The 72,089-nt window shown below is 37.5% G+C and overlaps 3 protein-coding genes and 1 long non-coding RNA gene across 4 annotated transcripts; 2 read left to right on the plus strand and 2 right to left on the minus strand.

Annotated features, from left to right (window-relative positions):
* Positions 1-6,011: 6,011 nt before the first annotated feature.
* Positions 6,012-27,501, minus strand: LOC149960255 (uncharacterized). Its single transcript, XM_090167426.1, has 12 exons — positions 27,188-27,501; positions 25,563-25,632; positions 25,230-25,363; positions 24,483-24,577; positions 24,259-24,419; positions 13,244-13,336; positions 12,562-12,676; positions 12,425-12,491; positions 10,783-10,819; positions 10,688-10,710; positions 9,725-9,794; positions 6,012-6,300 (listed from the first exon to the last, which is right to left on the minus strand). The coding sequence occupies exons 1-12, from the start codon at positions 27,499-27,501 to the stop codon at positions 6,076-6,078; spliced, it is 1,404 nt and encodes a 467-aa protein (XP_090023552.1). The 3' UTR covers positions 6,012-6,075.
* Positions 27,502-41,291: 13,790 nt separating this feature from the next.
* LOC149960256 (uncharacterized) lies at positions 41,292-43,096 on the minus strand. Its single transcript, XR_016478412.1, has 3 exons — positions 42,817-43,096; positions 42,274-42,429; positions 41,292-42,205 (listed from the first exon to the last, which is right to left on the minus strand). It is a non-coding gene; the product is annotated as an uncharacterized LOC149960256 (long non-coding RNA).
* A 23,964-nt stretch (positions 43,097-67,060) lies between these two features.
* Positions 67,061-69,085, plus strand: LOC149960257 (uncharacterized). Its single transcript, XM_090165210.1, has 4 exons — positions 67,061-67,185; positions 67,243-67,429; positions 68,425-68,768; positions 68,835-69,085. Exons 1-4 carry the CDS (start codon positions 67,141-67,143, stop codon positions 68,997-68,999), a joined length of 741 nt encoding a protein of 246 aa, XP_090021336.1. The 5' UTR covers positions 67,061-67,140; the 3' UTR covers positions 69,000-69,085.
* Positions 69,086-69,923: 838 nt separating this feature from the next.
* On the plus strand, positions 69,924-71,268 carry LOC149960258 (uncharacterized). Its single transcript, XM_090167427.1, has 5 exons — positions 69,924-70,040; positions 70,092-70,214; positions 70,282-70,666; positions 70,728-70,796; positions 70,841-71,268. The coding sequence occupies exons 1-5, from the start codon at positions 69,924-69,926 to the stop codon at positions 71,266-71,268; spliced, it is 1,122 nt and encodes a 373-aa protein (XP_090023553.1).
* The last annotated feature ends 821 nt before the right edge of the window (positions 71,269-72,089 follow it).

Consider the following 72,089-nt stretch of genomic DNA (forward strand, 5'->3'; position numbering starts at 1 on the left):
CCAACCCCATTAAAGGGAGAGTGACCGAAAAAAACAGTTGGTCTCATTCGATAGAACTCTTTTTTCTGCCCCCTCACGCGTGCCGTTAATTTTCGCCTCCTCCAACCAACCTCTTTAAAGGGAGAGTGACCGAATAAAACAAGTTGGTCTCATTCGATAGAACTCTTTGACGCGCACAAAGTGCCGTTTATTTCCGCCCCCTCCGACCAACCCCCTTAAAGGGAGAGTGACCGAAAAAAACAAGTTGGTCTTATTCGATAGAACTCTTTGACGCGCAGAAAGTGCCGTTTATTTCCGCCCCCTCCAACCAACCCCATTAAAGGGAGAGTGACCGAAAAAAACAGTTGGTCTCATTCGATAGAACTCTTTTTTCTGCCCCCTCACGCGTGCCGTTAATTTTCGCCTCCTCCAACCAACCTCTTTAAAGGGAGAGTGACCGAAAAAAACAGTTGGTCTCATTTGATAGAACTCTTTTTTCCGCCCCCTCACGCGTGCCGTTAATTTCCGCCCCTTCCGACCAACCCCCTTAAAGGGAGAGTTACCGAAAAAAAAACAAGTTTGTCTCATTCGATAGAACTCTTTGACGGGCACGCAGTGCCGTTAATTTCCTCCCCATTCACACAGCCCCCTTAAAGGGAGAGTGACCGAAAAAAAACAGTTGGTCTCATTCAATAGAACTCTTTTTTCTGCCCCCTCACGCGTGCCGTCATTTTCCGCCTCCTCCGACCAACCTCCTTAAAGGGAGAGTGACCGAAAAAACAAAATTGTCTCATTCGATAGAACTCTTTTATCCGCCCCCTCACGCGTGCCGTTAATTTTCGCCTCCTCCGACCAACCTCCTTAAAGGGAGAGTGACCGAAAAAACAAAATTGTCTCATTCGATAGAACTCTTTTATCCGCCCCCTCACGCAGTGCCGTTAATTTCCTCCCCATTCACACAGCCCCCTTAAAGGGAGAGTGACCGAAAAAAAACAGTTGGTCTCATTCAATAGAACTCTTTTTTCTGCCCCCTCACGCGTGCCGTCATTTTCCGCCTCCTCGGACCAACCTCCTTAAAGGGAGAGTGACCGAAAAAACAAGTTGGTCTCATTCGATAGAACTCTTTGACGCGCACAAAGTGCCGTTTATTTCCGCCCCTTCCGACCAACCCCCTTAAAGGGAGAGTTACCGAAAAAAAACAAGTTTGTCTCATTCGATAGAACTCTTTGACGCGCACGCAGTTCCGTTAATTTCCGCCCCATCCAACCAGCCCCCTTAAAGGGAGAGTGACCGAAAAAAACAAGTTGGTCTTATTCGATAGAACTCTTTGACGCGCAGAAAGTGCCGTTTATTTCCGCCCCCTCCAACCAACCCCATTAAAGGGAGAGTGACCGAAAAAAACAGTTGGTCTCATTCGATAGAACTCTTTTTTCTGCCCCCTCACGCGTGCCGTTAATTTTCGCCTCCTCCAACCAACCTCTTTAAAGGGAGAGTGACCGAATAAAACAAGTTGGTCTCATTCGATAGAACTCTTTGACGCGCACAAAGTGCCGTTTATTTCCGCCCCCTCCGACCAACCCCCTTAAAGGGAGAGTGACCGAAAAAAAACAGTTGGTCTCATTCGATAGAACTCTTTTTTTCTGCCCCCTCACGCGTGCCGTTAATTTCCACCCCTTCCGACCAGCCCCATTAAAGGGAGAGTGACCGAAAAAAACAAGTTGGTCTCATTCGATAGAACTCTTTTTTCTGCCCCCTAACGCGTGCCGTTAATTTCCGCCCCTTCCGACCAACCCCCTTAAAGGGAGAGTTACCGAAAAAAACAGTTGGTCTCATTCGATAGAACTCTTTTTTCTGCCCCCTCACGCGTGCCGTTAATTTCCGCCCCTTCCGACCAACCCCCTTAAAAGGAGAGTTACCGGAAAAAAAAACAAGTTTGTCTCATTCGATAGAACTCTTTGACGGGCACGCAGTGCCGTTAATTTCCTCCCCATTCACACAGCCCCCTTAAAGGGAGAGTGACCGAAAAAAAACAGTTGGTCTCATTCAATAGAACTCTTTTTTCTGCCCCCTCACGCGTGCCGTCATTTTCCGCCTCCTCCGACCAACCTCCTTAAAGGGAGAGTGACCGAAAAAACAAAATTGTCTCATTCGATAGAACTCTTTTATCCGCCCCCTCACGCGTGCCGTTAATTTTCGCCTCCTCCAACCAACCTCTTTAAAGGGAGAGTGACCGAAAAAAACAGTTGGTCTCATTTGATAGAACTCTTTTTTCCGCCCCCTCACGCGTGCCGTTAATTTCCGCCCCTTCCGACCAACCCCCTTAAAGGGAGAGTTACCGAAAAAAAAACAAGTTTGTCTCATTCGATAGAACTCTTTGACGGGCACGCAGTGCCGTTAATTTCCTCCCCATTCACACAGCCCCCTTAAAGGGAGAGTGACCGAAAAAAAACAGTTGGTCTCATTCAATAGAACTCTTTTTTCTGCCCCCTCACGCGTGCCGTCATTTTCCGCCTCCTCGGACCAACCTCCTTAAAGGGAGAGTGACCGAAAAAACAAGTTGGTCTCATTCGATAGAACTCTTTGACGCGCACAGAGTTCCGTTTATTTCCGCCCCTTCCGACCAACCCCCTTAAAGGGAGAGTTACCGAAAAAAAACAAGTTTGTCTCATTCGATAGAACTCTTTTTTCTGCCCCCTCACGCGTGCCGTTAATTTTCGCCTCCTCCAACCAACCTCTTTAAAGGGAGAGTGACCGAATAAAACAAGTTGGTCTCATTCGATAGAACTCTTTTTTTCTGCCCCCTCACGCGTGCCGTTAATTTCCACCCCTTCCGACCAGCCCCATTAAAGGGAGAGTTACCGAAAAAAACAGTTGGTCTCATTCGATAGAACTCTTTTTTCTGCCCCCTCACGCGTGCCGTTAATTTCCGCCGCTTCCGACCAACCCCCTTAAAAGGAGAGTTACCGGAAAAAAAAACAAGTTTGTCTCATTCGATAGAACTCTTTGACGGGCACGCAGTGCCGTTAATTTCCTCCCCATTCACACAGCCCCCTTAAAGGGAGAGTGACCGAAAAAAAACAGTTGGTCTCATTCAATAGAACTCTTTTTTCTGCCCCCTCACGCGTGCCGTCATTTTCCGCCTCCTCCGACCAACCTCCTTAAAGGGAGAGTGACCGAAAAAACAAGTTTGTCTCATTCGATAGAACTCTTTGACGCGCACAAAGTGCCGTTTATTTCCGCCCCCTCCGAACAACCCCCTTAAAGGAGGAGTTACCGAAAAAAAACAGTAGTCTCATTCGATAGAACTCTTTTATCCGCCCCCTCACGCGTGCCGTTATTTTCCGCCTCCTCCGACCAACCTCCTTAAAGGGAGAGTGACCGAAAAAACAAGTTGGTCTCATTCGATAGAACTCTTTGACGCGCACGCAGTGCCATTAATTCCGCCCCCTCCGACCAACCCCCTTAAAGGGAGAGTCACCGAATGATACGATATCGTACGGCACGAAAATTGTAATTCGCCCTAAAAATTGCGATAAAATCATCGCACTGACGCGTTTTTAAATGATTTCCTATTTCCTATAAAACAAATCCGTCGCCAATATGGTGCTAATTAAAGTGTTTCCTCTTTGTGACCCAGTCCAAAGCACATTTGCCCCCGCTTATAGCCAATGTCAAGGGCAGAGTTAAATCCCCGGATGTTTCCTCCAAAACGAAACTAAAAGTGGACAAAAACCTCTGACCCCCCGCAAACACGTGGATCCAACGAAAGGCGACCTTTCTGACGCGTCAATCTCGTCATCATAGCTTCCACAGGTTGGACCCCTTCTTTCCTCCAAGGGTCAAGTTTATTTTTCGCGTAGAACGATACCCTTCAAAAATTACTACACCTCCATTACTTCTATACCTCTTAACTGTGTGCAAGTTTCAGCTCTGTCCGGTAAACATGGCTTGGGCTTTTGCGACAGGCCCTTAAGCTGCAAAGTATGCGACCATGGGGACAGAATATCCGTCTTGCCATATTCTTAGTACATAAATACATTCTTGCAATAATATGATTTATGCAATTGTTAAGAATCCATATTAAATATCTGCTCTAAGAAAATACCAATTAAATCACCGAGATAATATAAAATTCGAGAATAACATATTCTATTAATTTCTGTTCTGCAAAATTACATTAATGGGTATTTTTTTTATGAATTTCCGCATTTACATGACTTTTGGTGTCTAAACTTCCCAAATGTTTGATATAAATTCCCTAAAATAAACACATTTGAATCCCAGTTTAAGAATTTCTTTAAATCATATTTCCACTAATTTCAATAATTTAAAAGAATTATGTTCGTCGTGTTTTGCTTACCTATTTCACCTTTGATACTTTCCGTCTATCAAACGATAGGAAATCACATGGCCTCAACAGCTTTTGTATTGCTTTGCCCACCCGGGTCTCCTGAGAGTGGGTGGCGCCCAAGTTTGAATCCTTCAACTTAGGATGGCAATTTATATATCAAACGATAAGAATTCAAGTAGCCTCAACAGCTTTTGTATTAGTGTGCCTACCTGTGTCTACTAAGGGTGTATGGGTTTGCCCACCCGAATACACCGGTGTGGAACTAATATTACGGCCTGGGCCGACTTGTTCCCTATAATTTCGGAGTTAAATCATGGGGCTTAACTACTCAAAGCTACGCGAGATGGTAAAGTTTGCGTGATTACAGGGGATGGCTTTTGAAAGGCAGGAGTCGAGGGTAAGAATTAACAGTAAACCTATCAGTTTACTTTAATTAGTTAACTATTTCAATTTAATTGTTATAATAAAAAAATATAGCCTAAGCCCCCCTATCCACGGGGGCGGCTGCCCTTCCTGCCCCCTCGCTACGCCACTGTACAAAGATTTTACGAGTGACTACCCCTACTATTGTTGTTCTCAAAAGCAAATCAAATATAAATTCCTTACTTTGGAAAAACCACATATTCTAATTTCCACTGCAGTTGACATATTTATAAATGAGCTCGAATACATTTTAAAGTCAGTGGCTCTTTTTTCAATGCATGTCGCTAGCGTCAAAATCAAATAGGCGGTACTTATAGGTACCCCTCGCGTTGATTGGATCGTTTGTAAATTGGTCAATAACATAAATTACAGCAATTATAAACAATATTTTTAAACGGGATATCTAATTTAGGTTAAAATTCACTAAATAGAGTATAAGTTGTCTAACTATAATACTCTATAATGCAATGGCTCCCTGAAGACGTTATCATTTGGCTATTTCTAATTTTAGCTTCTTTTGACATAAATAGATGGCACCACGCTCTCTAGTAAAGTGGTGTTTTTTGACGAATCGGGGAGATTCATGGCCATCACAAATAACAGGGGCCTTTCATAATTCAGGTGGCAATGATAGAGCCGCCAATTGCTTTAAAAAATATATTTTTTGCTTAAGTCCCTTTAAACAAGGAGGGAAGCAAATGGGTAAATTCCAGTTACAGACTATCTCTTCTTATTTACTTTCGTTATTATGTAACTTATGGTATAAGTGGTTAGCGCTTTCGTCTCGCAGCATGAGGAGCCGGGTTCGATCCCAACTTGTGGCACTGGGTGAAAACTCGGAACTACTCCTTCTGCGTTGAGTTTGCAAGTTCTCTCCCCACTGGTTAAAGGGGTTTTCCCCGAGCTCTTCGGTTTCCCCTTCCCATAAAAACTTGTCTAGGTTAACGGAAATAGTTAGTGTAGGGAGCTGTTGGCTCGCGTGGCATGAAGGGCTTTCCACCACCCTCCTACGCATTGTAACCCGGCCACCAGTTTAAGGGCATTATAAGTCGCTAGATGACTTAGGCCTAAGGTGGTGCCTTGGGTATTAGCCTAGCTGATTATATTTATAATATAATTACGAAGTTGTCAAATTGATTTATGTTACTTAACCTTTCCTGCAAGTGTAGGTACATCGCCTTTATCTGCTTTGTGAACCAAATGCTCAAATTAAATTCCATGGATATTTTATTGAAATCCTTGTTAGACGTATTTTGAATTATTTCGAAATTAAAAACATTTAAAAAAACAGTTCTTAAGAAATAGTGATTTGCTGTGGGTGATCATATGTCTTCTGTCGAAGCTTCGGTGGATTTTGTTGGTAATGTCTCATCTTCATCTTCGTCTTCGTCTTCCTCGTGTTCGTCGATGTTCCAAAATTCCACCCAACGAGGGTTGTCGTTTAGTTTTTCGGTGACGTACGACTGAACTTTGTCCACCAAACCTGGGAAGGCTAGTCCCATGAACATACCCACGGCGGCGATCACGTAACCGAATACATCCAGAGTCTAACGAAAATAACATTTACATTATTACGATCAAGAAAGTTTTCTATAGTCGATAATCCAAAATTGCACACATCCCCCTTTCTTTAGGGGAAAAACAGCTCTGCCAGACAAAACAATAACCCTTTCCATAAAATGTTCGTAACGGTAAGAGGGAGAAAGAAAACTGTTTTTAGGATGATTTAGATCAACGTTATATATATATTACCATATGTAACATAATTACTCATAAGTATGCCACTGTACCTTTATTCCATTCAAAAATCTTCACTAACGGTTTGTTTCACCACAAACCAGTAAAAAGGAGGATTACGTTAGATTTTAAACTTTTTATTCATCCTAGTAATTTTGCCAGTCACACTATTGGCTAGTAACATATTTATTTAAGCCAATGGAAAACCTCGAAATTGATATGCAATTTTTTTGCGTCGGAATTTTAGTCCGCCCAATGTAGCTTTATTGAAATTTATAAACTCGCTGGGTTTGTGCGGATGAAGTTAAAATATGAGTAATTTAGAAAAATAAAAGGTTGGGGAAAATGACCAATATGTGATCGCTTTCCGAAAATGGAACAAGTCGTCGAAGTGGAATATTCCACCAGCCTTATTAAAACCCATATCAAGCCTAGAAGAGTTAGGCCTAGGCTCATAAGAATCTTCCAAGATTCCAAACTTGTAGATGCGCCAGAAAAGCTCAACCTGAATTTCACCTATTTTTTCCAATAAACCCTTACGAAAATGAAGGATCATAATTTGATCCAAATTTGATTTAATTTATTGGATCCAAATGTGATCAAAAATTGGCCAGATCAAACGGGGATCCTATTACAGTTGGATCCAATTTTGTTTTTACTTTAAGACCTCTCGATAAAATTTACGATCAAATTTATATCAAATTGGGATCCAAATTGGATCAAGTAAGGATAGATATTATGAAATTTGAATGCCAATTGGATCCAATTTCGTAAATTGGGATCCAATATATATCACAATTTTATACATATTGAAATCCAATGAGATTGGATCAAAGTGGGATCCCATGAGATTGGATCAAATTGGGATCCCATGAGATTGGATCAAATTGGGATCCCATGAGATTGGATCAAATTGGGATCCCATGAGATTGGATCAAATTGGGATCCCATGAGATTGGATCAAATTGGGATCCCATGAGATTGGATCAAATTGGGATCCCATGAGATTGGATCAAATTGGGATCCCATGAGATTGGATCAAATTGGGATCCCATGAGATTGGATCAAATTGGGATCCCATGAGATTGGATCAAATTGGGATCCCATGAGATTGGATCAATTTGGGATCCCATGAGATTTGGAACCCGATTGGATCTAATGATATTTGGATCCGGTCTTGATCCAATTAGATTTGGATCAGCTCTTAATTCAGTGATAACTAGATCCAGTTGGGATCCAATGAGATTTGGATCCAGTTGGCATTCAAAGAGATACTTGGACAAAAATGCATTTTTGGTGGCATGAATTATAATTAAATAACCTTAACAGCAGATACTACACTTTTCACTTAGCCGTGAGAGTCCCTCACAGTGTCGCACATGTGACAATTAACTATAGCCGAAAGGACGAGAACTGTCAAACTTTGAGGAAAAATTTCTTACATACATAACAAAACATGCCAAGAAACGATAAGAAACTATAAAGAAAAGCTAATCTTTAGGCCAAAAAGCTAGGAAACCTACAAAACCTGCCAATAGACGTCTACTTTGGCCTAAAATGAAGAAACTGACCAAAAATGGCACGTGCATCACGTGCTCTAAACGATCAAAACGCGGTAAACGAAAATAATTGAGGTAAATATAACAATAATTAACAAAATCAATGAATTATATCCCCACCCAAATCCCTTGTTTTTACACCTGCTTGCGCTTAGATGGTAGATTAAATAAAACAAACAAATGTAATTGGCCAGAACCGAGTGACGTCACTGTAACTTTGGGAAGGCTAACTATTAGAGAACCGACTAGAGTGTAGAAGGCAGGGAACAGACTTAAAATAAGACGACGCGTAAACCAAAACCACCCAAAATTTTATCAAGTCATTTTCGTAAGGGAACTTACTTCTTTTATTTGACAATGCAAATTTATTTTAGAACGTGAGTCTCCGAGAATTTAATTAATTTGCAAATTTATTACATTAACAGAACTTGACACTATATTGTATTTCATTTTAGCTCCTAAGCCTTGGTTGTTCAAACCGGTTTTTTACTAAAATAATGGCCGTCGGTTTATCAGACATAGAGCTAGTTATACAACGGCATTATCGGCATTTGAGATTCGATGACGTCAAATATGACGTTAAATATTACGTAGGGTACGTATGACGCAATATCTGTGAAACAAACCGTTAGTGAAGAAATAGAGCTAGTGGCATACTTATGAGTAAATATGTTACATATGATATTACTCCTTGTTTTCATAAAATACTAGCTAATAAATATTTAAGAATTAACAATACTTTCACAGAGTTGATATGAGTATTGCAATAATAATTCATTTAATTAGTATCGAAAATAAATTAAAATCAGTTTGAACTCCAAAGTCACCAAGCCTATTTTTGGGGAAATTTTACCGGAAAATGCAAAAAGTGCAGCCAGCTTTTGGTTTCATTTTATCGAAATAGATGGTAGATGACGTAGAAAAACAGTGAAAGCACGTAGAAATATTTTATGGAAAGGCCTATTCTCAGCCCCGTCCCGCCAAAAAAATGAGAGAGCAGTGTTGTCAGATTATATTATTAGAAAATGTCCAAATTTCGTTTTCCCGAAAAATGTGTAAAACTAATATTTTGCGGTGTAGTATCGACTAGTCCTATTGCATCTAAACTGTCACAGGGTCCCGGGGAAAATTATGTCATCAAGGGCCATTGGTGCTGGCGTATAAACCTTCTGACATAAATTTTCGCACAACTCTGGAGCAGCCCTGGAACTATTCTATAAAGAAAGGGTGCAATCTCAACTAATTTTTGGGTGCGCCACTGATAAAAGGGAAGATTTCGACCTCTAAAATGCGTATTTTAAAAATTGGAAATTTATGCACCATTGCTATAAAGTTTATTTTCTGAGATCGTTATTCTAGTGAATCAGAGGTTTTTTTAATCCTTTGAGTAATCCAGCATCAGATTCGGCACTTTTTAAAAAACATTTCTAATCCATAGATAATTTTTAATTTATATCTCATTTTTTCGATTTTATTGAATTTATTGATTTAAAAACAATTATAAAGGACATTTTTGAATAATTTTGTACCGGATCCCAGGACAATTTACAATACCATAATAACTCATGTTAATCCAAATAAAATGCTTAATTACTTCGAATGTTAAAAAATGGCGCTAGGTTTTGTCATTGGAGAGCCGAATATCCGGTTGCATTTTCTTGCCAAATAGACTTACCGTGGTTTTGGGCCTGTGCGTGTAATACGTGATATTATTTGGAGTTAACTGTATTGTAACATTCACTTCACTGGAAAGAAAACGAACGTATATCTTAAGTCAATTCAAAGTTTGTTGTAAAGGGTACCCGCGTGTGTTTCACAACAATTTCTTCAAATAATAAATTTCTGCTCTGGAAGTTATCTTTGATCTTTTAGCCGTAATTAATAGTTATCGTTTTACAAGAATTGAAACACACGAGGGTTCCGTTTTTGTACCCCCCTCACGTGACGAGGCTAGACCATGCACAGTGTTCTAGAAATCCCAAATTTTGAAATAAATTCCACGAAATATGATGTGGAAATATTTTGACATATTATGGCTCAGTTTATCAGATAAAGCGTCCATGATCATACGGTCTATTATAATATAAGAATGGAATCACTGTGACGCCTGGCGGCGGAACTAGTTTCCGTAAAGGAATATCGAAAATCTATCGACGGATATGGATAGTATACCATCAGATTAGTCATTATGGAAAATTTCAGCTTCTTGGGTATATTACACTCTCTGCACAGGCGAAATAACTTAAAATAAGAGTATTCAGAAGGCTATTTCCCAAAACCGCGCCAGTGCCATCTATAACTTTTATCAACAATTTCAAGAAGTTTAATTTCATTTACTAAAATTTGTAATCTTGACATTACTAAAAAATATAATTATTTTTGTTATTCTTTATAAGGTGCGACTATAATGGCGTCCATGTCTGAAAACCCTTACATGTATCAAGGAGTCTTTACAGTAGGATGAATAACAGATGTACGCTACTTTCCCTCTATACATAATCCATACCCTTATTGTATTCAATTATAATTTCTTCTTTTGGGTCCTAATATCAACCCAAAAGTGAGATTGGAATTGCTTCCGTAACCAAATTTCCCAGTTGGACTATTGTGGTTTTACGATTACAGTGTCATAACTTACTAATTTCTCCAGCTTAACATGCTCTGAAAATATAATAAAAGTAATTTAACAAATATAATTCACTTCCTATTTAAATGAAAAATTTGCAGCATTACCTTTTCCATTTCCTTCTTCAATTCGTATTTGTAGCGGCTAGAAGTAAAAAGAACAAGCGCTTTAAATATTGCGCAGGTTGTCCTAAATGTCTGTTTCTCATTTTAAACAAACGTAGAATTTTTAGGAACTAAAACAATGTTAATTCATATTCCTAAGGTCAAAGCGATCGAATTCCCAGTTAAATTAATTTCAAGAAACGGTTGAGAAAGAAAAGTATTAAGGCCAGTTCTACAATGACCAAGGGCATTTTTCTTGGAAATACCGATAGTGCCCGATCTCAGTTTCCAATAAGTCTTAGGGATAACAATTGGAAAAACCCCTCACCCCTAAGATACACAGCAAATTCTCAGACCCCCTCAATTATTAGACCACATTAAAAATATTAAATCTTTTTTAGATTTAAGCCTATTTATTTATGGTTTTACATTTTGAATACTAACCATACTAAAGGCGAAAAATAAGTACAAAAAAATAATTTTTAATTTTCGTATAAAACAATGACGATAAGTAACATAATTAAATAAGCTTGACACTTCATAATGTTTTATGGCTAATTTTCTGGTCAAACCTTTTTCGACACTGTCATTCTCTACAACGGAACGGTGTAGAATATTATCGTCCTTGGTAATAGTATATTTCAAATTGGGCATATTTGTGCTGAACAAAACCTTGATTATGGAACAGCTTTGAAAATCAGTGATACTTTTTGCAGAATGTTGTGATTGAAGAAACATTATAACGCAACCCAACTACCATCCTACTGGCATGGTGGTGCCTTGGGTATTAACCTAGCTGATTATTATTGTTATACTTATTGATATTATGCTACTTAATTATACCATGGCAAATAACCCCCAGAAGGACTAGTAAGGCAAGCAAAAGTTCGTATAGAGAATTTTCCCTAGAACTGTCACGCGCAACTAACGTAGCGCTACCTTCCGATATTTAGCGGAAATGAAAATTTAGGACAATATGGCTGCCTACCGACGTCGGGTTAATTTGACATTACTATATTCAGCAAAAATCCTGTAGATGTTTTTAAACTTATAACTTCGTATGTTTTAGTATCTGAAGGTCTGCTTAAAATGTAATTTATCTTCTCAAAAGATTTAATAATTATTCTTTGAAATTGGGTTTCAAAAATAATAATAATATAATAATATCTGCAAATTATAAATAACTTCAGCAAAGGCTTAAAAGTTAAAAACTATTTATTTAACTTAAACTTTAAAAAACTTATCAATGAAGTTACATTTAATTTTTAACCATCTTACTTAATAAATAAGTATGTATGCTCACATTGTTTTATAATAGTTCTAGCTGAAAAATCATTAAAATGTATTTACCATTTATCAATGAAACCTCGCTTACTCTTTTGGACGCGGCCATATTTATGTGGTGAATTTACAACTCAAGAGAAGAGCGCTAGATGGCGCGTTGTTCGATTAGCTAGACGAAAACGGGCCAACATTTGTACGCTTGCCTTACAACTCCTTCTGAGGGTTATTTCTCGATGATTATACTATGGTATGTGACGTAACATTTGCGCGACCTAATTTCGACCTGTAGTATTAATCACGTTTCTGCAACGCCATCCACCATACTGCGTGTGGTATTGACATCCAGTTTAAATCTACTCACTCGCAGTCTTCTTTGCACTTTTTCCAGCACTTGTTGATGGCTTTAGACGGAATGTCGAAGTATTCCTCTGAAATGATAATAAACGATTAGTATTTGACGTTCGTTAGAGATAATAGTGGTTGTTTAATTGTACTCACTGGAACTGGGTGTTTTCTTTTGACAACGGCTCATTCCTTCGAAAATGGTGATCGAGGGTGCGATACAGCCGTGTTTAGCCCTCGATTGCTTCCACATGCATCGAACGTAACAGGTCTAAACGGGAAATTTGAAATGTACACACTTGGAATGTCTAGGGAAGACTAGAGCTCGGCGTTTGGATAAGAATTAATCACTTTATTTATTTTTATCCAAAACACACATTTATCCACAAATTACCGGAAAAAATCTATTATTTTTACATGTTAAATTGCTTTTTAGTCTGGATAATACCCACGAATAAACAGTTAATCGTAATTTCTATGGTTAATCGAAATTTTAGCGATTATTGTATCTGTTTCGCCGAGCTCTAGGGAAGACTATGGTGACCCTGATGATTTTCAGCTACCCTAATACCGCATGCCACGCGGGCTAACAGTTCCTTACTCTCATAATTAATATTAAACTCGAGAAGTTTTAATGGAAAGGGAAGAAAAACCCTTTAACCAGAGGGGAGATAACTTGTAAACTCAGAAAGAGTTGTTCCGAGTGTTCACCCAGTGGCACAAGCTGATATTGTGCCCAACTCCTCGTACTGCGAGACAAAAGTACTAACCACTCCGCCACCCTACCTTGAAACCCCCGCTTCGACATATTGTTCCGATGATTTCTCAAACGACTTACGTTTTTGTTCCTGATCCTGGGAAAGCGAACATCTGGCATGAGGTTGTCTTCGTAATGAGTGCAATCTCCGATTTGATTCACGATGTCCGAAGCCTGTAGATTTTAAGGTTAAAGTTAATGCTAAAGTTAAAGTTAGAGTTAAAGTTGTAGTTATTAAAACATGCTAATTATCCATTACATTTACTAAATTCCACTTTTTATTGGATATCAAATAAAAACGGTTACTCTTTTCGGCAAATACATGTATTTTAGATATATTTGTTACCTTCGCTAATTGCCTACTACAAGACCACAATTTATCTTAAAAACTACAAGCCCATAATTTATCTTAAAAACTACAAGCCCATAATTTATCTTAAAAACTACAAGACCATAATTTATCTTAAAAACTACAAGACCATAATTTATCTTAAAAACTACAAATGTGTTGATAATGGTGACTAAGTTTCCAGTCCTAAGGATCGCCATTTTGATGGTATATCAATATTTTCAAGGCCGGGAATTCTATGTTTCGAACAGCTGTTTAGGTATTAGCAAAAGTAGTATAAGACCCAAACGTGGGTCAGTTGTACCTTCGCACCTATCAAAATTGCTAGTGAGACCTAGTCACACTATAGACTACATAACCTACTAGTTGGAATAGTACTAGCAACACTATATTTAGTCTATAGTTTGGCGCAATTTTCTCTTTTCGATTTACTCGCCCGTTGTTACGTCTTTTCCCTGTAAGAAAAGTTTCGAGCCGTAGGAGAATAAATCAAGTACTGGTTAAAATAAAAACATTATATTTTATTTACTTTAACTCGATAAGTAGCGTTAACACGCATTGATGAAGGTTTAAAAGACAACTGAGATAATTTACATTTTTGATGTTTTTATATACAAAATTAATTAACCTTTAAACTGATTAATATTTCCTTTTTATGTTCGTTCTTTTAGGTTGATAAAACATTTTCTTTTTTATTGGTGAAACAACCTTTTCTTTTAGTTTCTTTATTTTGTTTACTTAAGTCACAACATTCTCCGCCCGATGAAAAGGTGAAATTTTCATCCATCGTTGATTTCCAGGTTATAGAGATTCTGCACGGTTCTCTTTATTACCGCTCCACTAGGCAGACGCACAAAGTAGCCTCGTATCTTTCCGTCTCGACCAAGAAGCACCCGAGTGATCCGACCAATTCGCCACACTTGCCGTGGTAGTTTAATAGAGTCATCTATGAGGACAACATCGTTGACCTTGAATGAAACCGGATCGGAAACTGGTCTGCTACTATGTGCTGAACGAAGCTCTAATAGATAATGATGTCGCCAGCGATTCCAGAACTGATTGATAATGACTTGTCGATGACGGAGCCTTTTAGACAGTTGATTTTTGTTGGCATCTGGCTTGGTACTCCTGAATTCTTGATCTGGAATTGCCGTAGCTCGTTGACCAATAAGGAAATGAGAAGGCGTCAATGGTTGTAGCTCGTTTGGATCAGTCTCGTTACACGTCAATGGTCTGGAGTTGACTACAGCTTCGACTTCGGTTAAACTCGTCATAAGTTCTTCATAAGAAAGTGAATTTTTTCCAAGCGTCCTCTTTAAGCAGGTCTTTACAGAACGGACAAGTCGTTCCCAAAAACCCCCCACCAAGGGGATCGCTCCACAATGAATTTCCAATGAATACCTTGGTGACCCAAATATTCTTGAAACGGCTTGCCTTCAATGTTCTTATACAGCTTCTTCAAATCTTGGTCGGCTCTTTTGAAGGACTTGGCGTTATCTGAATATATCGTCGAGCAGATCCCTCTTCGAGCTACGAATCTTCGGAAGGCCATCATGAACTTGTCAGCGCTCAGATCGGTTACCAGCTCTAAATGGACGCCTCTCGTAACTCCACAGGTAAATAGTGCTATGTAGACCTTTGTATGACTCCCAGCTTCTCGAGTGTAAAGGGGGCCGGCAAAGTCTATTCCAGTGACGGTGAATGGAGGCGACTCTTTAACTCTATCCAATGGCAAGGGTGCAGCAACTTGATTTCCAGCTTTGACCTTGAATCGGCGACAGACCATGCATTGTGCGATCGTTTTCTTCACCATTTGTCGGGCTTTCATAATCCAAACGCTTTCTCGTAATTGGGTCAAGGTACTATTCAAACCCCCGTGCATAACAATGCAGTGACTTTCTCGTACTAACAACTCGGACCACTTGTGTTTCGAAGGTAAAAGAAATGGGTATTTAACGTGGTATTCGAAATTCGAGTTATGAAGTCGTCCACCAACTCGCATTACGCCACCTTGTAGAAACGGGCCAAATTGACTGATCTTCGAATTCTTAGGAAGTGGCTGGTTATCTTTTAGTCTCTGCATTTCTTCCGGGAATGACTGCTCTTGTACTTGACGTATCCACAGTTTTCGTGCGTTGTCGACTTCGGAGGCGTTTAATGGGCCATTGGTTTTGGTTGATCTTGTTTTTCCATTATTGGCAAAGCGCAGTATCCAGGCGGTCACTCTAAGTACTCGTGTCGCAGAACTGTAATTCTCCAGGTCAATGCTTGGGTGTATCTCTTCCATGCAACTGGACATCTGGATAGTACGTCTCTCTTCGTCTACTTCTTTAGAATTGTGTTGCGATTTTTCCACAGGACATGGCCAGGACGATTTATCTTGTCGCAACCATGGTGGCCCTTTCCACCAAATCTCATTGGATATCAGTTCCTTGATGGTACACCCTCTGGACGGCAGATCAGCAGGATTCGTCTTTCCGGCACAATGACTCCATGACAATGGCTCTGTTAAGGTGTGAACTTCGGCAACACGGTTAGCTACAAAGGGCTTCCATTCTCTTGACAAACGTTGAATCCATTGAATGACGATAGTTGAATCGGACCAACAATGATATTTGGTGATATCGCCTTCAAATACGTCCAATGAGTACTTCAACAATCGGGAACCGATCAAGGCTGCCATCAATTCGAGACGAGGTATCTTTAACTCTTTAATTGGGGCGACTCTGGTCTTAGACGAAAGAAAACTGACTCCAATTTTTCCAGTTGTCGTCTCGTATCTCAAGTACGTGACAGCTCCATAGGCCTGCTTGCTAGCGTCGCAAAATAGATGGATTTCTTGAGAACGAATCTCTTCATCTGCACCTTCGTAGTACCATCGAGGAATCGAAACGTGCTGTAAATCTGGGAGTTCAAGACACCATTGATTCCATTCCCTTTCAAGCTCTGGTGTCAGCTCACTGTCCCAATCAATTCCTTGAATCCATAACCTTTGAAAGAGAATTTTCACTCGTATCAGGAACGGTGATAAAAATCCGATAGGATCGAAGACTCGTGATGCTGCTTGTAAAACACTTCTTTTTGTGTTTCGTCTTGTTGTCAGAAATTCTAGTAAAGATGACACATTGAAAGTTAGAACATCTGGTTTTGATCTCCACAAAATTCCGAGGACCTTTAGAGGTAGTAGAGAATTTTCTGATGACAAGGCTAGTGATTTTTCTTCATGCGTGCCATGACCTTGCCAACATCGAGAAAGTTCTTCGGAATTTGAGACCCATTTTCGAAGATTCATTCCGGCTCCGGCGAGAATGCTCTTTGATTGATGGTACAACATCTTAGCTTCTTTGACGTTCGACCTTCCTGTTACCAAATCGTCCACGTAAATACTTTTCATGAGCTCTTGGCATGTTTCGGGATACTGATCTTTAAATTTTTCGAAATGAAATTTCAAAGTCGCGGCCAACAGGAACGGACTTGAGCTCACACCAAACAGGACTCTTGTCATACGAAAGTGAATGAACTCCACTGGCTTGTCTTTTTTCGGCAATGACTTTATCCAAAGGAACCTTGTAAATTCTCGATCTTGAGGCGCTAGTGAAATCATCAAGAAAGCTTTCTCGATATCAGCCATCATAGCTATCTGGCTTCTTCGGAAACGTATCAATATGGCCAGTAGGTCTGGATTTAAGTTCGGTCCCGGGCTGAGTAGATAATTTAGTGACGGAAAACCCCTCTCGTGAGCCGCTGCATCGTAGACAATACGAAGCTTTGTGGTCTCTTTGTCTTCTCGAATAACTGGAAAGTGAGGTATATAGTATCCTGAGTCTAACGAATTTACCATTTTTTGTGGAATCTCTTCTATGATTCCTTGCTCCAAGTACTCTCCAAAGGTATCGTGGTATCTGAAGTATAGTTGAGGATCACGTTGGAATTTCTTTAATAGAACTTGCATGCGTCTATGAGCCAATCCGAAGTTGCTTCCCAGTTGCTCGTTTTTATCTTGTCTCCATGGTAATTGAACTTCGTACCGATTGTTTCGAAACTGGATATTAGAATTATGTCTGGTGATTATTTCTTCGTCAGTTCTAGAGATAGATGTTTCTTCTTTGATCCCCAAGGATTCAAGCTCCCAAAAGGCCTTAAGTTCTTTAGTTGTTTCTTCTTCAACTTCAGTGGTAGCACCCATGACAACCACGGCTTGGGCGAAGACATTTGACGTCATAGGAGCCGGTCCTTGGACTGCCCATCCAAGTCTGCTCTCCAATGCGACGAAGAAGTCATTCAGTCTGCAAATTTCTCCAGTGACTATGGACCAATAATAGTCTGCGGTTATTAGCATTGACAGCTCCCTTTGTACTGGTTGGCCTTAATTTCTGCTCTGTCTGCTAATTGGATTCCTCTGTTCACCATTATTTCTCGGATACTTTCGTCGGGCATACTGATGACGGTTCCCAGTATCTTTGGACTCTCAAAGACCGTCATCTCGCAGTAACTACTCGGATCACTCAAGTTTCGTAAGGTGACCTTGACCTTTCTTCGAATTGACGTAGTTGACTTTTCATTTTCAAAGCCTCCAACGGTGATAGCTCTTTGACCTACTACCGGCAGGTTAAGACGATCTACGACCTCTTTTGTTATGAAAGATCTTTGGGCTCCATTATCGAGAAGACATCGAATAGGTTGCTTCCCATTGAGTCCTTCAGCATATACGACAATCGTTTGAAGAAGAACTTGCTGATCATAGGATTCTCTTGCGGGACCAACTGCTGCCATAGTGATCAAGGTTGTATCTTCTTTATCCAATTTTTGGTTCCTTACGTCATGAATATCTCGACATATCGAAATATGATGTCTTCTTTGGCATTTCTTACATTTTTCTTTTGATTTGCATCTTCGAGCGGTATGTCTTTGTTTGAGGCACAGGAAGCATCGGTCTTGTTGGGACAATAGCTCCATCTTCTTTTCTAAAGTTGTGGTTTTACAGTCTTCGGGTTTATGAGTGGTGTCGCTGCAATAGTAGCATGACTCTGTGCTGGTTACTGCTATGTTCAAGACGGACGTGGTAGGAACTCTGGCTCTCGATGGAAATCTATTTGTCCTTGAACTACTGGCATCTTCTCTCGGAAATGTGCCTCCTCTCCTGGCCAGACTGATGGACTGATCCTCTTTGCTGTCTCTTATTGGACGATTCAGGATTGACGCGCGCTCTCGGCATTCGACTTCCTTCCTCAGATAGTCCATCAGGATACTGGCATCGTATTCATCTAGATCTTCGAGCTGTCGTGAATACTCCAAAGCAATATCATGTGGTAGTAGCTGTGTGACCATGTGACAGAACAAATATCCATAGTTTGCTCGTGGAATTCCCAACGCTTCTAGACACTTTACTTGTACATCACAAGTGTCATACAGAAACCTTAAACCTGCAATGTCGGATGACCTTCTGATTGGATCCAGCCTTGTTATTTTTTCGAGATGGCTGCTGATAGCCGCTCCTTTTCGACCATATCTCTTCTCTAGTAGATTCACGGCGACTTCGTAGTTTTCTTCCGTGAGAGGCAAACCTGCTAACGTATTTTGGGCTTTACCATCCATGTACGACTTTAGATATACAAACTTCGTAACGTTGCCGATGTTAGCTTTGGAATGAATAGCGGCATTGAACTGGTCCCAGAAACTTCGCCATTGCGTAGGGTCTCCTTGGAATTGTGGTATTGTGACTCGAGGAAGATTGACTATGGCTTGATATCCGTTATCTTCGTTCGGATTGAATTTACTACTTGAATATCGTAACTCTTCTTCGTTGTCTTGAATGAACCTCTCCACTTTTGTCAGTCTCTCGATAATGTCCTCTCTGTAGCTTTCCACTTCATCGACTTCTTTCTCAATGAGGTCCTCGGGAATGAGGCTTTCTAATTCGGCGTCTTTGGTAGACAGTTTCTTTTCTTTTTCTTGGAGTTGCTTAAATAATGTATTTAGTCGCTCTTTACTTCTCTGGTTACCTTTGTCCCATTCTGCATCGATATCATGCATAAGCGCGGTAGTCCTGGTTCTCAAAGCTTTTCTCTGCTTTAACATTCGCTCCATGATTCAATTCGCTGTGGCCTTCTCGATCTGCAGATGTTAAGCGTCTTTCCTTGTAAACTCGACTAAGACAGGATACAATTCTTGTGACGTAGACCTTCTTACTGAACTGAAACTTGGTTACGTTCCCTCCCGGGTTTCGGCACCATTATGTTACGTCTTTTCCCTGTAAGAAAAGTCTCGAGCCGTAGGAGAATAAATCAAGTACTGGTTAAAATAAAAACATTATATTTTATTTACTTTAACTCGATAAGTAGCGTTAACACGCATTGATGAAGGTTTAAAAGACAACTGAGATAATTTACATTTTTGATGTTTTTATATACAAAATTAATTAACCTTTAAACTGATTAATATTTCCTTTTTATGTTCGTTCTTTTAGGTTGATAAAACATTATTTTCTTTTTTATTGGTGAAACAACCTTTTCTTTTAGTTTCTTTATTTTGTTTACTTAAGTCACAACACCCGTTGACATACGTTCTAAAACGCTTCACTCGGTGGCGCTGGAGTACCTCGATTTTGATGACGTATTTTCCGACCCGGGTCGTTTCCCTTTTTAGTTCCACATCTATATGTATATATAGAGTGGGACTATTGTTTTCGTTAGAATGTTGTGAAGTGTCGTCGTCGTCCAACTTTTAAACACCTTCCATATCTTTTGAACGGGTTGACATAACCCCACCGTTTTTTCTAAGAATGCTTAATATGGTTGCCACTATCTGCACAACCAAGTTTCACGGGTTAAATTTAGTTAGCGGCGCTTTGCCAGCCCCTTCTATCCGACCCCCCTTAGGCACTTTTAAAAAAAATACGCAGTCTTATTTTAAAAATACGCAGTCTTGTAATTTTGGATACGATTGACTTTTAAATTCCGTTTAAGTTTTAATCTATATAACCGCTGTACCTCTACAATGTGCGCACGTTTCAGCTCTGTCGTGGAAACAGGGGGCGCAAAAGCCCCCCTTTTCCGATTGTGGCCGTTGATTTACGCACGCTGATTATTACCCAACTGAGTGACTTAAAAATTTAATTTCTTTTTTAAATTACGTATTTACTTTAGCTCTAATGGTTTACCAGGTTTCGGTGCCCTAGAAAAATTAGGGGCCCTTGGGCGCCGCATAAACCACATTCCCGCTGACGTTCGTTTTTGCCTTACGCAGAGTGCGTGATTTACGTATCGAAGCCGCGTATGGCCAGAAGTAACAAATAAGTGTCACACTTGCTTATCGAAGCCGCGTATGGGCAGAAGTAACAAATAAGTGTGACACTTGCTTATCGAAGCCGCGTATGGACAGAAGTAACAAATAAGTGTGACACTTGCTTATCGAAGCCGCGTATGGGCAGAAGTAACAAATAAGTGTGACACTTACTTATCGAAGCCGCGTATGGCCTCAAGTAACAAATAAGTGTGACACTTACTTATCGAAGCCGCGTATGGCCTCAAATAACAAATAAGTTTGGCACTTACTTAACGGAGCCGTGTATGGCCAACGCTATTCGGGTGCGATTTGAGATATAACTTTGAAACTGGATGTAGTTATTAGGATGGTCATTGCGGATATTTTAATAGACTTAATTTTAATTTAACCAAGGCTTAGCTTGTTTTGGCCTAATTTTAACGCTATTCGAGTGCGATTTGAGATATAACTTTGAAACTGGATGTAGTTATTAGGATGGTCATTGCGGATATTTTAATAGAGTTAATTTTAATTTAACCAAGGCTTAGCTTGTTTTGGCCTAATTTTAACGCTATTCGAGTGCGATTTGAGATATAACTTTGAAACTGGATGTAGTTATTAGGATGGTCATTGCGGATATTTTAATAGACTTAATTTTAATTTAACCAAGGCTTAGCTTGTTTTGGCCTAATTTTAACGCTATTCGAGTGCGATTTGAGATATCACTTTGAAACTGGATGTAGTTATTAGGATGGTCATTGCGGATATTTTAATAGACTTAATTTTAATTTAACCAAGGCTTAGCTTGTTTTGGCCTAATTTTAACGCTATTCGAGTGCGATTTGAGATATAACTTTGAAACTGGATGTAGTTATTAGGATGGTCATTGCGGATATTTTAATAGACTTAATTTTAATTTAACCAAGGCTTAGCTTGTTTTGGCCTAATTTTAACGCTATTCGAGTGCGATTTGAGATATCACTTTGAAACTGGATGTAGTTATTAGGATGGTCATTGCGGATATTTTAATAGACTTAATTTTAATTTAACCAAGGCTTAGCTTGTTTTGGCCTAATTTTAACGCTATTCGGGTGCGATTTGAGATATAACTTTGAAACTGGATGTAGTTATTAGGATGGTCATTGCGGATATTTTAATAGACTTAATTTTAATTTAACCAAGGCTTAGCTTGTTTTGGCCTAATTTTAACGCTATTCGAGTGCGATTTGAGATATAACTTTGAAACTGGATGTAGTTATTAGGATGGTCATTGCGGATATTTTAATAGACTTAATTTTAATTTAACCAAGGCTTAGCTTGTTTTGGCCTAATTTTAACGCTATTCGAGTGCGATTTGAGATATCACTTTGAAACTGGATGTAGTTATTAGGATGGTCGTTGCGGATATTTTAATAGACTTAATTTTAATTTAACCAAGGCTTAGCTTGTTTTGGCCTAATTTTAACGCTATTCGAGTGCGATTTGAGATATCACTTTGAAACTGGATGTAGTTATTAGGATGGTCATTGCGGATATTTTAATAGACTTAATTTTAATTTAACCAAGGCTTAGCTTGTTTTGGCCTAATTTTAACGCTATTCGGGTGCGATTTGAGATATCACTTTGAAACTGGATGTAGTTATTAGGATGGTCATTGCGGATATTTTACTAGACTTAATTTTAATTTAACCAAGGCTTAGCTTGTTTTGGCCTAATTTTAACGCTATTCGCGTGCGATTTGAAACTTGATGTAGGTATTAGGATAGGTATTGCGGATATTTTACCAGAGTTAATTTTAAATTAACGAAGGCTTAGCATTTTTACGCAGTCTTGACTGGATTTGAGATACGGGGCTCAAACTTTTTATACATTTAAGAAGCTGAAGTCTGACCCTATGTTTAACTCTTTTAACGCGCGCCAAGGGTTAGTGAGCGTATGCGAATTTTCTTCGTAGTTCCTAGTGGATTTGAGATACGGAGCTCAAACTTACAATGCAGATAAAGAAGCTTACGTCTGACGTAATGCTTAACCTTTTGACACGCGCCAAGGCTTAGAGAATAATTAATTAATTCATCCATGTGGAACTAATATTACGGCCTTGGCCGACTTGTTTACTTTGCGACAAACTCTTATTAGCTACTATACCGTTCTAACACACTTTTGGGTCTAATGCTACTTTTGGTATTAGTGCTCGGTATTAGTATATTTTCGAGATATACATTTTACGATCACCGCTTTGGACACCAGTGTATTCTTGTATGAGATTTGTTAATTTTCACCAAGATTTTTACAAAATAATGCTAATTACGCATCTGTTATGCAACATCGCTAACTTACGCAAATAAATCGAAAACCTTTCTTCGAAAAATAATAATAACTTATATTAAGTTAGAACAATGAGTAAAAACAACGATATTTAAAAGTGCACAAGAATTTTTGTTTATTGGAAGAATAAATTTAAAACCCGATGACGGAGCGATAATGCAGCCGAAACTAGTCGGGTTTTAAATTTATTCTTCCAATAAACAAAAATTCTTCTGCACTTTTAAATATCGTTGTTTTTACTCATTGTTCTAACTTATAAATAATATTAAATAACTTATATTTTGTTAGACGTTTTACGATAAAATTATCTACATCCATATCTCGTTAACATTATTTGTTTCAGTCAACTTTTTAAAACTATTACATTTGAAAAATATTCTATATTTTGATCCTCCATTTGAAAGGAAATTAGTTCGCATTTGAAGTACTTTGACTCTGCGAAGGTCCATGTTTCATTTTAAGGCCCTTTTGGATAGGTCTTTCGTGAAAGATATATTTTCTAAAATTCCCACTTAACTATATGTGTAAAGTTTTGAATGATTCTCAACAGAGGTTAACAATAGACGCTTCAATAAAACCCATGTATTAATACATACAGTCTGGACGTGTAAACTAACTGCAATGTGAAAATGTGAATAAATGACGCCTATTAAGTAAATGATGAACCAAATATAATATAGACCTAGTATCCTTCATTCTAATTCAGAGAGCTTTCCTATGGACGGTTTTGTTACGAAGCCATTACACTTCCGGCACGTGACCTCCGAAAAATGGGCCTCCGTCATGAATTAGTTGCTGTGGGGCGCTATCTATTGATTGTTACTGTGCTAACTATGAGCAAGATTATCCGGCAGGAGGTGGGGAAACGCGATTGATTTCGAATCTAGGGAATGAGGTCTTGATTATCTTTAGCCTAACGGAGAGTTTTGGTGTGGACGCGAAAAAATCGTGTTAGGCCTAACCGAGCTTTTTGCGTCTTCACTCATTGAGCCGTTTTTGCATTTTATAAAATGAAAACCAACTAGAAGAATAAAGTTAATGTTAAACCTAGTTATCTTGCTAAGGATTGTAGTTGGCTTCTTTGGATAGCCACGTAGGAGAGAGGGTCTTTAATTGAAGCACCTATTATCACTGAACCGTCGATAACGAAATGGCGTACCTTGGTGTACGTGATCGAATATTTCGCACCTCTGAAGGCGGTGAAGTGGGCGTCTCTCTCTTCAGGAATATCTTCAGGCGCGTGAATGTAAATGTCCAGACCAGCAGCAATTTTCGGTTTCAAATATTGTCGATTGTCCGCACCCAGAACCATTAAGAGCTCTGTAACATATCGAGATAAAGATATATAAAATGTGTCACCAGAATTCAAGTTCGAAAGCGCACTTGGATTGTCCAATCCTGAAAGGTCTTCTTTTTCGTCCTTTTGGAAATTGATCATGAAACATAAGTTGCCCTTGTGAAGGGTCCAAATGGCTTGTCTAGAATTAGATTAGAGCGAAATCTAACGATTATAATCTGGTCTGTCCTAATAACATATAAAGACAATGGGCCAGTTGATATAATTATTATTTTTGGGGGGGGGTCTTTCTGAGTTTAATAATAATAATAATAATAATAATCAGCTAGGCTAATACTCAGGTGGCCGGGTTACAATGCGTAGGAGGGTGATAGCATGCCCTTCGTGCCACGTGAACCAACAGCTCCGTACACTCATCGGTATAGCGGCCATTTCCCAAATTGCCGGAATCATCTGTCCAAATTTTTGATCCAACAGGAATTAATATTGTAATTGAACTAAATACAACACATTTTAAATTTCAATTTTTGATCGAAGTGAAAATTGAATCGTCCAATTTTCGATATATTTTTAAATAAAATTTGTTTTACCATTCCCGTAAGGTTTACGAAGGATTCAGTATAGACGGATGAACAACGACAAGCGAGGGATAACAAATGGCGGTCGATAAATTGGGAAATAAGTATATACACATATATAAATGACTATCGTTACGTGAGTGTGATTCGTGTAAGCCTTTTAGTGGTAGCTACCCACGACGCAGATATATAGCCGGATTCGGCCGAACTAAAGATGGCCTTGAGTGTAAGTAGAAATATAAAATTATTCGATACCTGCAAAGTGTCGTTCGAATCAGTTTCTTCTTGCTCCTAATATAACAGGCCTTGAGAACTTCCCCTTTGTGGTAGCTCAGGTCCTTCAGCAACTTCAGATCCATTTCATCGGCCAGTTCTCGGACAATTCCGTCCTAATAACGAGATATTACTAAGTGACTCTCTTGATCGTGTATATACTGCTTTCCAAGTAACATCGCCAGCGTTAGGAGGCAAAGGCTTGTGGAAGGAAAGTATAGACAAGCTAGGCTCTCGTTAGCGACAAGCCAAGACGAAAATAAGCTTAGCTTATTTTCGTCTTGGTCGGTCAATAAATGAACAAAAAGCACTTACTGGGTGCTTTGATTCCTGTAGTTTGCTGCATAGTTCACCAGAATAATGACACAATGAAGATTTCTTTAGTCTAAAACAAAATAAAAATTTCAAGTGTTTTAGCATAATTTCAATAATTGCGTCCTAGGACCATTAAACAGACGCTTCAATAAAATAAATTCTCTTTTTACATCCCTCTACATAGAGTAAAGCCGATGAATGAATATAATATTTCCGGTTGGTCGGTTACCAGATTCCACTGGCTAGCCAAAGAGGCTAACCACAATCCATACTCGAGTCAAACCAAGTTAGCTAGGTTCGGTATTCACTTTATAAACAAAGATTTTAATCATTTATTATTTTCATTTTTCATAAGAGCAAAGACCTTTGACGAACGTTGAAGCAAGAAATCTCGGTTAGTCCTAACACACATTAAAAATTCCCCAGGACAGCTATCCTCTCCAAATATCGTTTTCACAATTTAACCTTCCACTATTAGCGTCACCTTGTGAAACAATGTAGCAAATTTTGGGTAAAAAATACTTAACATAAAAGATTTTTCAGATCGCTTAATACCAAAAGTAAATAGGGGGAGAAAGTCTGGCATTTGGGTCCAACCGCACGACGTCTTATTTCAGGGGTAAAATTTTTGGGCTTCGGAAATGACTTCCCCCTCGCCTGTTTACAGGGACACAAAGGTATCGGTTGTACTCCGTCACGATGAAAAATAGTTATCTATAAAATACGTGGATATTAAACTTTTGCTTTCGATTATTTGGTTAATTTAGTTCCTAAATAAAGTAGATATATGATAGAAACTAAAACACGACCTTTTAAAAATAATAACATGACTTTTGAAAAGAAATAAACCGTAACTAGAATAACGCTCACTTAAATCATGGAGAGCGTGGCGCCATCTAAGAGCAGAGATCGGGACTAATTGGTAAATCTACGATGTTAAGGCCTAACAATTTGCAAGTTTAACGAGCTTTTTTTAGTTTATTTTACAATTGATATAGTAATTATTAATTAAAATCAACCGTTATCGAAGGAAATAATGGTCAGCATTTGAAAGAGAGACTATTTGAAACCGCGAGGCGGTGACATGGTTGCCAGGGAATAAAATTAAAAAAATTCATCCTGAGCGCGAACCGGAATACCACAAATGCACAACTTCGCGCGTAATGTGCTATCCTTATCACGTGATCACTAGCTCTTTAAAAAGGGTGTCAAGCATGGTGGAAGGTAAAGTCTGAGGGCAGTGATAGACTTTATCCCCCAATTTACTTTTGTTAATACCGACCGTAAAAACGAGGTGGATATTGAACTCAATTCTGGTTTATTCCATTCCACGGCCCAAGTGGATTGTTACGTTGAGGATATGTCAATTTTAGTACGGAGAAAGGTACAGGATAGCTGTCCAAGAAAATCATTTATTTGTCTATGGTGGGGCCTAACAGACTTTTTTGCTTCGACGCTCTCAACTCATTGTGGTTTTTGGGCCCCTTTCAAAAACTAACCCTTACAAGGACCATTTAAAGAGTAGCTTGCAAGTCCAGACTCTATAATATATTGATACTTCCGAGCGGATCACTGAATGGGTTTTATTGAAGCGTCTATTGAAAATTTTTCTACGGTACTCTTACAAGTTTTTGGCATTGCAGACAGTGATACCGGGTACTTCGGGCTCGGGTGTGGGGTACTGTACATCCAGGACCCTCTTATTCGACCCGTATTCTCGGTAATATTCCTCGACCACGTAGGCGCACGGGACGGTGAAGACGCAGAAGAGAAAGAAGCGACAGAAATTCCAGGTGAGGGTCGTAACCTTCGATCGTTTCGATTTAGAAGGTTTCTTTTCGTCTTCGGGTGCCTCTTCGAAAGTGGAGTCGGTTCGAAGCCCGAAATCGCGAGCGTGCTCGGCGCTGTAGATCGAGGTGAAACTGGATTTTCGGTGCATTGCCCACCGCTGATTATAACGGTACCATTAAAGGACAGTATCTAAAACAAATAAAAAAAATTATACGTATAACCATAAGTAACATAGTAATCGTAAGCTGATTCGATGACCTTAAATGCTAGTATTTGAAATTGTTTTAATTTTTTTATTTAGTATAGCCATAAGTAAAATAATAACCTAAGTATGACACTGAATAATTTCGGATTATGATAGTCCATCGCGGAGGGATTTAGCAATCGGAAGGTTTGAAAGAGGAAACTGGTTACACCCTGGGGCGAAGTGGTGAGCATGTGGGCACAGTGGGCACAGTACCCCGCCCTCCCCATAGAAGAGTGACAGGCCCACAGATAAAAATTATTTCGTTGTTCTATTATACGTTGCCCACCTGCCCACGTGGTCAGTCCGTTTCCCTCACAACCTACTTTCTTTGTTGGGCTAGTTAGCCGTAAAGGGACAGGAATACTTCTCGGCAAATTTTATACTTTTGGTAATATTCACTACATTTATCGCATCAAGTCAAGAGAGGTATTCCAACTCAAATGATTAACCAAACCAAACCAAACCATTAAAATGTTAATTTGGTATTTAGAAAGCAGTAACCCAGTAAGACTTCTGAATAATGATAAATAAAATTATTACATGAATAGTTTTTACTAGAAACATCAACAAGTTGAACCATTATTACTGCATGTGAGTTTGATGGCGATAAATACGAACGAAAACGCATTGGAGTCTCAACTTCGAAGATATAACTACCTTTGGCAACGAAGGGAAAATTTATGGTGGTCAATTTCATGGTAAATGTATGATTCGATAATGTACCATTATTTTGCTAATGTAAACGTTATTTTCATTATTGTAAGGGTTTCATTTCATAAGCTTTCGCTATCGGCGACGATTTTTCGACCACCATTACCTGACACTTCCAAAGACTAGTAACAGCTCACGGAGAGTTCCCAGTCCTTAGCCACGAAAAGAATTAAATAATAATAATCTTAATAATCAGCTAGGGTTTGCTTTGGGTTTAAAAAGGTTTAGAAAAAAATTATAAACCCTTAAGGTTTGTTTTAGCAACTTGCATGGTTTGAAAAGGGTTTAAATGTTTAAAGGAAACCCCTATAGGTCAATGGAAAACCCTAAGGATTCCAATTTAAGAACCTATAGATAAAAAAATATCACTTTTTAAAACCCTTTTCAAACCCTGCACGTTTTAGACTATCTCACGCCATCTACGCCAAAATTTGATATCAAGCCGTAAAATAATTTCATAAAACGTAAAGGAAGGCGGACTTTCCCCAAAATGGTTTCTCTAAACATCGTTGCAATCATACATCTTTCGGTGGTTCTGTGGTAAAACGCCCGCCTGTCGTGCTAGAGGGCTTGGGTTCGAAACGCACCCGTTGCAATCGCCAAAATTTGTTATAAAGTCGTAAATTAAATTAATTATTTTTAATTTAATCTATAAATACAGAAAGTGCTCATTTTTAAGCCTTGTGGGTTTGAAAATTTCCGTTAAAGGGTTTTGGAGGGTTTGAATTTGTGGAATTTTTTTTAAGAACCTTGGGGGTTTATAATCAAACTATTTTTTCTAACTGTGAAGGAGAATAGTAAGTAATTGTCATTCTTAAAGTTATTTATATTAATGTTACTTATGGTTACACCAGAAATATATATATTTAAGGATAAATATCCATCTAGACCTGGGGTGCAATAACGGACGATCCTAAGTTAATTCCAATATGGATCTATCTGGATCTTGAAATCAGTGATCTCGGCCTTCAAATGGTTTATCTCGATAATATAGAAAAATTGTATAAATTATTTTTGACCAAAATAAAATACTTACGTACTGGAATTTGTCGTGTCGGAATGGGTGTAAGTTAAAATGCAGGAGTCCTACTTCACATAATATGACCCATTACGTTTCGAAGAAGAACATTTTAAATCCAATAACCGATTCGAAGTCCTTCGGTTCGATATTCGTTATCCGCATATTTGCACATTTTGCAACCTTGCACAGCTGGCGAAGCAACACGTTTCTTAGCGCCGTCCCCCTTCCGTTTCTATAGCAACACTCTTGTTATGGTCCGTTTTCTCGTTCTATTGTGAAATACACAATGCGCGTGCCAATAATGTTTTACCGCCTTAATGGACATTTTCGATCTCCGGCACATTCTGGCTGAAAGAGAGATTTAGTTCCTACGATAAAACGCGAGTTGAGAACGCGTTGAGAGAGTGAATTTCACTGCACGATTGATTTTATTCTGTATGTTTCGCGGTCCAACACTCACCGTGACCCAATTTCGGATACTTGAATGAAATTTCGCCTTCAAAGCCAAATGTACAGAATTAACGGACAGTCTAGGCGTTTTCCAGATTTTGAACTTCTTAATATCTCTGTTTATCGTAACTGTATTAGCTGGATGTATTTACTTATACTTATGGAGAACAACTATGTTGAGACATTTAGCGGACATCATGGTAAAATTTTCCGCATGGAATTCATCGTTTAAAGAAGAGAACACAAATTGTTACTTTTGTATGTGTGTTTTTATTCGGTTGATTATAGTTCTTGTCTTGGAAACAGTTTTAATAAAGTTTTCTTAAGCTTTGCATGTGACTTGATGATTTGTTATTACACCATAGGCTTAGCTCAAGATGTCTTTTAGCGCCCCCCCCCCCCCTTGATTTTTTTCTGTATCCGCCACTGTATTATTGCCACCCCAAAAAGTTGCCAAAACCCCTCTTTGAACTTACAAGTGTTAGAGCAGCTTATTTGAGTAATTGGGTACCCGACTACGCAATTTTTTTGGTACTCGATAAGCGACGAGTATTGTCCAATTAATTATTCGAGGTCAAAAAAATTCCGAGTAATCGATGATGTTTGAATCCAATGGGCAGGGACGTCATTTTGTTGGGGCATTGACCCACTCCTGAAATTTTATGAGCGAATAAATTTGCATTTAACTAAATTAGAAACGTCCTGTTTTGTTCTGCCTATTATCCTGAAAATAACTAGCAACTATACACTCTTTTATATCCATATTTGTGAGAGCTGCCATTTTATTACAGGTCTGATTTCAAATAGTGCATGCAAGGCCGCTTCACGCGGTCAAGTGCACGTGACGTCTCGAGCTGATGAGCACGTGCAGGGGCCCTTGCCTGTGCTATTTTAAATTAGGCCTGTAATGAAATGGCCGACTTCGTAAAAGAGTGTATACAATAACTATAAAACGTTAAAAGGAACCAACTGTGGACTGCATTACAAATTTGTTTAGGGTTTAGCTTTTTTATCCCTTTTCATAATGTCCTATACAATAACTATATTATATATATTATATTTGACGCGTTTATTGCCCTTTAAAAATCGGTTTTACCACACCCCCGAACGCCCAAGTTCGACCCCCTCCTGAAAAATTCTGAAATGACGTCCCTGACAATGGGCACTGTGCCCAGGGTCTACGAAGGTTTGAAGGGGCATACGGGAATTTATGAGTTTTGAACAAATTCAGTTTATTTAATTTTTTCTTCGAAATAGAGCCCGCGAAAGTCTAAAAACATCGCTGATGACGTGGATTGGGAGCGAGGCCCAAAATCGTCGGAAGATAGTCATTCTCCCGATTTTAGATTTTACATCGATAGACGAAGTAATACACGAGCGCTTTGGATTTTTGGGGCGTTACGCGGTGTGAAAAGTGCCTCAAGTCTAGTAAGATGCTTGTTTCTTTTAATGGACTAGATGGATACGAATCTCGTAAGAGATATAAACTACTGGTTTCATGAACTTACAAAAAATATATTAAGTTTCAATTAAAAGTGTATTTGGTTTGTATAAAAAGTAATTCAAGGACTTTATGAATATTCTTTGGAAAACTAAAAAACCCAACTAATATCATGATTTATGAAACAATAAATAATTAATAAAACGTGGTTATGGGTCTTTCTTTGGGTTAAAATTACTCTTTGGTTGTTAATGCTTAATTAGTGGGTCAGTTATGTTCAAAGACAGGATTGTGCCCCCTCAATAAAATCTAAGTTCCCCATGGTGGCCCCTTAAAAGGTCTCTGTACCTCCTTAAAAATTTCATTGTACCCCTCGAAAACAAAAATCAATAAAAAATATCAAATTCACATAATTATATTTAGTTAAGTCCAACTGTCCAAACGATATTATTTACTTTCGTGTACCTTGCTTTATTATATTAGTATCACTTCCAACATTTTAGCAGTAGCAGAAACAATAATATAGCACCAGAAGAAAATAGGGGAAGTACGTATCTGTAGCTTTGAGCCGTAGAAGTCGTCGTGTGACCCACGAAAACGCCTTTTTACGCATAATAAACCAAACTGAAAAAGTAGTTCTACTTTTGTTTTGATTCAACACGGCTATAATCGACGAAAGCAAATACGCCTTAGCTCAAATAGCAGAGAATGAGAAGGGCAATATGTTACAATTGTTCAATTTCAGAAAAATGACTTTTTAAACGATGTATTCATCCGCGATTTCCCGCCAAACCGTTTTGGCGCGAAAATTCGTGAAAAGTGACGCCTTTCCAAAGCTGACTAGAAGCGTACTTCCCCCTATTTTCTTCTGATAGCACGTAATCAAGTACAAATATTTCCCTGAAGCGGCAGTTTTCGGAAGCTTTCATGTTGAACATGGTGAAGCAGGCGCTATTTAAACAAGGTTGCCATGCATTTTTCGTTCTAAATTATTTATTTAACACCGAAAATTTATTGCAACCCAAGGTTGCTAAAATTTAGACTAGAAAAGGTTGCCTCGAAAAGGGGGTATTGGTTTATGCGTCGTCTTATTCTAGGTCTGCTACTCAGCCTTCTACTGTAGTCCATGACGTCACTGGGTTTGGAAATTGCTAGTCTTCTGAAAGTTACAGGTGGCGTCACCTGGTTCGGCCAATAGCATTTTTATTCGTACATCAGACCAAAGATAATATAACTACGTACCTAGATTCGAAATCAAGCTCCTTCCACTTAACGCAGGCTCTTACAGAGTTCCCAGCGGAAGTCGGGAAAAACTGCCTCCATGGAGCTGGCAGGGCTACCGACATCTAGTTAAAACGTAAAGTTTTAGTGAAAATTGCGCAGTGGTTTTTGACTTGTGGTTTTCAAGATACCAGATATTTTTGCATTATATTGTTTTAAAACAATAATGGATCATGCCTGTAGCTCTAAAAATGTTTCTAAACGAAAGAAAACTAAAGGTGAGTAATATAATCTTGGGTTATCTATTGAAATTCCTTATTTATCACCCTGCTATGGAGCCCGATTTTTCCGACTTCTGGCGCGAACTCAGTAAAAGCCTCACGAGAAAAAACGCCGTGATTTCGAATCTAGGGTACGTAGTTATATCATCTTTAATTAGACCCCATTGATCGCAACCCTGTTAATAAGTCGCTGGAAAACAGGGCTGCCATACATTTTCGATGCTAAAAAAATAATTTAGAACAAAAAATGCATGGCAACCCTGTTATAATAGCGTCTGCTTCACCATGTTCAAAAGAAAGCTTCCGAAAACCGCCGCTTGAGGGAAATAGGAATAACGCCCAACAGACTTGGAAATGGCTCTTAAAATAAATCAGGGGGCCCTTAAAATGAATCATTCGAAAGGGGGTTGCGGGCCACCGGGGCCCCCAAAATTATTAAAAAATAGTTAGAAAAAGCTTCACGGACACTCTGGAAAATATTTATTTACGCTCTCTCAGAAAAAGTTAACGTTTTAAAGTCAATTAATGTTTGGGTAAGTAACGTAACCAATTTTTAGTCTCGTATTTTCCCTGCCTATTTTTAAAATGTTTCCCCCATGTCACCCCCCCCCTAGTGGCCAGTGGCCCTCAATTAAAATAAACTTAAGGGGGGCTGGGAGCCCCCGTTAAAAATATCACTATTTCCAAGTCTGACGCCCAATACACCATTTTAGTTTTGCCATCGACTTGCATAATATTAATTAAAGGGGTCCATCACAGGAATTTGGCGCCGGTAGTCTTAAGTGCTTGGGCATAGCGGCCGCTTAACAAACTTATTTTTAGCTACGTTCACCAAAGAAAGTAGTGAAAATTAACTTCCCTCATTTCCACCCATCATCCCTGTGATGGAACCCTTTAATCTGTTGTAAGCCCAGGTATGGATTGTGGTAAAAACACAAAGAAATAAACTCCAAACTAAGGTTATTGGAAATTCAACTTCATTTTACGTTTTATATTAATTTAATTTATATTTATTTAAATTCACTTGTTCCAATGACAAACGCAAGTGTGACCTGTGAGGTAGAATAAATAGAGATCCAAATCCGCCTTCTAGGACCTACCGTTTCGCGGGACAGTATTTGCTTAGTTGGAGAGCTAGGCCCATAGATATAAGAAATGTATATAAAGGTCTAGATAAATTTCGGGGCGTCTAAGCCTAACATAAAATACGGAATTGACACCTAGCAGACGCCGAGGAAGGCACGTGACCAAGAGCGCGAGCTCTCTTTGCATTTTAGTACTATGTGCTTGACCTTTCCGCAGGCCGTAGTCTTTAGACACCATCTGTTGGTGACTTTTAGTATAATTTTAAAGCAGGAGACAATGGCTCTCGCGACGATAGCACGAGCTTTCTTACCGATAGATAGCGCCTTATAAGGATAGCCTGCAGAAATTACGCGTTTCTGCTAGCTGTCACCTTCGTATTGACTCCCTTTGAAATATTTTATGAATGAACTTAATCAAATCGTGTTGGCGCCATCGATCGTGTTATTGGAAAACTAAACCTTAATATATTTTGCAAAAGTATCTGCTTATAGAAACAGATGGCGCCAGCACGATTGGATAAAGTTTAAACTTAAGCCTAATTCTCCTTCTCAAATACAACGTGTCCCGGGAATCCCAGATTTGTTTGGATCTCTATTTATTCTACCTCATTGGTGGACCATGGATTAAATAACCTTACAGGGATTCTTATCTCCCCTACCTATTAGCGTACTAAGAATTGAACACGTTTGTTACAAACGAGGCTGCCAGTTATTTTTGCCGTCCCCCAATTTTACCCCCTTTACCGACACAAATCCGGAAACAGATTTTTGAAATATCGCCATCTCGCGTCGACAGCGGTAAACTTACAATGTTTTTAAAATGCGGTTTCCAAGAATCTACAAAGGTTTGATTCAAATTCATTTTGGGGATTGTATCATGATTGTGGAAGCTAAATAACGTAAGTAACCGTTTTCATATTGTTTTTAAAGGATTTATGAATCTTTCCAAACTTGTGGTTTAATTTCAGATAGCAGATATTATTGGTTTTAAGCAGTAAACAACTTTGATTAAATAGGCCTTGGCCAGTGGCTTATCTTCATCATCAATCATGCGCATCAAAAGGTGTGTGTATAAGGGCTGCAATAGTGATTCCCGTTACGAGGATAAGGAGTACATGAAGAACGTAACATTTTATCCATTTCCAAAGCCAAAAAGGTCTTTTGATCAATGTAAACGATGGTTGAAATGGTTAGGAAGGGAAGACTATCCCATTGAACGTGTGAATTATAATACATATCTTTGTTCCAAACATTTTGTTGGTGGAAATGGACCCTCCAAAGCATATCCTGATCCCGTACATTCAAATGTAAGCGGATTAATGTAATATTTACAAAATTAGTTTTTTAATTGAAAAATTTTTACCAACAGGATTACGTCTCGATTTTGAAACCGAAACAAGTTTCACTATGCACATCTTGGGTTTCTTGTTCCATAAATGCAATTCAGAAAGTGGTCACTCCTTCGTTGCAAGAAAATCTCAAAGAGCAAACGCAACTGTTGTCAATAATTGAAAATGAGAAACAGATGCCAGTGACAATTGACGAAGAAACGGTACCACCCATCAATGAAATAGCTCCGTTGGAAGTATTACAGCCTCAAATAGTAAATGCAAAAAACTTAGCAAGTGCGCTTCCCAAAGATATTGGTTCGCTGTTACGCAACTTCTCACTACCACAAAATTGGTCGTTAACACAAAAATCAAATGAATTTAAACTTCAAAAACTAAATGAAACTTTTTGTTTAACTATCGACGAAAACTTTTCTGCAACATACGAAGTATTAGGGAAACCCTTCAAAGATCTCGCTGTTTTCGGCTCATTCCCGAAAGAAATAAGGGATATTTCAGGCTTAATGACCATAATGAGCCGAATGGATAAAATGAAAACATGTTCCGGGAATACCGAAGAGGAGTATGTAAAAAATTTCCAAAATCGTGCTAAAGCTACTGGATTTTTTAGTCGAATATCTGGAGGAGTCCATAGTGAAAGGTGCTGTCTTGTAGAATTGAATGAAAAACGGTCTCGGTGTTTTTATTGCGTTAAACAAAGAGCTTGTTTCAAAGTGACTATTAGACGCAACAAGAAGAAGCACGAGCGAAGCCGGACACACTTCAAAAACCTGGACAAAGATAGCCTTGTCACTCACCTGAAAACTGCCAAGAGTCTAGTATATAAACTAAAGGCTAAAATAACACGTCTAAAGAAGAGACTGGCCAAAGTTATAGCTGTTGATGGGGATGATCTAGGCGAAGACACGAGTAATGTTATGAAAGATATTTTGGACAAAAACATAAACAACTACGACAACAAAGATTTCGCCAAAATTTTCTTGAAAACCCAACAAAAAATGCTAAATGGAAAACATGCAAAGGGTCGACGATGGCATCCTTTGGTCATCCAATGGTGCCTCTTCATGTACTCCAAATCACCATCTCTTTATGGAGTACTTTCTGCTTCCGGCATATTAAAATTGCCTTCAAAGAGCACATTAAACAACAAAGCACCGAAGGTTGGTTTAAAACCAGGATTTGACAAAGACGTCATTGCAAAAGTCTCTAAAGACATAGAAAATCTTGACCTAAGTCCTCACCAAAAATTTTTCGGTTTGGTTCTTGATGAAATTAAGGTGAAGGAAGATTTAGTTTATAGAGTTGAAACCGGTGACATAGTTGGCTATACGTCCCTAAATGATGTGCATAATAAAATAAATGATGCAAAAGCAATTCTGTACAAAGATCGACCAGTAGCCACCCATTGCCTACAATTCATGTTGCGGGGGATTACCTCAGGGTATAAATATCCAATAGCGTATTTTGCCACCAATAGTTTGACGTCAGAAAAGTTGGACTCCCTCGTTATGGAAGCTGTCCATATATTGGAATTTTGCAGTATAAAAATCTTGTGTGTCACAGGTGATGGTGCCTCTACAAACAGGAAATGTTTCGGATATAATACAACACTGGATGTCCCACATAAATGCAAGAACCCAGCTTCAGTAGATGACAGATTCCTGTACTTCGTGTTCGACGCACCTCACCTTGAGAAAACCCTCAGGAACGGTTTGGCCAATAGTACCAAGAACTGCAGGTACCGTTTACTAAAAATCAATGGAGAATTCATTGTGTGGGACACTATTAGAGCAGTTTACAATGAAGACATAAAAAAAGGAGGAAACTTCAGAATGCTTCATAAATTAACGTCTGAACATATCAATCTGGAAAACCGAATGAAAGTTCGTTTCGCTACACAAGTAATCAGTCAGTCGACAGCAAACGCAATTAGTGTATATTTCCCTGGTGAATATCCTGAAACCATTAGGTTCTTAGAGATCTTCAATAAGTGGTTCGACATTATGAACATTGGACATCTTTACGAAGGACGAAATAAAGCCAACAAAGATCTAGAACCTTTCACGAACCCGAATGATTCCAGGCTTCATGTGAGTAATCATTTCATTGGAGGATCAACACAAGTTATTAATTTTTCTTTATTAGTGGTTAAAAGAAGTTTTCCTAGCATACTTGGAAGAGTGGCAAACGTACGTAGAGAACGAACCAGTTGACAGGGAAACCAAAAAGAAAATGCTCTTACCAAAAGAGACGTTCTTAGGATTGAAGCAAACTAGTGAGTTAATTAGATTTATTTTTTTTAAATTATATAATTGTATTAGCTTTTACAGCTCTTGCCGTTTGCGAAATGGTCCCCTATTTGTTAACTCAAGGGGCCGAGTTTGTTTTTACAGCTCATTTTAATCAGGACCCTCTTGAGCAGCTTTTCAGCAGACACCGACAAGCAATGATGGCTGGTTCTTGCCCGTCAATAATGGATTATGGACGAAACGGTGCAAAACTTCAAAGATTGTCCGAAGGCAATTTAAAACTGAAACAGAGCAAATTTGCTAACACAGAATAACATTTTTCATTTGTTAGTAACTTTTATTTTTTAAAACATTGCATAATGTCATATCACAATCATTTGACTAGAAATAAAATATCACTTTACAATATCAGGTTGTACTTTTTACTTATTTCTCCCTTTACGTCGTTTTCAATCTTGGTTTTGGTCCTTTCTTTGCTGTTGGTTTTAGTAGTTAGCCGCTTGCTTCTTACTTTAGATTTTAGTTCATTGCAAAGATTTTTAGTATGCCCATTGCCAGCAGTGTTGATCGAAGTATTGATTATTATGGAAAATATGGCCTTTGCACTATCTACAGCTACGCTAGCTTTATCCACAACTATGTTAAATTTGGTTTTCAACGCAAAGTCTTCATTTACATCGGAAATAACTTTCTGCTTTCGGTTAGTGATATACGTTTCATTGTAGTACTTCCCAATGTGACTTATAATCATCGTAAATATTTCCATAGCCTCTATAGTAGGATACTTAAGATTCCTTCGATTCTGCGCATCAGTCCATTCAGTTAACTCCAATGGCAATTTTGAAATGTCTTCTTCTGACAAAATAGAACCAATAGCTCTACTGTCTTTTGATTTTGATTTCAATAATTTATTAATGATAAATCCTGCCACGTAGTAAAGGACACGTTTATCTTCTTTTGTTTCAACAATAGGAACTTGAGCCAGTTTACTAGAGTGCAAATATATTTGAGCAACGTTGAATAAATCGGTGAGGAAAAAGTGGAGGCCTGCATATTTTTCTCCACTAGTCAGGTTATCGTCAGTCTGTTAAATCATTTTGGGTGAAACATTTCTACCAAACAAACATCTTTAAAACAAAACTAGATCTATACCTTTGGGCTATCACAGATGTCAGCGAGTTTATGAATAGCTTCACTATTTGTGAGATCCTTGAAGAGTCGATATTGTTTATCTTCGGTGGTTTTTGTAAAGAGGTATTCCCAATCTTGTTTTACTCGTTCATAAACGCTTGAAGATTTGTCTAATGAGAGAATGTAGGATATTATTGCTGCCCGTCTTGGTGAGATTGGAAGATCCTCTTTTTCTTTAAAAATTCGCTGAGCTTCTGTCCAAGAATTACAGAATGTTTCTTCGTACTCACTAACTATAAATCAAATTTGCAAGACTGAAATTAGGACTACTTACTTAATACTATTTGTTTAGCAAGAGTATCTTTTTTTTTTCGTTTCTTCTTTGGCTTTTCAAAGGCAGTTGTTTTATTCCTACAAATTGAGATTGTTTATAAAAGACAAGAAGACAACATGGAAATTAAGGTTACAAAGATCATGGATTAAATAACTTTACTCTGTCGATGCTAATGGTACAGAATCATTTTCAAAATCACTAGGGATTGATAAAGCGACATTTCCCCACGCGTATTCTTCTTCACTATTTTCTGAAATAACAATAACATTTCAATCATAATCACTTAGGCCTTGGCTTACTAATTTAAAATTGTATTTTTAAGGAATGATTATTATAATTTACCTTCTGCAACATTAATTCCATTTTCCTTTTCCACGTTTTGTCTTGGAATACTTAAAATTTCATATGTATGAGCCGAAAACATCTTAAATTATGATTATTTACAAATTCATTTAAAAAATTCCGCCGACAATGATCACAGATAGCAGACGAAATTAGCAAAACTCGCCAAAACCCCTTTTAAACAATTTTTGCCCCGTGTATCGGTAAAAATGAGACTTCCGGTCGTTGTCGATAGCGACCGACAGGGGGCGCATGGAGCAACTAGTTTACCCAAGATCAGAATCCCTGTAAGGTTATTTAATCCATGGGTGGACCCTTAAGCTCATTTTAAAGTAGTCTTAGCCTCATAGGAATTTGCTGGGCCCCCTCAACTGAACAATCCTGGCTACGGGCCTGGTCAGGCCAACTTCTCATTGTTGACTTAGTGCATTTTAGGAGGTGGTGAAAACCCAAGAGAGAATGGTATATGAAGCCAATAAGCACCCTCCCGCAAACACGGCATAAGTTGCGGACCTCACAGACGAAATAGTATGGTATATATATTGGGTTCCAATTTTTCAAAATCAAATAGTAAAATTTTATAAATGTAATACTAAAAATTTTCAAATTCCTTATTCGGTATTCTAGAATTTTAATAACAAAAATTCGATTCGTCAGTGCGAATAGTAAACCGGAAATTAACTTAATAATTTGATCGAATCGAATAGTGAAAAATACCTTGCACAAGCCTACTATACTCGGCGAAAATGTCCAACTTTCGTTTTCTCGCCAAATGTGCGGAGATGACACTATTTTTGTGCGTAGCATCGACTAGGAATAGTGATTTCTGTGATTGTTGCAGCACTCTCCAAATAAAAGCAATACCCATTTATTTCTAAATTCCCCTTTTTCAACCTTTTTTTGGCATCGTCAAAGGTTCAAAGGTTCAAAGGTTTTTATTCGCTCGTACCGTACAAAGTACACCCTTTTGTAACAGGGCGTCATTTCTTTTACGGCCAACTTCGACAACGCGTACCGCGCTTTAGCGGTCGTAACAATCGCTGTATTTTTGCATGATCACATTTTCCCGATAGAGGCGCCACTTATAGACAGATGTTTTCCATTATTTTCAAACGAAATCAGCTGTAATTTTTGTGGAAAAAAATAGGATTTTTATAGTTACGTGGAAATTGTATTTAACGAAATGACAGTTCTGTAGCTTCGAAATTTTTCTATGAGGATAGTTATTATTAGGAAATAATATATCAAAAAGTCATGTATAACAGCTAGATGAGGTGGACAACTTAGTTTATTGCCCAATGGAGTGCTTTCAATTCGAAACTCACGACGTCACCGATGTAATTTGCCTATTGATAAAAAACGGTAACTGTCATGGAGACCACTATTAGCATTACAGCTGTGACGTTGCAAGTTTTCAAAATCATATAAGACGAAAACACTCTATAAGTCAACAATCAAAATAAAAGCACATGTGAATAAATAATGCATGTAATCTTCAGTTGAATTAAGATAATTTCAATAAATTACATAAATTATACAATTTAAAATTATTTCTAAATTATATAATATAATTATGTAAAGTCATATAATATAATTTGATAAATTGAATTAATTTATGATATACAAATGAATATTTTTCAAACAGTTGTAACTTCTAAGACTTTGCACAAGGTAACGTTATTGAAGTTTGTATACCTTCCTCGATACAGGCTTATAGACAAGCTCTTTTACTTTCTCGCAATTGACCTAAATTAAGCGAGTAATGTTGTCAATAACTGGAGGAATTCATTTCTGACAAATTATGTTTGCAATTAGTTTACTATGATCTGGGCTCGGACAAGAAAACACAGGGCACAACTCAAATTTTTTCAGAACATTTGTCTAAATTAGAGTATATACTCCTTGAGAAGTTGAGAATAGCAAATTTGAGGATATGCACTTTACATGAAAGTAACAATTGTTGACACCACAAACGTAAATGCTTGACTTGGGTACTTTAAATTTCCCCGATCCTGGTTCTAAATCAAAGCCAGAAGAGGTGAACTGTTACATGGTTGGGAAATGTTACTAAGGCAATCGCTACAAATTTTTTTATTTCTAAATCCCCCAAAAGGTAACACACCAAGTAGGCTACACTCGCTACTTTTAACGTTACTCGTTGATTTTCCAAGTAAATTAGGAGTGCTTCCAAAATTCCAGGTGGCACATAGCACTACGGTATCTTTTGACCAGGATGGACACTTACTAAATCTAACAAGAATACAGCTTCGTGACGATGCTCTTGATCACCACGCTCACAGGCAGTGGCGTAGCGAGGATTTTGTTTCAGGGGGGGCACGCCACTGAAAAAAAAGTAAAAAATAAAAATATTTGTACGTACGACCATACGTTTCGGGGGGCATGTGCCCCCTGTGCTTCCCCCCCTGGCTACGCCACTGCTCACAGGTATTTTTCATTATTTGATCTAGTTTTGCGTAAGGTTTCTGTTGAAATTCCCATAATTTATCTCTTAAAGAAATCTACTTGTTCTTGCTGATACTGTAGGTTTTGGTTCTGACGGATAATTTTCCATTGCGGATTGTGAATTGTTGTTTTGAGCTTATTAATTTCGAGAATTTCAAAAACCCCTAGAGGAACATTTTCCGAGGAACTTCCAGCAGCACTATCAATGTGGATAGTAGAATCACATACAAGTTCATGGGGCCTATTCTGTAAATATTCGAAATCCAATTTTCGATCGAAAACTAGATTTCGAACTTCGAGATCTCGACGAATGGTATTCGGTAAAGATTTCGAATAAGCATAAATCAATGTAAATTGTCGAAGTTGATCTCGACATGGTATAGGGTATCGAGATCGAATTCCCATTCGATTTCTTACAGAATCGCCCCCCTGGTGTAGATTCGCGAATTAAAATTATCTTTTTTTTTCGAAGCCTCGGGCTGCATATATATACTTGGGTTCCTTTTTCAACTTTCTCCTTTTCAATCCTAAAGATAAATAAGCAATTTTGTAACAATTTATTGAATGTTACGGACAATTAAAAAATAATGCAAACTTGGTAAATAATCTTCCTTAAAAGGCAGGCTGCATACCACTTCTGAACGGCAGCTTGTATCATTCACTTGAAAATATTCCCTTTGGATGTTCTTCAACCATAATTTCCTACATCACTAGGAAACTCGCGGAAAGACAAATCTCCTACTGTTTGTACCTGAAAAACAAAATGGAATGCAACAAGAAGGCATAGTTTCCATTTTAAAGATCAATTACCTAAATAGTAATAATAATCAACTAGGCTAATACCCAAGGCACCACCTCAGGTCCAAGCGAGGGGCTGATCACTCCGCGTAATCGGTGTACAAAGCCGTACCTTTGACTGTACTAATGGGATTACGCGTAATCTTTGAAGTCCCTGCCTTTGGCAGTGCTAATCTAAGCGTAATCCGGTGTACAGACTTTCTAAGAGTGGTTAGCCCCTCGGGTCCAAGTCAACACGCGACGTTTAATGCCTGAAACAGGTGGCAAGACATTTCTTAATTACCTAATTTAATACTTGGATTTTTTAAACTATAATATTTCAGATAAATCGGTTTCTTACCTAAAAAACGTTTCTTTGTTAAATGTCTTGGAGTCAAATAGCTTTCAAAGTAAATTTAAGTAATGCGTTCAAAAATGACGCAATTTTATCAAAAACTCGTTCCCTTATTACGAACTAGACTTGTTACACGCCGCACGCGAAGACGCTTTGTAACTAATTACTATCTTAATAAATTTATATTTCAGCTTAATATTATATAGAAATATTTAATTTTTCTATATTCCAAACATTATGAACGAAAAGCCTAGCAAGGAAAATAAACAAAACTTTATATTTGAGTGAAATCGACACGCCTTTAACAGATTTTCTGTTTATACGCGGCACCTCAATCGGGAATATTTCGTCAGACTCGCTAACGCTAACATAGAATTCGAAACCTTTGTTACGGCCGCTAAAGAGCGGTCGAAGTTGGCCGTGGTTCTTTGTAGCATAAAATTCCACCGCAGCCACGAAAGTAAAACTAAAACTTCAAAAAAGCATCCCGTACGTAGTTTGCTTCTTTCGTTCCCGCAATTTAGACTCATTGTGCCTGAGGGGATTCTGTGAAAGCTGCCCGCGGGGAATAATCAGTCGTTAATTATCAGTTTGAGTTTATTAGCGTCTATGCGAATGAGCTAACGTTAAAGTTCTGTGCTTTAAGAAGTACTTCGAAAGATTAGTTATACTTAAAAGAAGATATTAATTCTGCCATACCGATGAAAGCATTTAATTGAAAGGTAAGCAGATTCAGATTATAATGTTGGCTTATTTCGGCGATAAACTAACCCTTTTATTGATTGTTCCCACGCATTGATCTCTGTCGTTGGTTTCCTTTGTTAGACGTAATGATTATGTAGTTAAACATATTATGTATATGATAATATCAGGAAGTAAGTTTTGCTTAGCTCTGTCGTAAAGGTTGGCATTATTTTTATTCAGAAAATCTAACAAAAAAATTTAATTTAAATCATTTTTTGTTTATTTTATATAAATGTTTGGAATTTTGATCAGTTATTTTGTCTAAAATTTCAAATAACCTGTAGAGGTAAAATAAAATGGCGGTGAAACAGTTCTAAACTTCGAAGGCTTCGAAGCGATACCTGATTATCTTGTAAGAAACTAAAACCAAAAGTAAAGAGTTGGCGAGACCACGGCCATCTTTGATCTCTCGCGCTACAGCGGCCATCTCATTCGTTGACGATTCTGTGTTAACCTATGAGCAAAAGATGTGTATGACGTGAGCGCCCATAGCGGATTATTATTTTTAGAATAGATTTTACATTGAAGTCAATATAACAACCGAGCGTGGCGCTGAACTCCTACACGTTATAGTACAGTTTATAGGGGGAAAATCCTTGCTCGCGGAATTTCGACGAATGTGTTGGCCGCTGTAGCGCGAACAGCGCGTGATCAAAGTTGGCCGTAGCGAGACAAAGTCTTCTAAAATCAGGGGGCGGGTAAAATAAATCCTAAATAGCATTAAATATATTTATCTTAAATTACAACATTTGGAGATATTTTTGAGGTTTTTCTTATTGACAAAATCTTTTTAAAAACTGTTTTAAATCAATTACTTTTGTTAAATCATATGATTGTAATCAAGTTAATTTAAATCAGCCAAACCTATGGCCAATCACCAGGGTTGGCCAGAACCAACCAGACCAGTTCCAACCACCTGGTGTGAACCAAATTTAGGCACTTATGAAAATCCATTGTTAAAACCGATTTGTTTTTTAGAAGTTTAAATCAAAGCACAAAAGCTTTGAATACAAGCGAAGTAATCTTTTATTTCGAATTAATTGGGTGCTCGCTCGTAGCGTCGTAAGCATACGCCATAACTAAGTCCTGCCTTGAAACGGCCGCCATGACATTAATTTGACGTCACCGATCACAAGGCAAGACGCCACCTGGGGCTCGTCAAAATTCTAAGAAGTAATTCTTCACTTGAGAAGACTTCTCCGTGAGAAGTCGCTAAAAACCACGAACGTTGTAAACTAATCCTTCGACATTTAATATTACTCTTACAGGGCTCCACCAGGTCCCTAAAATACCTAAAAGCACCTACATTTTTTCTAGGTCCCTAAACCACCTTAAAATCGGAATTTGGTACCTAAATTACCCTATTTCTAGTAAATTTGCTGAAAAGTACCATCAGCTTATAATATTGAACCAGAATTGTATCGATTAACGTTTATAGCTTTAATTTACTACATTAGGTGGCGCCACGAGCACGGCTAAATAGTTGATTTTATAAAATAAAAAGTGGTCTTACCCAACTTGTTAAAATGTTGCTCTTACGTCACAGGACCCAGCTTTATTAGTATATTCTTCGCACGAGCTATTTGCACGCGCGCTAGAAAAAGCTAATTTCTCGCGACTGTAGCGCGCGCTCGTAGACTTGTCAAAGCAAGAGACTGTGACTGTGACGTAAGAGCAACATTTAAACAAGAAGGCCACGTTACTTTATAAAAAGAACTATTGAAATATTCGGGAGTCGGTAAAATTCAGAATGAGCCGTCCTGTCGTAAAGTTGAACTATATGAAAACATATTTTTAGAAAAGTAATTTTTCTAAAAATTTAAGTTTAAATAGGGACTATTTTCATTCCTACTTTTCAAAATATGACTCCTATTTCACCCTATTTCTACCCTGAAAAATCCCCCATGCAATAATTGGTGAAGAATTTCACTATAAATTGCACTGGACTGCTCACATATAGGGCACTCTGATTGTTTATTACTTTACAGTAGTAAATAAATTACTTTACAGTAGTAAATAAATTACTTTATTGTAATAAATAAATAAATTACTTTATTGTAATAAATAAATAAATTACTTTATTGTAATAAATAAATAAATAATTTTATTGTAATAAATAAATAAATAAATTACTTTATGGTAATAAATAAATAAATTACTATATTGTAATAAATAAATAAATAAATTACATTATTGTAGTAAATAAATAACTATTGTAGTAAATAAATGACTCGATTGTAGTTAATTACTTTATTGAGTAAATAAACTACTTTATTGTAGTCTTTTTGTAATTGTACTAAATAAGTTAAATAACGAACTTGAAGTATAATAACGTAATTGTAGTAAATTATTAAAATAACGAAATTGAAGTATAATAACGTAATTGTAGTAAACTAGTAAAATAACGAAATTGAAGTATAATAACGTAATTGTAGTAAATTAGTAAAATAACGAAATTGAAGTATAATAACGTAATTGTAGTAAATTAGTAAAATAACGTAATTGTAGTAAATAAGTAACTTTATAATTATAGGAAATAAGTCAATTTCTATTTGTAGTAAATAAGTCACTTTCTAACTGTAGTAAATAAGTCACTTTAATTGTAGTAATTTAGTCACTTTCTAATTGTAGTAAATTAGTCACTAATTATAGTAAATTAGTCACTTTCTAATTTTAGTAATTATAATTTTTGAAAGTTTAAACTATTCTAAAAAATTTTTAATTATCAAAAATAAAATAACTAAATTGGTAATTGTCTAATTATAGTAAATACGTAATTTTAATTTACAATAAAAACTAAATTTGTAATTGTCTAATTATAGTAAAATAAGTAATTTTTATTTACAAAAAATTACTAAATTGGTAATTGTCTAATTATAGTAAAATACGTAATTTTAATTTACAAAAAAAACTAAATTGGTAATTGTCTAATTATAGTAAAATACGTAATTTTAATTTACAAAAAATTACTAAATTGGTAATTTTCTAATTATAGTAAAATACGTAATTTTTATTTACAAAAAATTACTGAATTGGTAATTGTCAAATTATAGTAAAATACGTAATTTTTATTTACAAAAATTTACTAAATTGGTAGAGGTGTGCAAATACCATTTTTTGGGGATCGAATCGAATATCAAATATTTTTTTCAAAGCACGGCAAATACCAAATCGAATATTTATAACGTCCAATAATTTGGTCGAATATTTTATGGCAAAAATTTAGACCAGTTAACTGATCAAATACCAAATAGTATTTCGAATATCAAATTATTCGACGTATTTGGTTTTCAAATAGCCAAATAGTTTGCATATTTGTCAAAAAAAGTATTTGAAATCACTGTTCGTTTTACTTGAAAATAGTAAAATATTAAACCAAATACAGAATAGCCTAGAACAAAGTTCCCTGGGCAAACTTGGTAAATTAGTGGTATAATGACGGGCCCGTCCTAAAAGATGGTTTTTTTAATTTTACTATTTACTTAGCCTTCTCTTAATAAAAAACACTGAAGGGGGTCCATTGTCTCAGGATGCAGGCGGGTCCAGAATTTTATATTACGCCGCTGTCAGGGTGACCACTCTTCCTTTATTTTATAATTTTTCCTATATTTCAATGCTTTCCTTTATTTTCCTATAATTTAACCATTTTTCCTATAAATCGACTGTTGAATTTCCTATATTCCTATACATTTTTTGCGGTTTTTCAGTGGTCACCCTGCGCTGTGGTAAACTCTAACTTACCATTCAAATTAATTCTAATTGTTGTAGAAAATGTCTTTATTTTCAACCTTCCTTCGAACAATTTTCCAAAACCAGGTATCTCGAAAAATTCGGTTTGTCTAAAAATTAAATTAAATTCACGTGTTTGCGTTTCTCTACCATATTTCCAGAACTTGGTATCTCGAAAAATTCGGTTTGTCTAAAAATTAATTTAAATTCACGTGTTCGCGTTTTGCTACCATTTTTCCAAAACCAGGTATCTCGAAAAATTCGGTTTGTCTAAAAATTAAATTAAATTCACGTGTTTGCGTTTCTCTACCATATTTCCAGAACTTGGTATCTCGAAAAATTCGGTTTGTCTAAAAATTAATTTAAATTCACGTGTTTGCGTTTCTCTACCATATTTCCAGAACTTGGTATCTCGAAAAATTCGGTTTGTCTAAAAATTAAATTAAATTCACGTGTTCGCGTTTCGCTACCATACTTCCAAAACCAGGTATCTCGAAAAATTCGGTTTGTCTAAAAATTAAATTAAATTCACGTGTTTGCGTTTCTCTACCATATTTCCAGAACTTGGTATCTCGAAAAATTCGGTTTGTCTAAAAATTAATTTAAATTCACGTGTTCGCGTTTCGCTACCATATTTCCAAAACCAGGTATCTCGAAAAATTCGGTTTGTCTAAAAATTAATTTAAATTCACGTATTCGCGTTTCGCTACCATATTTCCAAAACCAGGTATCTCGAAAAATTCGGTTTGTCTAAAAATTAAATTAAATTCACGTGTTTGCGTTTCTCTACCATATTTCCAGAACTTGGTATCTCGAAAAATTCGGTTTGTCTAAAAATTAATTTAAATTCACGTGTTCGCGTTTCGCTACCATATTTCCAAAACCAGGTATCTCGAAAAATTCGGTTTGTCTAAAAATTAATTTAAATTCACGTGTTCGCATTTCGCTACCATATTTCCAGAACTTGGTATCTCGAAAAATTCGGTTTGTCTAAAAATTAATTTAAATTCACGTGTTCGCGTTTCACTACTTTATTTCCAAAACCTGGTAACTCGATAGTGATGACGGAAAACATGAAAATTAACCCTAATTTAATTTTTAAGGGCTTTGTTTCACTTAAAAATTAAATAAGATTTAATTTTGGTAGGGCATTAAATTTCACTGCATATTATTTTCCTGAGGGTATTCTTTCATAGAAGCCCTTATTCGGCTCTCTACCTAAAGCAGAAATAAACAGGCTGACATGAGAAAACGGCCAGAAACTTTTGATCGTAACTGTACTTAAATGCTCGTGATAACTTGTTGGTCTCATTCCCTCTAGATATAGAATGGAAAAAAGCGTTGAAAGTTTGGAGGATGACGTTTTGCTAACTTACCGCGAAACTTGATTTGTGTTAGATCCCTCTATCTAACCATTGTAGTGCCGCTCCACTGATATTAATCAAAAGGGGTTTCGTCTCCCCCTCGAAACTTTCGTATCTTCTGAACGAAGCTAAATACAGGGCACCCACACAAAATTCATGGAAAAGTCAGGAAATTTGAATAATTTGTAAAAATTCAGGGAAAAGACAGGAAATTTTAAGAATTTGAAAAAATTCTGGGAAAAGTCGGGGAATTAAATTTTATCTTGACACTTTTTGAAGGTGATTTTAGTTATTTTACTATATATTTATGACAAATTCTAGTGTTGTTAATTTTCCGCAAATCGGAAAAATAAAGAATAAAATTATCATAAATTACTTTTTAAGGGTTTTTAATTTTTTTTAACTTTTATCGATCAAAAATGTCTCATAACAGTAAACATACTACAAAATATTAATAGTGTTACATTGTTAATCAATTTAAAGCTAGTCTAGAGGTTTAGTTTTACTTTTAGATTCGAAAAAATTAGCAAAAAATGCCGCTCTATTTAAATTTGCAAGCAATATTAGACTATGGAATGAAAACTTTTTTTATTTTTTCTGAAAAATACGGAAAAGTTTCCGACTTACAACACTAACAAATTCTATGATTATCATATTATGTCTTTAGAACGTCAGGGAAAATCCCGGCCCGGACTGGCTCCTTTGGGGGCCCTCGGCTAGATACTGAAGAGGGGGCCAGCCGCTGTGTCCAGTCCGGGCCTGTGAATATCGCTTAAAGGGGAACGGTCAAGCTTTAACCAGTTAGATAGCCCTATAGCCCATTAAAAACTAAAATTTATGGCGAAAACCGCATCAAAAAATATTCAGTGGTTAATTTCGGGAAATCGAAAAGCGTGCCTCCGCCGCGACACCTGGTGAGAAGTCAGTGAGACAGAAAAACAACGTAAAAGCGCGTGCTGCTTAAGACGCAAAAAATTTGTTTTGCACGCGCGGTGCGTTCCAGTTATAAGACACCTAAGCCTAAATTGCGCGATTTTAAAAGTTAGGATAGTTCGCAAGTCGCTCATACGGGGTTAGGGGCGCTGGCGGCAGCCCCTAAGATGGCGGCGAAAATTCAAACCCAAACACCCGCGTTATTTTTCGTTTTACTTTTGGGGCCAAAAGCTATTTCTTCAAGACAAAACAAGTTGGCAAGCCAAAATATACCTCTCCTCGGAAGAATTGTCCCTAGCGGTATTAATTTTTCGAGATGATTACTAAAAACGTAATCCCGGTTCAATCCCGCCCGGTATAAAATTTTAATTATAATTAAAATAATTGAGTATAATTTATTCAGAATATTATAAATTAAGTAGTTACAACAGCGAGTTAATGCACAATTTAATTTAACCCTATTTACGGTACAAGTTTATCAGTTAATTATAATACGAAGCCAATTTTAATGAAAGAAATATCTACAGAGGGTATTTGTATTTTTCTCGCTTACGAAATACTTGCCGCATCTTTAACGCTCATTTTATTTCAAATTAAACATCTTAATCAGTCGAGAAAACGTTTAAAATAAATAACGAAGTAATGACGACCCAGTTAAAAACCAGACCAACATAAGTGTAAGCGCACGATGTATACAACTCGATAAAAATATACGACTGAAAAAACGAAATAAAATACAAATAAAAAGATATTTAAAATTAAAAAAACTGTTCCTAATAAAACGTAAAAATACCCTTCACATCACGCACATTCGACATACACAGAATTAACGTTATACTATATCCAGTTTAAAATATTAGAGTATCAAAAAATAAAAATAACGAATAAAAAAATACACAATAACAACCCAATCACTCAGACTTCAGAAACAAAACTCATAGAAAAATATTATAACGCAGTCAAGCAATCAGACTTCAGAATCAAAATAATTCATAGAAAAATATTATAACGCAGTCAAGCAATAAATTAGTTCAAATATTTAGAAATCAAGCAATAGAAAATATAATATCAAGAAGCGCAACACCTTACCATTCACAAGTACGATTTTTCACGTTATTATAATGAAACCGGATAAGCTTTTGGGCATGACTTATGCTCTGAAAGGTTCCTCTAAGACTGGACGATTTTGCGGGAAAAAGGAAATAAACTTAAAAAATAGTAGATACAAATATAAGACAGAAAAAACCAACAATACCAAAGATTAGACAAAAAAGAACGTAATCGGGATCAGTTAAAAAACACAACAAAAAAGCGTATCCGAAACAAGATTTCACCTTTAAAATTTCATACGTAAAAAATGTAGACTATAAAAACCATTAAAATACTCTTCCGAAAAGCTGAGTTTATAATTTTCAAAGAAGAGTAACATGTATCGGTGATTCTGTGGTAGAACAATCGCCTGTCACGCAGGAGGCCTCGGGGTCGAAACCTGGGCGGCGCTTTCGTTTTTAATCAACAAGAGAATACGCTACATTAGAATTACTTCGATCAGGCTTCGATGCAATAATTTAAATGGAACACGAAATTTCGTTCTATTTAGTAACAACCAAAATTTAATACTCTGTTAATTTGTAATAAACGCTTCCGATAAAGCTGAGGGTCTAATTTTCGATCAAGCGTAATAAGTGTCGGTGGTTCTGTGGCAGAACGTCCGCCTGTCACACAGGAGGTCTCGGGCTCAAATCCCGCCTGATGCGATCGCAAATTGATACTAAGACGAATACCGTAAACAATTGGTGGAAACCCTGCCATTTGGACGTTGAGACGTTTATCGTAACCCTCAGCACTCTGTCCGTCCCAAAAAGTCAATAAGAAGAAGTAGGAGAGCTAAGACGCATATGCAAATTCAACACTCACAACCACCATAACAAACAAACTCAACATTCGTAAACTACACATAAACATTGCAACAAATTCCCATTACAACTGAGCCGAAACGACGGCGAGCGTTAACGAAAAAAGCGACTAAACCGCACCCTACGCAACCGCAACTTTACCCGTTAACGCTCACCGTCAGACGGTTGTTTTGCGAACCTTTAACAACGATTTCACGACTATTGGACTTTGCCCCCGGTAACGCATTCGCACACACACACAGACACGATGATTGTAAAACCCATCCTAGGGGACTTTGTCCCCTCGGAGAGGTAAAAAGATACGTGTTAGTATATTGAACGTCTTGTTAATCTTTTGATACGGAAATAAGGCCATATTTGGAAAAGCTTGGCCGTTCCCCTTTAAAATGGTCGGGGAATTTGAATCTAAAAAGTTTGCGTCTTTCTATCAGGGTTGGCCAGAAAAAGCGAGACCAGTTTTATCAACCTGGATTTAACTGGTTTTAGCCACTAAGAAAAATACATGGTTAAAACCTGTTGTTTTAAAGTATAAATTAAAGCGCAAAAGCTGTAAAAAAAAACAAAATAATCTTTTATTTCGAATTAAATATGAACAAAGATAATATAACTACGTACCCTAGATTGGAAATCAAGCTCCTTCCACGTAACGCAGCCTCTTACTGAGTTCCCGGCGGAAGTCGGAAAAAACTGCCTCCATGGAGCTGGCAGGGTTACCGACATTTAGTTAAAACGTAAAGTTTTAGTGAAAATTGCGCCGTGGTTTTTGACTCGCGGTTTTCAAGATATCAGATATTTTTGCGTTATATTGTTTTAAAACAATAATGGATCATGCCTGTAGCTCTAAAAATGTTTCTAAACGAAAGAAAACTAAAGGTGAGTAATATAATTTTGGGTTATGTATTGAAATTCCTTATTTCTCACCCTGCTATGGAGCCCAATTTTTTCGACTTCCGGCGCGAACTCAGTAAAAGCCTCACGAGAAAACGGGCTATCGAGAAACGCGAAGATTTCTAATCTAGGGTACGTAGTTATATTATCTTAGATATGAATAACAATAAAACATCAACACTAGGAGAAATACGGTTAAGGGCCTGATATGAATTGAATTAGTTTTAATTATAAATTGAATTAATTATAATTATAAATTGAATTAGTTTTAATTATAAATTGAATTAGTTTTAATTATGAATTGAATTAATTTTAATTATAAAATGAATTAGATTTCATTATGAATTGAATTAGTTTTCATTATGAATTGAATTAGTTTTCATTATGAGTTGAATTAGTTTTAATTATAAATTGAATTATGTTTCATTATGAATTGAATTAGGTTTCATTATGAATTGAATTAGTTTTAATTAAAAATTGAATTAGTTTTAATTAAAAATTGAATTAATTTTATTTTTATTTAAATTTATGTTATATTTATTCGTTAAAATGCTAAATAATTAAATGATTTCCTTTTCATTTAATCAATTCTTTCTTTTTCAGGCGCAATTTCCAAGATGAACTACGACGAAATCATGAGGGCTGCTCTTGGACGAAGGGCCAAATTAGGCGATCTTTACAATGTGTACGAAGACCGATTTTTGAATCATTCGATATTATTGCAACCCGAAATGATTGAGCCGCACAAAACAGTATCAAATATGAATTACGAGTTCAAAACATCGTTCACTTTGGACGAGACGCTCTCGAAGAGGCTAAAAGGCCTGGACATTCCAGCTGACCAAGCGTTGGGATTACAATTTGGGGTGCACGACGACCACCTCGAAGGATACGATGATTTAATAAAATGGGAAAAGCAGACTAACAGAGCAATCAGAGGAACATTAGTCCATTCAATTTTCGCCCAACAAGAAAACGTTGATATAAAGTCGAAATTTTTTAGCGACGCGTTCATAAAGGAAGCTCAAGGTGGATATTTAACTAAAAGCACCCACGTCGTCACTGGAGTAACTTGGGGCGGCCACATTATCGTTTCCTTTGACTGTAAAATTCCGTCTGAACATGAGCGAGAAAGAACCACGACTCAACTCGAGAGATTCTTGGAGGGGTTTAAAAAGCACGTGGCGAATCTAGGTCCTTTGAAGGATAAAATAGAAGATTATGATAACCTGGATATTTCTATCAAAATTAACGGAGACGTTGCATTCGATTCACAAATTGAGTGCACTCTCTGGGATTTAGTAGATTTTAATTTTCCTGAGTTGGTAAAATACGTATCGACCAAACATCCTCGTGCCATCTATTACAAGATGTTTCCAATAATGAAGCTTCCATTTATTCGTTCAGCTGGAATATTTACCAATACTTCATATGCTTTACTCACATGTAAATTACTAACTATAGAAAATTATTTTTATGAATTGAAAAAAGCCGACTGCGAGATTAAAGATTTTCTGAGAGATATTGAAAAGATAAGAGATACTAGACTAATTCCTAATTTTTCTCAAATTAAGAAAATTATTTCTTACGAAAAGGACTTTTCGGGTAAACTTTTGGAGCAAAGAGATCGTTTCAAAAACATGATTTCTAATGACAGATCACCAAGCAAACCAGACAGTTTTATCGCCTTGGAAAATATGAAAGATAGATTACCCGTAAAACAAGTTAAAGCGATCCTGGATGAATTTAGCGGGCAAAGAATTGGGTTCCAATGTTACTCAGAACTCAAAGATCGCAACTGCCCGCTGATACGCGATGATAAAGAATTGGAGAAAACGAAACGACATTACGAAGATGTTTTTGTACTTCATTACGTTCCTGAAACTTACGATATATTTAAATCATATGAATGGAAAAGAAATTACGATTTGTTTTTCGAAATACTTGATCTCAGAGCATCCAATGACACCATCGGTGTTTTTAGAATGGAGCATAAAGCGATGATGTGGATTCGCACATGGTTCTCTCCCCAACTTAAAGTACGTGTCGCTCATTATCACAGGGGAAAAGAAGTAAATAGCGACTGCTTGTCTAAACGTGGTGAGCGCTTTGCGACACTTTTGTCTGAGAAACTTTGCAATGAATCAAAAAGAACAAAAGCTGATAATCCGAGAAAAATCCACAAATCACAAACTAAATCAACACTTCACATCCACTTAAATAAGGAAAAATCATTTCCGCAACTCAAGTCTCCAGAGGGAGATGGAAATTTGACCAAATCGAAAGCAGAAACAAAGTTTAAAGAACAAAGTTTTATTATCTCGGACGAAAAATGTAATTCAGTTACGAACACTATTCATTCTGAACCCAAACCATCGAATAATAAAACCGATTGTAAGAAAGTAATTGAATTGAACGAAAATAATTTAAGTTATCCCGTTGGAAGTTCCGATAAAACCGAAAATGAACATGCTACTAGTCCGTCCAACTCTGGCATTAAAGCGAAAATTAACATAACAGAAGGTAGTCGTTCTTGCGAAGTAACTCAAGAGTATCCACAAGTCTTTGGAGTGGTTCAAACCAACTATAGATTTAAGGCTCTAGATATGTCTGATACTACGAGTCAGTCCCGATGTTGTAGTACAGGAATAGTAGTTGAGAATGCGCTACATTTTATTCAAGAAAAAACGGATGAAATTGGGAACTATGACATAGATCCTGCATTAAGAAATGATAACAGGTGTTCTTCTAACAAAAACGCTTCGAATTCCAATAAAGATTTTGGGAGTGATGATAGCGTAACTAAAATGAAAGATTCTTCGACTTCTGGCAAAAACGGTTCAAATTCTAACAAGGATTTGGAAAATAAAGATAGGGTAACTAACCTGAAAAAGGCTTCGACTTCTGGCAAAAACGATTCAAATTCTAACAAGGATTTGGAAAATAAAGATAGGGTAACTAACCTGAAAAAGGCTTCGACTTCTGGCAAAAACGATTCAAATTCTAACAAGGATTTGGAAAATAAAGATAGGGTAACTAACCTGAAAAAGGCTTCGACTTCTGGCAAAAACGATTCAAATTCTAACAAGGATTTGGAAAATAAAGATAGGGTAACTAACCTGAAAAAGGCTTCGACTTCTGGCAAAAACGATTCAAATTCTAACAACGATTTGGAAAATAAAGATAGGGTAACTAACCTGAAAAAGGCTTCGACTTCTGGCAAGAACGGTTCAAATTCCCACAAGGATTTTGAAAATAAAGACAAGGAAACTAACCTGATAAAGTCTTCGACTTCTGGCAAGAACGGTTCAAATTCCAAAATGTGTAATGAAAAAGGTAGCAAATCCACGAAAACGGACAAAACATATCATCCATTACCAAAGCCGGAAAGTCGTGAAGAATTTGCCACTCCATATTTTTCTCTTCTCGTGGAGAACACCTCTACAAATACCGAAACAAAAATACCCGAAAACATGAGCGTAGCATGCACTGCTAAACCGGCCGAGCAATTTGAAAAGGTTTCCGAAGCTATCCAGAAAGACGCTGCTTTACTTGAAATTGTTTGTCCATCTTCGTTTTACGGCAAATGCCAACTGACTGGAACACACGTCTTCCACTGCGACAATTGTTCTAAAGACCTGTTCTACTGTTTCGACAAAAACATTTATTGCGAAAGTTGCGGGAAAGCACCAGCGACCAGCTTCGCTTTTAAATGCAGCCACCCGACACACGGAGAAGATTTCTTTCGGTTCGAAAGGGGAGACGACTTGTTGGGCATGCTCGAAAAACTGAAAAAACGCGAAGATTTGAACATTTTAATTCTGGGAGAAACGGGCGTTGGCAAATCCACGTTCATCAACGCTTTCGCCAACTACTTGAACTACGACACTCTGGAGGAAGCTGAAAAGTCGGAACTGATCGGACTCATTCCGACCTCATTCACGCTCTCCGACGAAAATTTCGATGTTATCGAAGTGAAATTTGGCGAGGAAGACCAAAACGAAGGCAACGAAGAATTCGCCTCCAAAACCCAAAGCTGCAAGGCCTATTGCTTTCCGTGCGGCGAGAAGATGGTCCGCCTCATTGACACCCCCGGAATAGGTGACACCAGGGGAATCGACCAAGACGCCAAGAACTTCGTTAATATCCTCGGATTTATGTCCAACTACACCAACATCCACGGAATTCTTCTGCTAATGAAGCCTAATAACTCTCGCTTAAATATATTCTTCAGATTTTGCATTCAAGAACTCTTAAAACACTTGCACAAAAGTGCCAGCGAAAATATCACATTCGTCTTCACGAATTCCAAGAGCACCTTTTACAAGCCAGGAGACACTTTCTCGCCTTTGAAGAAACTGCTGGGGCAACTTAAAGACGTATGTATTCCGCTGAACCAGGAGACCGTTTACTGTTTGGACAACGACGCCTTCCGCTTCCTGGTCGCGCTACGAAACGATGTCAAATTTCTGGAAGGTGACCGCGCAGAGTATTCCTTCAGTTGGGAAAAGTCGGCTTCCGAGTGCGACCGTTTGCTGAAGCGCATTGACAAGTTGAAACCTCATTGCGTTAAGGACACTCTGTCGATTAACGAGGCGAGAAGACTGATCGTTTCGTTGGTGCAGCCGCTAGGAGACATCGTTATGGTCATACAGGAAAATTTGTTCTACTTGAATTCGCAAATTGAATCTATTCGGTCCAGCAAGAACAATCGCCAACAGCTACAGAGTACTCTTTACGTTCCAATGGTCGAACAAAAATTCATTCCATTAGGAAACCCCAGAACCATTTGCCAATCTGAAAAGTGCGTCCTTATGGAAGGGGAAAATGAAATCTATCAGATTTGCCACGATCCGTGTTACCTCAGTAATATCACCCCAGACGTCGTAAATAACAAGGAACTCAAAAACTGCGTAGTTTTCAAAGGCGATCTCTGTATCACTTGCGGCTGTTCTTGGAAGGATCACATCCACCAACGATACGTTATAAAAAAGTCGTACGTCAAGAAACTGGACCAATCGAAGGCCAGCGAAATACGAGACTGGAAAGTCCGCCAAGAGAAAGCCGAAGAAGTGAAACTGGAGTTAGAAATGCGGAGATCAACATATCAGGATGAATTGGATTTTGTGATCAAAGCCAGCGCCATGTTCTCGCACTTTATCACGTCCAATTCCATCACTTATCAGTCGGATTCCATCATGGACTACCTCGACTTTTTGATCAGCAAAGAAAAGACCAAGCGAAGGATCGCCAATTCGGCAGCGGACAACCGGCATTTGGAGTTGGAGTTGGAAAAAGTTAAAACCGCTTATTCTAATCAGCTGCGATTAAACCAACAGAATTCGGAAGAATGCAACGCTCAAGCTGTAGAAGTACACGTCAGTATGTTGTACTCTCTTCCCCTTTTTGGCGAAAGGTTCAAGGTCATCTCGGAGCAGCACGAGAGGGCCGTTGCTCTGGAGATCGCGTCGCATTCGGAACGTGTCTACGTCCCAAAGAGTGGACCGAGAAGGTTCCATTTCCCCAAATGACCTTGCCATTTCATTTCGTTACTTTTACATTTTCTTATTATCTTCTTATCAATAATTTTTCAAATAATGTTATTTCCGTTTTTCCTCTAAGAACTTTAAAGTTTTATTGTTCTAAAGGTTTTTAAAATGTCTATATTTCATTAAATGTATCTATTCTGAACGGAATAAATTGTATTTCGTATTTCAGAACTTGCAATTCTAATATTCCGCAATGGCAGTGGCACAAATATGTTAGAGGAAACTCCACCTCTTCGAAGGCTATGTTTTGATATATTTTTGTAATTTTTCAGTTCCACGAATAACCGTTTCAGACTGATCACTGATGTTTATAGAATCCTTATAATATTACTGTTAGATGCACTTACCCCAGCAGCGGAAAATCATCGGCCACCCGACGGGTCGATTGTCCGAAAATAATTGCCTGGTCCGACCTTATGCAGACGGTTGCTTTATACGTTTCTCCAGTGGCGTAGACAAGGGGGGGTTTCCCGCCCAAACCCCCCGTTGGGCCTACCTTTGACTGTATTAAATTTCTATCCCCTTCTTTCTCGACCCCCTCTTAACATTCACATTTTGATAGTAACTGTGATTAGGCATAACGACTTGGATCTTCCCACATTCTTTGCTCCCAGAGTTCCTATAATTCCTATAAATTCCTATAATTTCAATATGCTCCTATAATTTCCTATTTTTTCAAAATTGTTCCTATAAATTCCTATTTCTTCGAAATTTTCTAGTTTTTCTATAGCTTTTTCCCGAAATTATTATAATTTTAAAAATAATGTATTAGAAAACCGCTTTAACGTTTGGGAAAAATTTGCCTTTTAAATGGAGCTTAGCTCTTGCTTAGGTCCGGTACTCCAGAAAACAACGGTTGGGCTCCCAGAGTTCCTATAAATTTCTATGATTTCAATATACTCCTATAATCTCCTATTTTTTCAAAATTGTTCCTATGAATTCCTATTTTTTGCTAAAATGTTAATATAAATTCCTATTTTTAGCTAAAAATGTTCCTATAAATTCCTATTTTTAGCTGAAAATGTTCCTATAATTTCTTATATTTTCTATAATTCCTATAATATTTAACAAAAAATCGCTGGGAGCCCTGCACATTATCACTACAAGTAAATTTACTTCATTAAAAAGAAGTTTAATATTATAAGCTTCGCGCGTAGTTTAAACTTTGGTCAGAAGTACAGCCGCTTATCGACTGAGTTTTAAATCGAATTCAAAATTCTCTCGATATAAAAGCTGAACGTTTCAGTTAAAGAATATTCATATTCAAAAGTCGTCTGCTATTTCTTCACACATTTAGTTTACAGGTATGAAAGTAGATGGTGCTATATTTTCTAAGCTCGTAGCCCATAAGGTTATTTATATAGATAATAGATTTTTTAAATGCCTTCAACATGATCCGCCGCGACCGCCTCCTTGAACATGTTCACGAGGAACTTCCGGAATTGTATTTGTTTTTGAGCCAATGCTATAAGGAGCCGTGGCATCTTACCTACGGGGAAGCTATCATTTCTTCTGAAGGGGATCCCTTAGGTCCTGCACTTTTTTGTCTTCTCGTGCTAAAGGAATCATGAAATCTGAGTTCAACACATGGTACCTGGATGATTCGTCTTTGGGTGACCTTCCTACTGTCGTCTTGAATGATCTACTAGTTCTGTATGAGCTTTCGTCCGCCATCGGGCTTGAGGTAAACCCGTCGAAATGCGAGCTCTTAATTCTGAACCAAGGTGGCTTTAACGACCAGCACTTTAAATCCATGTTCGATGGGGCAGCTACTGAAATTATAATCGTGGTTTAATTAATAGTTAAAATCAAGTGATAAAGCCCGGCTTCTCTCGGTTGGCTCCAAGGAATTCGGTTCATGGCTAAACGCGCTTCCGTCGCCTTCCCTCGGTACCCACCTAGACGATGATTCCTTTCGGATTGCGATTGGCCTACGTTTGGGTGCCCGCATCTATGTGCCTCACACACGCAATTGTGGTACCCAAGTCGATTCCAACGGGACACACGGCTTAAGCTACAAAAAGAGCTCCGGTCGGCTTTCCCGTCGTAACGCCGTTTATGACATTCTCAAACGCGCTCTGATTTCAGCCGGTGGCCCATCCGTTCTGGAGCCTCAAGGCCTATCACGTGACGACGGCAAGCGACCTGATGGGATGTCCCTCGTTCCGTGGACCGGCGGAAAATCATTGGTGTGGGACTTCACCTGCACTGACCATTTGGCCCCGTCGTATTTGGCGTCTACTTCTACTTCTATCTGGGCCGCTACCCAGGCTGAGTCGAAGAAAAAAGCCAAATATTCTGGGCTTGAAAACAGATCTGTTTAAAGCGGTGGCTGTAGAATGTCTTGGATCTTTCGCCCGCGATAGTTTGGCCTTGATCCATTCCATTGGGCGTCGAGTTCGCGAAGCAACCGGGGAGTAACGTTCGACGGAGTATTTAACTCAACGCATAGCGATCGCGATCCAACGGGGAAATGCCGCATCGGTGCTGAACACTTTCCTCCCTGGTACCTCCCTTGGGGAATACCTCTATTTTCTCTAAAAAAAATTGTAGAAATAGTAATTTCACTTTTAAAATGTTTTAATAAATAATAAAATTGGCTTTATCTGTATGTAAAAGCAACCAACCCAAGATCGAAGTTGTCAATCGCGCTTGTATCAAAACACGGTTTTAGGCCTTGTTTTAAAAGTACGACGTTTCCGGTTTGTTACAGGAGTTTCAAGAATTTCCCGCTACGTGATGCGGGAATCGTAAAAGCCATTTGTGGTCAGAATATTGTCCGATGTGGTAAATCCAGGTAACTATTATTTACCAATATTTAGGTATAAAGTCAGCCCTTGCTTTTTTGTCGTTGGACCAACGTTAGAGATACCTGTCAAATATTGGTAGAACTAACAATTGCACGCACCTTATAAAAGCAAAGGTAGACCCAATCAGGCGTGGTTCTACTTCACCTAAAAGTAGAGAAGGGGGGGGGGGAATGTTGCTGAGTCACTTTTCTCACTTAAATTCATTTTTTTTTAAATTCTGTCACTAAAAGTCACTTTTTCTAAATTTAGTTTTAAAAATATTTTGTCTTTAAAATATCTCTTCTGAACTTAAAAACCAAACTGAAATGAGCTCCGTGTGATTTAGCTAAAGAATAATTATATTTTTATTCCATGATTAGTAATATATTGCCACCACCCTCCTACGCATTGTAACCCGGCCACCTGAATTAATGGCTTCAAAAGTCGCATGATGACTTAGGCCTAAGATGGTGCCTTGGGTATTAGCCTTGCTGATTATTATTATTATTATTGTTTGCAAATTTAAATAAAGCAGCTTTTTCGAATCTAAAAGTAAAACTTAAAATTTAGACTGGTTTAAACTGATTAAAAATGTTACACTATTAATGTTTTGTAGTATGTTTACTGACATTAGACATTTTATATCGTTAAAAAGTTAAAAACACTTAAAAAGTAATTTATGCTTCAATTTTTTATTTTTCCGATTTGCGGAACATTTTCCGCATTTTATTTTTCCGGAAAATTAACAACACTAATTTTTTCAAATTGTAAGTCACTTAAATTTTAAAGAAATTACTGTGTTACTCAGCAACAGGCCTGGGAAGGTTAACACGTTTTGGGTGGGTACGGGTTCGTTGGGCCACCCACTAGAACAGCGCCTGGGTTCAGCTTCCTTTTACAATACAGAGTCAAATACACAAAATAAAAATTTAATTGCGTTCAACTTTGATACAATTTTAAATACAAAGGGATAAAGGAACTTTTATATAAATCTCATTTTAGCTTAAGAAGTTAAGAAACAACCGCGGAATCTTAAATTTGGATACAACTGAATTGACGATAATATATGTTAAATTTCTACAAAAATAGATAATATTTTCTACTTTGATACAAAGTGATATAAAATTTTTTTTATACGCATCTCATTTTAGCCTAAAAAAAAACTGAATGCTCACTTTTTCTGTTGAAAAATATGAACTGTGGATCAAATACGTTTTAACTCAAATGCAAAATTTAAAAAATCTCATTTGATTAATTACTCCGACTTAACTAGTAACGCCAACTAATTTAACCACAATGTCGGACGTTCCTAAGACCTTTGTCCACACGTGACACACACTTTCCTTGGCTTGCCTATTTCCATACTATTTCCACTGATACCAGATTCACACAATTTCCCGCAGTGGCGTACTCCCCCCGAAACCTATGGTTTTACCTACAAATCTTTTTAATTTTTTTACATTTTTTTTCAATGAAGTGTGCCCTCCCAGACAGGGGCGGATTTAGGCATGGTCTTTATGGGCTGCAGCCCAGGGGCCCGTTAAAACAAAGGGTCCCCTTCGTGGTAAAAAATTAATAAAAACAATTAAAATTTAAAAGGGGTAAAAAAGAGATTTTTGATAAAATGACAAATGAGTCGCCACAACTAACCCAAAGTCGGTATAGGTCCCAAACAGTGTTAGTCCAGGGCCCCCAAAGTTTGTATAGGTCTCAAACAGTGTTAGTCCAGGGTCCCCAAAGGTGGTATAGGTCCCAAGCAGACAGTGTTAGTCAAGGCCCCCAAAGGTGGTATAGGTCCCAAACAGTGTTAGTCCAGGGTCCCCAAAGTTAACGGTCCACCCCTGTTCCCAGAATCAAAGTCTTGGCTACTCTACTATTTTCCAGCCAAGTACACCTTATAAATAGAACGCCAAACCACCAACCCTACTCAAGAAATAACTTGTGACAACATAAATTGCGGAATTTAGTATGAACTAAGAAAGTGGGTCACTTATTTTTATAGCGCGAACGTGGTTGCCAGCCCCTTTAAAAGTACAATCATGGTACAATATAAATATGTTTAGGAACAAATATTTCTGAATTTAACCATGATTTATAATTGAAAAGCGAAAATAATAATATTTATTTTGCAAAGAAAACCCTGCAGTCAACCACAGAGGCAAGGCCTATACGTGTGAACATCAGTTTACTTAGCTATTACCAAAAGTTACATAATTACCAAAAGTGTGACAATCTCAGTACTCATGTAGGTTATTAATACCGGAAGTTTATAATATAGCACTTACGAGAGAACTATTTATCTCCCTGTAGTGTTAATCTTATTCGCTTGAAAAATGTAGAAAACATCGCACGAGCTGAAATTCATCATATAGCGAGTTTCTAAAATTATTACATCGAAAAATATGATTTATTAAATTGTACATATTACTACGCAGCATAAATTTAACATTTTAAAATTAAAAAAACGTGAGGCTAACACCCAAGGCACTATCCTGGGCCTAAGTCACCTAGCGACCTTGTCCTTAAATGACTTCGATTCAGGTCAAGGGCGTTAGCAAAACCTTCATGCCACGCGAGCCAAGGGCCATCTGGTCACATTTTAATTTACAGATATCTGAAGGTAATCAATTAATCAGATCAAGTTATTATTTTATATTCCTTTTAGATACTTCTGACTATTTCATTGTTTCAAGTAACCGATCTAAACTGATTTTCTAAAATTAATATCATCAGATTCGGGGACCTGATTTCTACGTTAAGAATATACAAACTTGTGGAAGCAAGCCAAAATAAACAGTGATTAACATTTCCGTAGGAATTTAGTTGGTGGATATGTAAAATCGATAACTGTCAGGCATCTGAAATACGCTCATATCGTGTAACGAAAAATTCGGATTAGAGATTTGTTTAATGTCTACGCGCATTAGATATTTGAACTAGCGAAGTCGAAACTTCGTGTATTAATTTAAATTTGAATTATTTATGTGCTGTGACATCATAAAGGTAATACCAGAGAGGGTAAAGTCGCTTCGCTACTGAGAGGCGTCTCTTCCTATTCCCGCAATGTTAAAATTTCGTTACCAGTGTTTGACGCACGCGCGAATAGAAGAAATTACAAATGAAGTTCAGGATCCCACTACCAGGGTGCTACAGGGTGGGTAAGTTACATTTTTTTAGAAGATTTTTGTTACATCAGCAATATGGCACCGATTAGTTTCTTATTTCTGAATTCTGATACTAAAAAATTTAAATAAAATGTGAAATGGTTGTTTCATGTGAATTTATGACGCAAGTAAGTTAAAAAAAAGACGAAGAGATAGTAGTTTAAAGCTAGTATCAAATACCTCATTTGTTTCTGTAATAATCTTTAAAAAATTGTCAGTAGGTACTATAAGGCTACCAAAAGAAGAGTTCTTTGTTTTGAAAAACTTGAAGAAGGAGAGCACATTTATAGGATCAAAAATTGGATCGTTCTTTTTGAGTTGGCTGAGGCAAGAGGAGCATTGGTGGTTTGAAAAACAGCGATGGATTAAATATCCTGATATATAGCTAAGGACATTTTGTTTAAGTAGATTTGGACTCGCAATTGAATTGCATATGCTCTGTTCGAATGTGTTTAGAAGATGATGACAATTGCGTGTTTAAATTTAAAGTTATTTTACCATTGTGATTAACAACTAAAGTAATGTAATTTATTAAAAAAATTTATTATTGAGATAGACAGTTTCAAATTTCAATTACCATTTTCTAAATTTTCGCATGAAATACTGTTGGAAAAAGTGTAATTATGTTCATCTAGAACATTCAATGTGTTTTCCTCCGAAATTAGTTGTGATGCGTTTGTGACCAACGCGCTTTCTTCCAACCCATGTTCATATGTACATTTTAGTATATTAATTGTCAGTAAATTTTTTAAACGACATTAAGAGCCCTTAGTTGTTTTTCTTTACCTTCACTAACTGTACAGGAAAATGAGTAGTGTTCATAAAATATTGTTGGCACAGCTGATGGTATTAGACTATTTTTAATTTTAATATTCATAAAACTATCGTGAAATGATTAGAGCAAAACCTATGGTTAAAGTGTAGGTATTCCGTTGTTTTATTTGTCAGTTTCTCTTTTTTTACATTATTCAACTATTAGGCTCTTTCCATGAGCGCACCCAGAGCGACCTTTCGGTGTCGACGCATCTGAACGGTCATGAAAATTACGCGACGCGATCTCGCCGCCTGTTTCCATTGTCGAATCGAACCCCCACTGATGAGTAGATCGCTCCATTTGTAGTGCTACTAATTGGCACTTTGAAGCATTTATCCTAATATCTTCTTTCTAGCCCAATGCGGTGGATTAAGTCAAACTCGACTTTCACCCAAACTAATTTAACTTACGCTTACGCCCCAAATTTATACGTTCATATAAATGTAAATTTGACGGTGAAATTAGTGAAGCAGTTTGGATATATAATTCAGATTGTACCTGATCATGTGAGAAAAAGATAACGGGTTGATATGTTCAGATATAAATTAGAAGCACTAGATTTACCAGTTGTTTTTAATTCGGAAATTGGCTAAGAGGCACACCGAGTATAGAAGGAATAAGGAGAGAAACACCCAAAATGTAGTGAGAACGATGCGATGACCGTTTCCAAGAAACAAAAAGGAGCGATATTTTCTCCCCGGAACACCTCTTTTGTCGTGCCAAGAAGGTCGACCACTTTTATCGCACTAACCCGTTTCCATGACCGTTCAGATGCGTCGACACCGAAAGGTCGATCTGGGTGCGCTCATGGAAAGAGCCTCTATGATAGGGAACTGAAATTTCAATAAGAAACTTAAAGTAAGAATAAACCTATGTAAAAAACGCGTATTCACCGTTCTTTTTCCCTTGGAAACTTGAAAAATGATAATCGAGAATTCTTATTTTTCGTATTAGAACAATTTACGGCGGAACACGATGGTCCAGGCATATTTAAAACATTTAAAAACTACTTAAAATATAAATTAAAAACTGATCAATTTTTGCATCGTCCTAAACTGAATATTGAATCGCGCGCTAGGACTTCCGGATACTCTTGCAGCGCCATCAAACGTTCGGATCCTATGGGCATTTTCGCAGGAAAAAATAAATACGGATTTTTGAACGAGAGACGCCTCTCAGTAGCGAAGCGACTTTACCCTCTCTGGTAATACGGAGTCGAGTAGAAAATAAACTCATAAAGAAGCTCCGATTTACGAATGTGCTATCAGAAGGATATATTATATCCCTATAGAGAGATGTATCCTTCATACCATGAAAGTAGAACCGTAGAAAATGTAGAAGAGGAGCAGCGTCTCTGAAGTATTATAGGCATATTAACTTCCGGTAATGTTATTACTTAAGTCCTCGTCCATTGAAATATATATAGAGATACACTTGCTATTCCACTTTTATATTTTCTATGGTGGACCACTTAACTTTACAATTTGAAAGAACACGTCGAATTAACGCTAGAGCAGAGACCCTATATAGCTACGCTAGGGGAGATATGTAAGTTTTTACACCTGCATCGTGGCGCTATCTAGTGGAATGGAGTAAAACTAACCAGAAACACGTACGTCATAATTTTCGGGTAATAATTGTTTGTCTCCCTGCAGCTAGCCTTTAAACACGCTAACGTAGTGTTGTGTACAAATTTTATTCGGAAGAACCTTTTAGCTGAACGTTTTACGGAAAGGGGGAAGACAATTTCCGAATTTTCCCCTTCCGACGGCAGCAGGCGTTAAAACGTCTAACCAATGAAAAATGTACACAAGAAAATCCACGACTTTTGACGGGTTGCGTTCTCCTTGTGTGGGGTGTTGTGTTTGTTGCTCCTAGCTGCCAGTGAGGCGCTGGCGTAGCAAAGGGAAACAAAAGGGGGTAGACACTGTATGTTATTTTAATATTGCTCTAGCGTAGTGTTTGATATCTCCCTTTGCGTAGCTATATAGGATATCTGAGCTAGAGCAGAACTCCGATCAACGATATTTACTTTATATCGATTGAATAGTCTGAGATAACCACGATGACCAATTTTATTCTGCCCACCATTTCTCCTCAGAGACTTGTGTAGACCAGTGGAAGACCAAGTTCGGGAGCCGAAAGATCACGGGCCGGGATCAGATTTCAAGTAACTTCTATCTAACATATGTATTATATACTTCTGATATCATGATATATTTTCTACTAATGAAATGAAATTAATTTTTTGAGTTGATGGTTCTTATTATCTACCGTTTTTTATTGATTTTTTTCTCAAAGGTTTTATAGATTATAGTTTTTTCTTCACCTCTATATATATGCACAAATTTTCACCGTTAATCATTCGGATAATTCGATAGTTGGGTATCATATCGTTTATTAAAATTTTGAAATAATATCAGTAAAATACGTCTCAGCGATGACTGTCTTGGTGTCCACGATGCAACATACATTAAACGTTGAGGTAAGTTTCTCGAGTGTTATTTTATTTATTTTCACTTATAACTTCGTAATGTCGTAGAATGGTAAACAAGACATCGGAAATATAACGGAGGTATCATCAATGAACTATTCAACGCCCGTAATAACGACAAGCGACAACGTGAAAACGATTAATATAGTTGACGTTGACCTGAAAGTACCCTCTGTTTCGGAGGACATCAGCTGCTACTCTGTTACATCTACGAACGACAGTGATAACCTTGACAGTAAGTCTTAAAATAAGTGTTGGCAAAACGCTGCCCATATATAGTGTACTTAAGAATTACGGGGTAATAGCCCTCGCTTATGGTAACGCCTAAGAAAAAGCGACATAAGACTCGTCGAGTGTGTCAATTCTATCTTCGCACCTGCTGAAACATCTAGCGAGAGCTAGTCTCACTACAGACTACATAACCGACTAGCAACGATGTATTTAGTTTTATGGTCTGTGCGATTATCTCTCTTCGATTTACTTGCCCGTAGACTAAAACGCTTCTCTCGCCAGCGCTGAAGGGGAGAAAATTCTAATGTTGATGACGTACTTTTAACCCCCCTCTCCCACTCCCTGTTTACTTCGCGACAGCTCTCATTAAACATTATACCGTACTGACACCAGGGTTGGACATATAGGTATTTTACAAGTAGTCTGCCCGACTAGTGAGTCTCCTATCTTAATTTATTTTTGAAGTCGCTGACAGGGGGGGGGGGGGGGGAGTATAGAAACAAGGGCAGCCAACATTTTGCTCTACCGGTCAGAATTAAAATAGGAATTTATTATCACTGGAGTTACATGACTTTATTTGGCCGATTACAATTTCTTTTTAAATAAAATGGAATTTGATTAATTTATGATACACCATATTCGCCATATTCTTTATGAATAATTTAAGTAAATTTTCACTAGTCAAATTGACTGAGCCTCCCCGAGATTTCGATTTACTTTAGTAGTAAAATGCCGTGACTAGTGCCTCATGTCCAACCCTGACTGACAAACTTTTGACAAACTTTTTGGGTGAGATGTCGATTTTGGCCTAAGTGTATTTGGTAGCGAAAGTTCCGTCTTTCTTCTTAACAAGGTGCAAACATAGACTGTGTAAACGTCTTCGCGAAGAATAGAAAGCAGAAGAAACTTTGCATAGAAAATACGCAAGAATTGTTTAGTCTTTCAATGTTTTTGATACCATGCGTTTTTAATAACATGACTTGATTTTCTGTTTCGTAGAGACCAAGAAATCGGTTCGATTCTCGGATTCCCTCGACTACGACCTCTCTCATCTGATTCACAACCACATGCTCAGGACGAGTCTCAAATACCGCGAGGATCATAGTCGCCAACAACTCTCGTTTTCATCGGGAAAATCCTGTCGATTAACGAAAGCGGTAGTTGTTGTGATCGTAGCCGCGTGTTTAGCGCTGTTGGCTCTCACCGGTGGAATGGTGTACTGGCAAGTAGTCACGCAGAAGCATTCCGTGGCCGAATTGGTTTCTCTTAATTCAACAGCTCTCGTAGAAAACCCAGGGACAATCATTTCTGGTTATTCAACGACCGAGTTTTCGCTGTTGAAAGTAAGGTTTTTCGATTTTAAACAAATTTACGGAATGTAAATGTTAACCCCTTTTCTGGCAAAATAGGTTCTACTCGCTGATAACACCAACGCGCCAGTATCTGATCGATCTATCCCTGTCCATTCCGTTGTTGGGGAAGTCGAAGAACCGAAGGCGTCGTCTGTGGGATCAATCTTGGAATTGCTGGGCAAACCAGGGCCACTTCAATTATACGCTTATTCCACGACTTAATTTTTGAGCGTGTTTTTATTAATAATTAATATAATGCAAGCGACAAATGCCTTCCTGGTGTATTAATAAAACTCCTTTTAAAAGTATCTGATTTTTTATTTCCTATTTTATAAACTTGGGCAAAATCTCCGAACTTAAACACATTTGTAGAAGATTTTGACTGTTCTCCAGGCAAACGGTGCTCGCAAATTTTGCATAAAATGGTTAACGTGTTAAAGAAATTTTATTTGAGAAATATCTGAGCTTGGGACATGCTGTCAAACTTGAGTAGGATGGTAAAGCCCAAAGCATTTTCGCCTCGCAGCTAGGTTCAATCAGTTTGTGTCACTGGTTGTTTTCCTTCCCATCACGAGCTGAGGATAACGCTAATAATTAGTGTAGGGAACTGTTGGCATGAAGGGCTTGCCTCCACCCTCAAACGCAGTATAGCACGGCCACCTAGTTAACTGGTTTAAAAGTCACACGATGATTTGAAGTAGTGCTCTGGGTATTAATTTAGATGATTATTATTATAATTAGGCAAACATTTCAAAACCTAAAATATATTCTATGAAATGAGTCTTATAAAATATCTTCAAGCAAATCGCCAAGAAGTAATATTTCAAAGAGCCAGGACCTGCAAGCTACTGTAGCTTTTTTTGACATAACTGCTTAGAGAAAAGACTGCGTTCTGTTTACGGGTAAAAAGTTTCCATTATTTCAACAAGCGCTCTAAAAACCGTAACTTGCAGGACCTGGCTCTCTGGAATATTACTTCTTGTTGATTTCAAGGATTCTATATTTTTAGTAGGATAGGAAGTGACTAGGGGTGCGTTCAGTAAGAGCAATCAGACGTGAAACGGAATCGGAACCGTTTACCAATTTTTTAAACGTGACGTCACGAGCTAGTGTACGCTTTTTTAGTCGGGTCGGGTTTTAACAAAAATGGCCTCCGTCGGTCTTCTAGGCCCTACTAATCGTAGCAAAAGAAAATTGTTATTCTGGCTAATTAACGAATTGTCAAATGACGACGAATTGGAATTAGATTTACTTGAAAATAATGTGAGTTCAGGGATTAAAAAATCTCGATTAGTCGTACCTCTTGTGTGTCAGGACCTATTAAGAAAGCCAAGACAGGTACCAAATAGAATAGTAGATTATGTAGAAACAGTTGTTCCTAATTACACCATTTCGGATTTTAAAAGCCATTTCCGAATGTCTCGCTATGCAGTTGAGGTAAGTTCTTGTCATAACATAAAACATTTGGTAAAAACTACATATGTTAACACAGAACATTACATAGCATCTAATTGTCGTTTACGGAACTGCGCTGTCAGCAAAGAAAGAGCACATCATTATTTTAATTGAAAAGCGGATACTAGTGTGCCTTTGGCTTTTAGCCACTCCAGACTCCTATCGTAGTGTTGGAGACCGGTTTGATCTCTCCAAAGGAAATGCCCATTATGTCTTTTTGGAATTTATAAAAATCGTCACTGAGAAACGACACAATTATGTTGTTTGGCCAACAGCAGGCGAGATGAGAAATACAATGCGTAATTGTATAGAAAAATATGGTTTTCCTGGGACAGTCGGTGCTGTAGATGGTTGTCACATAGACATCAAGGAGCCAGTAGAAGGAAAGAATTCTTACTACAACCGAAAAAAAAGAACCTCTGTCTTGTTACAAGGTACATACAAATAAATATTTAACAATGATATGCACATTACTAATTGGAAACTTATTTACAGGTATTTGCAATGAGAACTTAATGTTTATTGATTTGTGTGTGGGATGGCCTGGCTCTGTGCATGACGCCCGTGTGTGGAAAAACAGTTCAATTTATAAAGATTTAAAAAAAAAGACAAAAACACTCTTGATGGGCATTTATTGGGAGACTCCGCATACCCATTGGACTTATTTCTTATGGCACCTTATAAAAACAATGGACATTTATCAGCCCAACAAACAAATTTCAACACTTTATTCAGCTCTGCAAGGCAGATGATAGAGCGTGCATTTGCCCACCTAAAGGGAAGATTTCGTCGTCTTAAAGCCTTGGATATGTCTCTAATGTCAGAAATTTCTGAAGTGATAATGTGTTGTTGTGTATTAAATAATTTTTTATTAATACACGATGGTGGTCAAGATGTTGAAGAATTTATTAACCTAAGAAATGCAACTGCTGAAATCTTTGAAGAAGCCGATGCTAGAGAAAGCCTAGCAGCCGCAAAAACTAAACGTGATAGAATATGTCAAGAGCTCAGACTACGTGCGCAGAGACCAATTTAATTTGTTTAAACTGCGTACTTTGGGGTTTATTCAAACCATAAAAAAATCATTACACTACTTTTTAACCAATAAAATTATTACATTTTTAGAAATGCATCAGCAATTTTTTCTAAGGTAGCATTTTTGTTATCTAGCCTTTTAAGTATTTCTTCTTGGAATGTCTTAGATTGTTTTTGGGCATTTTCTTCTAGTTTACGATTTTCATTAGACCATTGAAGAAACCAATCTGGCGCGGTACTAGTTTTCATCTCCCTTTTCCTCTTAGGTTTTTGGTATAAAGGACTTTCAACCTCATCTTGATTATCTATTGTGTTTAAAGAGGACGAAGACGATGCATTGGAAATTGGGGTTGATGTGGTATTATCCGCAGAACTGTCCACAGCACTACTAGATGAGCAGTATTCAGTTGAAGATTCTGTTTTAAATGTTAAATAGTATTTTGAATTATTTTATTCAAATATATTATTACCAAATACATTACCTGAAGATTTGGAGGAGAACAGCAAGTTCACTGGATTAATCGAATGTTCTGTACAAAGAACTTCATCCATATTTTCATAAAACTCCCAATTTTGCTTCCCTCTACCAGTTTTATTACTTTTGTCCTTCACACGCTTGTAACTGAAATAGCAAACATTATAACATAAATAAGTACTAGATTAATATAGTTTTTTGACCTATTTTTTAAATTTCTCCACTTATTGTCACAGTGATCTGCACTAAATATATAGCCTCTCTGTTTTAACTCTGCACTTATTTTAACCCAAATATCTTTTTTTCTCCTGCTTGACTCATATTCCTCCTTGTAGGTTTGAAACAGA

This window comes from Leiobunum rupestre, chromosome 2 (assembly GCF_980474605.1).
Source record: "Leiobunum rupestre chromosome 2, qqLeiRupe1.1.hap1, whole genome shotgun sequence".
Classification (NCBI taxonomy): domain Eukaryota; kingdom Metazoa; phylum Arthropoda; class Arachnida; order Opiliones; family Sclerosomatidae; genus Leiobunum; species Leiobunum rupestre.

Excerpts from the sequence above, each read along its gene's own strand:
- LOC149960255 (XM_090167426.1), bottom strand. The coding sequence starts at position 27,501 with ATGCACCGAAAATCCAGTTTCACCTCGATCTACAGCGCCGAGCACGCT. Across the intron at positions 25,633-27,187 it reads GTCTGCAATGCCAAAAACTT|ACTAAAGAAATCTTCATTGT; the intron begins GTAAGAGTACCG and ends ATTTTGTTTTAG. Across the intron at positions 24,420-24,482 it reads TTCAGGATTGGACAATCCAA|AGCTCTTAATGGTTCTGGGT; the intron begins GTGCGCTTTCGA and ends GATATGTTACAG.
- LOC149960257 (XM_090165210.1), top strand. The coding sequence starts at position 67,141 with ATGACTGTCTTGGTGTCCACGATGCAACATACATTAAACGTTGAG. Across the intron at positions 67,186-67,242 it reads AACATACATTAAACGTTGAG|AATGGTAAACAAGACATCGG; the intron begins GTAAGTTTCTCG and ends GTAATGTCGTAG. Across the intron at positions 68,769-68,834 it reads CCGAGTTTTCGCTGTTGAAA|GTTCTACTCGCTGATAACAC; the intron begins GTAAGGTTTTTC and ends CTGGCAAAATAG.
- LOC149960258 (XM_090167427.1), top strand. The coding sequence starts at position 69,924 with ATGGCCTCCGTCGGTCTTCTAGGCCCTACTAATCGTAGCAAAAGAAAA. Across the intron at positions 70,041-70,091 it reads TAGATTTACTTGAAAATAAT|GACCTATTAAGAAAGCCAAG; the intron begins GTGAGTTCAGGG and ends CTTGTGTGTCAG. Across the intron at positions 70,215-70,281 it reads TGTCTCGCTATGCAGTTGAG|CATCTAATTGTCGTTTACGG; the intron begins GTAAGTTCTTGT and ends AACATTACATAG.